General features: G+C 36.7%; 2 protein-coding genes and 1 pseudogene across 3 annotated transcripts; 1 reads left to right on the top strand and 2 right to left on the bottom strand.

Moving 5' to 3' along the window:
• Nucleotides 1–21,521: 21,521 nt before the first annotated feature.
• On the bottom strand, nucleotides 21,522–22,497 carry LOC144997125 (protein DOWNSTREAM OF FLC-like). The gene is made up of 2 exons (XM_078956957.1): nucleotides 22,284–22,497; nucleotides 21,522–22,072 (listed from the first exon to the last, which is right to left on the bottom strand). Exons 1-2 carry the CDS (start codon nucleotides 22,432–22,434, stop codon nucleotides 21,747–21,749), a joined length of 477 nt encoding a protein of 158 aa, XP_078813083.1. The 5' UTR covers nucleotides 22,435–22,497; the 3' UTR covers nucleotides 21,522–21,746.
• A 3,546-nt stretch (nucleotides 22,498–26,043) lies between these two features.
• Nucleotides 26,044–27,724, bottom strand: LOC145045457 (uncharacterized). The gene is made up of 5 exons (XM_078993779.1): nucleotides 27,463–27,724; nucleotides 26,613–27,361; nucleotides 26,403–26,519; nucleotides 26,274–26,303; nucleotides 26,044–26,208 (listed from the first exon to the last, which is right to left on the bottom strand). Exons 1-5 carry the CDS (start codon nucleotides 27,722–27,724, stop codon nucleotides 26,044–26,046), a joined length of 1,323 nt encoding a protein of 440 aa, XP_078849905.1.
• Nucleotides 27,725–32,145: 4,421 nt separating this feature from the next.
• LOC145045456 (uncharacterized) lies at nucleotides 32,146–63,377 on the top strand (annotated as a pseudogene). The gene is made up of 11 exons (XR_013681832.1): nucleotides 32,146–32,449; nucleotides 59,164–59,645; nucleotides 59,784–59,867; nucleotides 59,942–59,992; nucleotides 60,072–60,250; nucleotides 60,358–60,427; nucleotides 60,516–61,030; nucleotides 62,085–62,443; nucleotides 62,546–62,673; nucleotides 62,872–62,963; nucleotides 63,049–63,377. The product of XR_013681832.1 is annotated as an uncharacterized LOC145045456 (transcript).
• The last annotated feature ends 8,712 nt before the right edge of the window (nucleotides 63,378–72,089 follow it).

The raw sequence follows: 72,089 nt of genomic DNA, 5'->3' as shown, positions 1-72,089 counted from the left end.
TAAGCAGTGCGTTGAGCGTACAGGCTGAGTACACCCCACGTACTCAGCAGGTTGGCTTTCGTTATTTTGGGTTGTGGTTTTGGACTACTATGGGCTTGGTTGTCTTAGGCCATGTTGGGCCATCAAAATTCCTTGGTTGGGTTGTTTAGATTTTGTTGGATTTTCTTGGGAGAAGACCCATGAAAGCAATTAGGCTTAATTTGGAAAATTTGGCCATAATTGGGCTTTAGATGATTATTTTAGATTTTGGGCTTTTGGTATATTAGACTAGGCCTTGGCCTTGGCCCAAGTTGGAGGAAGGGTAAGAAGCTCTTTTACTCTAATTTGGACTCTTAGTGCGAGTCAGGACCCACTTATTATTTGGATGTTATTTGTGATTGATGGTGCGGGGATTTTGGTGGATCTACAGTTAGAGATTTATTCGTGGGTTTCAACTGTGTGAGGCGAGTCTCCTCATTGTACTATGTGTCGAAGGCACCAATACCGGACCATTGTCCTATGTATTATTGAAATACCATGGGGTGGACCTTGGGATTTTATGAAAGACCCAACGGTGGCTCCTGGCAAATCTATATGCAAGATTAGGGTTCGGACCCCAGCAACTAAGTAGATAGTTAGTTGTAGATCATATGCTAGTTGTATTTGTGATGCTTGCATGGAAGATCGGGAGGTGGCTCTTGGCACTTATCTATAAGACACAGGGTTTTGCCCCCGACCTGGTAAGGAAAGACCATGATACAGCTCGTAGCATAATGGAAAGACTATGGTTGGCACATCGCACCTTCTATTGTATGTATGATATGTATGGCATTTGGTATTTTGGGGAACTCACTAAGCTTTGTGCTTACAATTTGTTTATGGTTTTAGGTACTTCTGGTTTGAAAGGGAGGGGTCCGACGTGATTGCAACGCATACAACCATGTTTTGCCACAACCTTATGATTTTGCGATTTTACTCTAATAACTGTTTTTATAAAATAATTCTAAGTGTTTGAGTAACATATAAATTGGTGTTTTCGATTGTATTAAAAATGAAAATTTTACCTTGACATTTTGGGACATTACAAGTTGGTATTAGAGCCTTGGTTTGATGGATTCAGGCATACTATCCAGTGTGCTTGAACTCAAACTGAGGGTTTGGTAAATTTTTCGTAAAATAAATATTTTAGTAAAGGGGTTGTCTAATAAAAGAAAGGGGTGTGATGCATGAAATCGACCGAGCTCAAGTAAGTGATTCCCAGAATACTCATACGTGTTAATTATGCTATATGTTATGAGAATTGGATGCTAGATAAGGGCTAAGGATTTGCTCAAGATTTCATGATAGGATAGATGCCTTTATATACTTGATTGTATGAGCTTTTAGGATTGCATGCTAGTATGGTTTTCAAATAAGTGGATATAACGGCTTGATTAGTTATATGATGGTTAGATTTTCTGTTGCCCGAATGTTATTTGCTTTGTGCTTTATGATAATCTTAGTGATGTGGATTAGCTACTACGTGAATATGCAAAGTCACATGTTGCACTGGTTAAATAATCTCAGAGTGATAAATTTCACCCTATTACGTAGCTCTGGTTCGAGTCTAATCGTTCAAGGACTGAGTGTTTTACTTGAAGGATTATCTGATCTCTATTGCATGTGACTATATTTATGAGGTAGTAAGTTGACATTGGTGCGAGCCTTTCAGTAGCCGAACGTAGAGTGAGGTCGGGAACCTAGGAAAGCCTAGGAAGTGCTTCAGTGGGTTTAGTTGTGCTATCTAGCGATCATTTGGAGTATCGGTATGAGAAGATGACTTACATGATTTGGGATGATTCTTAAGGAAAGTATGTATAGGGGTGGAAGGTCGTATTGGGTCCGTACTACTGAAAGCACATGATCATACTTGAATCAGGAAGAGTCTTCAAGAATCTAGGAAGCTTGTGTGATGAGGATCCTTGGGTATGTTCTGATTGTTTGTGTAACGCCCGCAGATCCGGGCTAGTCAATTTAGAGGCAATAGGGGTCAAAAATAAATTTTCGACAAAAGATTATTTAGAATAAATAATCTTAACCAAGTTGTAGAATATGTCACAAGGTTTCCGTACATATAAAGAACGCCGAAATCCGAGTTATAACGAAGAAGTTATGGCCCGTCGAAGTTTCGCGACGAAACCGACACGGCACCGGGAAGCGTAAATAGTGAATTTACGATGGAGGACTTTTTAGCCTTAGTGATCTAAATGAAATTCGTAGAATATGTTAAACTAAGAGCGTCGATAAAAAGAACGCCCAAATCTGACTTCGTATGAGGAAGTTATGATTTTTCTAAGATTCAGCTTAGCAGTGTACAGTCCGAAACTCGAATTTTAGTTCGAGCGGTTTTTGGATTACGCAACCAAAATGAGAGTTGAATATCTCATTCATAGGAACTCAACGGTAAAAAGACAGACAAAAACGGAGTCCGTATGAAGGAGTTATGAACTCTTCGCGGTCATTTAACAGTCTAAACGCCTCCTACTATTAAATTTGAGATTGGTCAAGAATTAGCCGACGGAGTCTAAACGAAAGTTGTAGATCTTGATTTTACCTACACGTGGATATAAAGAACGTCGAAAACGGAGCTTGTATGAGAAAGTTATGATTTTTCTAAGTTTGAGGGCTGATACACGATAGGGGGTGACGTGGCACCACCAGAATTGGACACGTGGCACCACCAGAAGGCCACCACATGGACCAACTCGGTGAGTAGGTCCCCTCTACTCGGCGAGTAGACCAGTCAGCACCCCTATAAATAGAGGTGCCGGGTTCCCTCATTCTTCACACCTTCCTAAACTATTCTTTCTCTCTCTAGACTCTCTCTCTAGCCCCCTAACCCCCCCTAAAAGCCTAGGTAAACCCCTAGCACCCGAAGGAAGCCCCGAGGCTCCCGGATTCCCAAGAAAAAGGGTCTTTCGGCTCGGAAATGCTGCTCCAGCGAAGCCCGATTTTCGTGAAAAACCCGTTGTAAGTGAACTATGCCTACACTATCTTTAGTATAGCTTATGTTTTAATATAGTAACATTATTAGGAACTTATAATGAGTATTTGGGATATTATTATGAGTTATATTGAGTGTTATTTAACGCTTATATAATACTAATAATAGTCAGACTATTAGTTTGTCGTGGTTATCGTTAGACTAAACCCTAGTGGTATTGATACTAGGTTTTATCGAAGGAAATTGTGTTGAGAGTATCGAAGCGCTGTCCGAGTGTTGAGTCACCACCTATCAAGTGAGTGCATGGTCCCTTTCATCTTACACATAGATATGAAGTATTTATTATATAATTTACGTGTTGTGAGTGCATAGTCCCTTTCATCTTACACATAGATATGAAGTATTTTATATAAACTACGTGCTATGTGTGCATATTATTTGAATACTTGCTGTCTATGCTGGATGAACGTTTTATACATGTTTTAAAGGATTTAAACTGTATACGTATTTTATATATACGAATATGTTGGGTATGATGATGGGTAGATGAATGATGAGAGATAGAAGATGACGTGAGTATACATTAGCAGCTATAGACTTAGTGCCTATGGGACAAACACCGGTAGCTGTGGACTTAGTACCTGTTAGATGTTGGTAGCTATGGATTTAGTACCTGTTGGGAATTGGTAGCTATGGACTTAGTACCTATTAGTTAGATGCTGGTAGCTAAGGATTTAGTACCTGTAGGAATTGGTAGCTATGGACTTAGTACCTGTTGAACATTGGTAGCTATGGACTTAGTACCTATTAGATAAAGACTTGTAGCTATGGATTTAGTACCTGATGAATAGACTATAGCAGCTATGGAATTAGTGCTTTATGAACGAACATCGGCAGCTATGGATTTAGTGCCAGTCCTATAACCCTGGAAGTAAGGGACTCTGGAATAAACGAATGCAGGATAGATGACTCTTAGGAGTAAAGAAGATAACGGGGATGGGTAATTGGGTTAATTGTTTGCTGATTGAACATAAGAATTATATTATTGTGGGTTGAAAACCCTATGTACTCACCAGGTTTCCCAACCTGACCCACTCAGTTTATTTACATCACAAGTGGCGATATAAAGTGACATTACACTGAGAGATTTAAAGAGATGTAGATCACTAGTGTAAATAATTGTAAGTTCTATTTACGCTTATGTTTCTGTATTAACGATGACATCCCAAACGTTTTAAGATGAATAAAAATACGTTTCTTCGAAAATGTTTTAATAACGTATTTATCGTGTTTTTCTGGGAAAAAATTCCACAACCTTTTTATAAAATGAAGTACTCTGATTTTCATAAAGCATAAACAAAATCGGTCTTTTCTGGCCGTGATTTTGGGGATGTCACAGTTGGTATCAGAGCATTAGTTTAAGCGAACTAGGAATATGGATTTATTTCTAGACTTAAACTTAGAATGCTAAGTAATGATTGTGAGGAGTGTGTCAAATAGATTTAGGTAATACACCTGAATAGACACAAGCACTAGCTTATTTAGGGAAAATTCCTAACATGCTTTTATGTGCTAAATGATTTATGATATGCATTATATGATCGGATCTATGGTCTGTTGCCAACCGGATCTGGAAATTTTATGTGCTTAGGTTTCTAAACGTTTAATTACGATATTAGAACTGGCATGTAACTTTTTGGAGTAATAAGGAGGAATACGTGTCTAATTCTTCCTCTATCTATATTCTCGTCTCGATACACCAAACGCTTGCTTTGGAGAATAGAATGTCATGATAAGGACTCATAGAGAATTGAGTAAGTGGAGGAAATGAAAAGGCTTATGATAGTGAATGACACCTATCGAAAGATATCATAAGAGTGGCATCTTGCCTTTAGAATATGTCATGCAGTACGTTTAGAGGAGTACAGCACGTCCGAAGTACACCTTCGATTGGCAAGATGATGGAATAATTGGCGTAATTCATGAAGTTGACCCATCGTATGGTATTTCCACCGAGCTAAAGCAAAATTGATGATTGAAGATACGTATACAAGAAGTCCTAGTAGAGTCTAGGGAAAATTTTGTGATTGTTTGGACACATTTTTATGTGTTAAAATTTTTTTGGTGATAATAACTTGGGAAAACTGCGAGACAATACTTGGGACGAGTATGAGTAGGTGTGAAAGGTAGTAGATGCATATACTACCGGAAGCACAGGACTCACGCTTGGATCAGGGAAAGTCACAAGGTTACCAAGAAACTAGTAATTGATTTCGATTTATTCAAGTGTGTTGTTACCATTGTTTCGGTAATGACTAAGACGATTGTTGATATTCCGACCCTAGTGGTCATATCGAATTGAGTCCGACTACGATGAGTATGTTACACGGTTCAGAGAACCAAGTTTGATGTAGCGTCCGACTTAAACCAAACGATTGAAATTAAAGCGATCAATAGAAGTATCACGCTCGTTGTTAAAAGAAGATGGTTGCTAGAGATGCTACCTTTTTAGATGTGACTAGAACATGAAGGAAGGTATAGACTGTTCTGGAATTTGACTCTAAGAGACCTGAGTCTGAGCATTGCAACATACGATGAGAGGTCATTAGAATATGACACATCGGTCCATTGTATTAATAAAAGAACTTATCTTAAGTTCGTATCCAGTGAGGATCGAGATTGTGACTTGAAGGTCATAATTTGGAGTCTAACGTGAGATAGAGAGCGTATGCAAGATCGAGCACTGGCTGTAGTCAAGGAGTCTAAGAGTTAGATACACGTTCGAAGAAACATCGAAGTTATCACTTAGAATGAATAGATAACAAATGGAGTCATCATGTGAGCCCTGTTTCGTTGATGATTCCGGGACGTAATCATCCTAAGGGGGAGATAATTGTAACGCCCGCAGATCCGGGCTAGTCAATTTAGAGGCAATAGGGGTCAAAAATAAATTTTCGACAAAAGATTATTTAGAATAAATAATCTTAACCAAGTTGTATAATATGTCATGAGGTTTCCGTACATATAAAGAACGCCAAAATCCGAGTTATAACGAAAAAGTTATGGCCCGTCGAAGTTTCGCGACGGAACCGGCACGGCACCGGGAAGCGTAAATAGTAAATTTACGATGGAGGACTTTTTAACCTTAGTGATCTAAATTAAATTCGTAGAATATGTTAAACTAAGAGCGTCGATAAAAAGAACGCCCAAATCTGACTTCGTATGAGGAAGTTATGATTTTTCTAAGATTCAGCTTAGCAGTGTACAGTCCGAAACTCGAATTTTAGTTCGAGCGGTTTTTGGATTACGCGACCTAAATGAGATTTGAAGATCTCATTCATAGGAACTCAACGGTAAAAAGACAGACGAAAACGGAGTCCGTATGAAGGAGTTATGAACTCTTCGCGGTCATTTAACAGTCTAAACGCCTCCTACTGTTAAACTTGAGATCGGTCAAGAATTAGCCGATGGAGTCTAAACGAAAGTTGTAGATCTTGATGTTACCTACGCGTGGATATAAAGAACGTCGAAAACGGAGCTCGTATGCGAAAGTTATGATTTTTCTAAGTTTGAGGGCTGATACGCGATAGGGGGTGACGTGGCACCACCAGAATTGGACACGTGGCACCACCAGAAGGCCACCACATGGACCAACTCGGCAAGTAGGTCCCCTCTACTCGGCGAGTAGACCAATCAGCACCCCTATAAATAGAGGTGCCGGGTTCCCTCATTCTTCACACCTTCCTAAACTATTCTTTCTCTCTCTAGACTCTCTCTCTAGCCCCCTAACCCCCCCTAAAAGCCTAGGTAAACCCCTAGCACCCAAAGGAAGCCCCGAGGCTCCCGGAGTCCTGAGAAAAAGGGTCTTTCGGCTCGGAAACGCTGATCCAGCGAAGCCCGATTTTCGAGAAAAACCCGCTGTAAGTGAACTATGCCTACGCTATCTTTAGTATAGCTTATGTTTTAATATAGTAACATTATTAGGAACTTATAATGAGTATTTGGGCTATTATTATGAGTTATATTGAGTGTTATTTAACGCTTATATAATAATAATAATAGTCAGACTATTAGTTTGTCGTGGTTATCGTTAGACTAAACCCTAGTGGTATTGATACTAGGTTTTATCGAAGGAAATTGTGTTGAGAGTATCGAAGCGCTGTCCGAGTGTTGAGTCACCACCTATCAAGTGAGTGCATGGTCCCTTTCATCTTACACATAGATATGAAGTATTTATTATATAATTTACGTGTTGTGAGTGCATAGTCCCTTTCATCTTACACATAGATATGAAGTATTTTATATAAACTACGTGCTATGTGTGCATATTATCTGAATACTTGCTGTCTATGCTGGATGAACGTTTTATACATGTTTTAAAGGATTTAAACTGTATACGTATTTTATATATACGAATATGTTGGGTATGATGATGGGTAGATGAATGATGAGAGATAGAAGATGACGTGAGTATACATTGGCAGCTATAGACTTAGTGCCTATGGGACAAACATCGGTAGCTGTGGACTTAGTACCTGTTAGACGTTGGTAGCTATGGATTTAGTACCTGTTGGGAATTGGTAGCTATGGACTTAGTACCTATTAGTTAGATGCTGGTAGCTAAGGATTTAGTACCTGTAGGAATTGGTAGCTATGGACTTAGTACCTGTTGAACATTGGTAGCTATGGACTTAGTACCTATTAGATAAAGACTTGTAGCTATGGATTTAGTACCTGATGAATAGACTATAGCAGCTATGGAATTAGTGCTTTATGAACGAACATCGGCAGCTATGGATTTAGTGCCAGTCCTATAACCCTGGAAGTAAGGGACTCTGGAATAAACGAATGCAGGATAGATGACTCTTAGGAGTAAAGAAGATAACGGGGATGGGTAATTGGGTTAATTGTTTGCTGATTGAACATAACAATTATATTATTGTGGGTTGAAAACCCTATGTACTCAACAGGTTTCCCAACCTGACCCACTCAGTTTATTTACATCACAGGTGGCGATATGAAGTGACATTACACTGAGAGATTTAAAGAGATGTAGATCACTAGTGTAAATAATTGTAAGTTCTGTTTATGCTTATGTTTCTGTATTAACGATGACATCCCAAACGTTTTAAGATGAATAAAAATACGTTTCTTCGAAAATGTTTTAATAACGTATTTATCGTGTTTTTCTGGGAACAAATTCCGCAACCTTTTTATAAAATGAAGTACTCTGATTTTCATAAAGCATAAACAAAATCGGTCTTTTCTGGCCGTGATTTTGGGGATGTCACAGTTTGCATGTTGTTTTTCAGTATGGTGATGAGCACTCGGGGAGGAGGTTCAGGTTCTGGTTCCAGCTCAGGTGCAGGTACTGAGCCGATTAGCGAGCAGATGCGGGAGTTCATCTCATCGGAGATTTCCCACGGTATTTTGGAGCAGACGCATGTGATCTTTGGTACAGTGAAGGAGGGGATTTTGGATATTTTGGATGAGCGCTTTGGCGCGTTCTGTGCTAAGGTTATGGCTATTTTTGGACCTCACACTCTTTCTTTCTGTGAGTTTTGTGATTGTGGAACTTCCACATTCTTCGGGAAAAAGGACCCCATTTCCAGTAGGAGATGGTTATCATATATGGCTAATGTGTTCAGGATGAATTTCTTCCCTGAGGGGTCAAAGGTCAGATTTGCTTCCCTTCTTTCGAAAGACAAAGCTCGAGATTATTAGGAGGAGGTACACTTCACAATGGGAGGCGAGGCCCTGGAAACAATGATGTAAGATGAGTTTATGACCCGGTTTAGAGATGAGTTTGCACCAGCTATTGAGGTGAAGCAATTGGCAAGGGAGTTTCAGGACCTTCGTCAAACTACGGAGACTGTGGAAGAGATCACTGCCAAATTCTAGGAGAGGGCTTTATTTGTTCCACAGTATGCCGTTGATGACAAGATGAAGAAGGTAAGGTACCATGATATGCTAAGGGATGAAATTAGGGAGTTTGTGAGTATATCAGGGTGAAAGACCCTGAATGATATGATTTATAAAGCCCGAGAGAGGGAGATTTATTTGGAGCACCTCAGGAAGAGTGGGCTAGATCAGGTGCATATAGTGGAGGGTCCTGTGAAGAGACCCAAGACTTCAGATTTGGGATTTAGGTGCTAGCAGGGTCGGGGTCAGTGCAACACGTGCGAGAAATTGCATGATGGGGTTTATCATTCTAGGGGTATGGGCTGCTACAAGTATGGTAGGGTTGGTCATGTCAGTAGGGATTGTCCTTAGAGGACAAGCTCGTTATGTTTTTCATTGCAATCAAGTGGGCAAGAAGAAGGTCGACTTTCCGGTGCTGATAGGAAGAGAAGTGAGTGCACGTGCTCCGGTTACTTTGAGGATCACCAATGGTAGTGAGGGTAGCACAGGAGCCCTAGTAGAGAGGAGCTGAGCCTTGCAATGTTAAACAGGGGAGACCAGGGTTCCATCAGGTGTTATTGCAGGTATTTTATCCTTTTTGCTTTCTTCTTGGTTATTATCAGTATTCATATTGCTTGAAATTTTGTATCGGTTGGGTAAGCATTATCTTTGGTTTAATTCTCAGTTAATTTTTTGGGTTATATCATCAAGAATTGTTATACACCATTTTGCATGCCATGAATCATTATGGGGTTGTATCTTGTTGAGAGGGTTTCAGTGTGTTTGGTTGCTATTTTGGTTCTTTGATGGGATCAATTCAGGAGTGTTGTTTGAAAGCTTATTGGTCAGGATTATCAGGTTAGTCATCTAGTAAAGTAGGGGTTCGTTTGTTTTAGCTTTTGATCTGGTGGGATCGGAGGGTGGTCTATGGAAGAACTTTTGGGCTCAATCACTACCGTTGTTAGGGAAGGAGTAGTAGCAAGAAGATGGTGGTGCCAATCGCATTAGTTTGGTGGTCATTGGAGGTGCTAAGGAGATTTATTTATCGCAAGGGTTATGGTTATTGTCACCAGCATAAAGGACTTAAGGATTTGGGTGCTGTATCATGGGAAACGATTGGGGTTGTCGGATTTGCTGAGGTTTCGAGGAGTGTTCATCTGGGTTTCAAGAATTATGTGGTTATTGGGTTTGGCTAGTGATGGAACACTAGTATTGGTAAGCACAGCTTGTCGGCGGTTCAATCATAATGAGGTAAGTTGTATTGGGAATCCATCAAACTTCGTGGGCTGGGAGAGCCTCGAAGAATCCAAGTGGGGGAGAATTGTTCAGATTTTTAGAAGTTGGATCAGGCATGAAACTAAGAAGAGTTTCACATTTCCGTTGGGATGGAAGACGACTTAAGTACCCATCTAGATTGAGGATTATGTACGTGGGTGTTCGGGAAACTTCCAATAGTTGGTTGGCGTCTTCCTAGTGATATCTAGCAGGCATATAGATGGATCCAAGTGGAGGGTTGTGTTAGATCCCTTCTTCCTTTTCTTGTCTGATTAATGCTTTAGGGTTTGAAGCATGACCTGAACACCTGATTGGGAGTATTCTGGTGTGTGTTCGACTCAAGGTGAGTATGGATGGATTAGTAGACGAGCGGTAAGACCATGGGAAGTGACCATGGCACAATAGGAGTGTTGTAAGACTATGGGGTATCCCGTAGCATTCACTAGGTTGGCAGATACTGTTGGAGTGTTGTAATACTGTGGGGTAGCCCATATCATCCACTAGGTAGGCTGATAGTGCCGTAAGACTACGGATGGCCCGTAGCATTCATTGTTCCTTGTGTAGCAGTGAAGGCATGGAAAATCTATGATTGGCTTTTTGGTTTCTCTAGGTGGATTAGACCAAAGTAGGTCAGTTTGTAAGACTGTGGAAAGGCCGCAACATTCTTGGAATTAAGGGCGTGGTGGGTCGTTTTGGGGACAGTTGTGAAATATGACTACAGTTGGTATGTAGCATTGGATTTCGTGGTGTCAGGTTTGGTAGTTGGTTATGGTCGGCTAGATCAAAAAGATTATTGGAGCCATAGTTGTAAGATAACTAGGGCAATTACTTTCAGATGAGGCCTTCGTTCGGAAGTCGCGTGGTGCGACTTTGTGTGTGTTTTGACTCAACAACCGAGTGGGAATCCGGTGAATCGGTTAGTTGGCAAGTAAGTTGGGACCAGGAAGGTCTCAACTACTTTTGGAAAGCAGCTAGGGGGCATCAAGATGAGTTGAGGCGATATTAGTGATTTGGGATTCATGTATGGAGTCGTTTGTTATTTGAAGAATATGCTAGCCACTTGCAGCTTGGATTAAATAATCTCAGAGTAAGCGATTTGACCCTGTTGCATAGCTCTTGTTTGAGTCTAACTATTGTAGGGATGAGTCTCTTATTCGAGGGATTATCAGAGCCTTCTGTCAAGTGAAAGTGTTCTAAATCAATGAATGATCAGTGATTTTTTTCCCATTAGAATCATCAAGATAATCAAGGTTTGGAAACGTCTTGTTTAGTTTGGAATTCAATGAGGATTCGAACTGGTAGTGGTTCAGTATGGGAAGTCTGTCGGGGAGTTAAACCAATTAGAGATTTCAGGTTTCGGGTAAGGTAGAAGTGGTTTTCTGCAAGGGATTAAGGATTCTTTCATCATCAGATTTGGAGAGTTCTACTAAGGTTGGGTTTGGTTGCCTTTGGGAAGGCTGTTGTATGCTTGGGGTTGTGATTGTGTTGTTCAAGCTATCTGGTGTGCCTTGAATGATAAGGAATGATCTGGAGGACGAAATCTAATTTAAGTGGGGGAGAGTTGTAACACATGGATATGGATATGTTCCTAGTTACCCTTCGTAATTAAAAGAATTACAACTTGACCCTTGTAAGTAGTATGTGGGGCGTACCATAGGGTACACTTAGTGCACTAGCCGAAAAACCAATACGCAGGGCATACCTCATGGGTATGCTTAGCGTACTAATGGAAGATCGTCAAGGGTCCGAAGCCTTGTATGATGGGTGTATGACGGGTACGCATGGTGTACGAGGGGGATAAGAAAACCCTATTTTTCGGGGTTGTACCCTATTTAAGCCAAAAGTTAGCCTCTTGTTGCCCTGTTTAACCAACCTCCTCACCCTTGAAAACCTTAATTCGTTCCTTAGCCTATTTTTGGTGTTTTTGGAGTTCTTGTGAAGCTTTGGTGGAGAATTTTGTGCATCTTGAGGGGAAAGAAGAAGCTTGAAGGATCATTCTATGGAGGAGGGCTTTGAGATCAAGCTTAAGCACCTTCATTTCGTGGATTGTAAGGTATAAAGTTCAAAGCTTGTCATCTCATTTCTTAGATCTACTTCTTGGCATGTTTTTGGTCATTTTAGTTCCCTTGGTTGGTGATTGTGAATCAAAGTCATTTTTGGAGCTTATCTTTGTAGATCTGGACTTGTTAAGGTTTTCTTAGGCATAAACGTGCAAACTTTATGGTGTTTTTGGTCTCATGCAAGTATTAATTCATGTATTAAGCTCTTTTGAGCTTTAGAGCCTCTTTAACCTATGCATGCACATAAAGTTGGCAACTTTATGTGATTAACCACCTTAAGGAAGTCAAATATGAGTTTGGATCGAAGTCTGAATGTGTTAAGAGCTGAAATGAAAAAGTTAGCCAAGTTGGTGAGTGTGTCAGGAGTATAAGCATGTACGATGCGCATATAAGCCCTTTAAGCAGTACGCTAAGCGTACAGGGTGATTACGCCCCGCGTACTTTGCAGGTTTGGGTTGTTTTGTTTTGGGCTTCGGTTTTGAAGTAGGACAGTCTTGGTTGTCTTGGGCCATCAAAATTGCATGGTTGGGCTATTGAGATTTTTTTGATTTTCTTGGGAGATGGCCCATGAAAGGGATTGGGTCCAATTTGGAAAAATGGGCCATAATTGGGCTTTGGATGATTATTTTATATTTTGAGCTTTTAGTAAATTAGATTGGGCCTTGGCCGTTAAAGGAAGGGTAAAAAGTTATTTTATCATAATTTGGACTCTTAGTGCAAGTCAGGACCCAGTTATTAATGTTATTTGTGATTGATAGTGCGGGGATTTTAGCGGATCTGCAGTCAGAAATTTATTTGTGGTTTTCATCTGTTTGAGGTGAGTCTCCTCATTATACTATGTGTCGAAGGCACCAATCTCGGATCATTGGCGTATGTATTACTGAAAGATCAAGGGGTGACCCTTGGCATTGTATGAAAGATCTAGAGGTAGCTCTTGGCAACTCTATATGCAAGAGATGGGTGCGTACCCTGGAAACTAAGTAGATAGTTAGTTGTAGATCGTTTGGTAGTTGTCTTTGTGATGCTTACATGGAAGACCAGGAGGTGGCTCCTGGCACTTGTCTATAAGAGCCAGGGCTTTGGTCCTCAGCTTGACAAGGAAAGACCATGATATGGCTTGTGGAATAATGACAAGACTATGGTTGGCCTATAGCACCTTCTATTGTATGTATGATATGTATGGTATGTGGTATTTTGGGGAACTCATTAATCTTTGTTCTTACTGTTTGTTTATGGTTTCATGTACTTCTGGTTTATAAGGGAAGGGCCCGGCCTGATCGCAGCACATACAAACATGTTTTTCCACAACCTTGTGATTTTGGGATTTTACTCTAATAACCGTTTTTATAAAATACTTCTAAGTCGTTGAGTAATAGATAAATTGGTGTTTTTGATTGTATTAAAAATGAAATTTTAGCTTGACATTTTGGGATGTTATAGGTACTTATTATTTCTTCCCATCACTAGAAACTTCACACCTAAATGTGATATTTGATCTATCACCATCGCTATGCCAATATCACACCAGTCCTCAAGTTCCTTAGTGTCCATGAACCATGTTCCAAATGGTGGTCTAGAAAAACCAATTGGCGTCACTATTGACTTAAGCTCTTTCCCTTTTAGGAGTCTTTCAACCCATAAGGCACTCCCAGGTATCCGAATGAGGTACACACCTAAATCTAGGTTGATACCATTTACGTCCACAAAGTGTATTCCCCTTTTTAATTAACATATTATTAATTCTTCACATAAGGATTACACTACCAGCCTCCCTAAGTAATCATGCTTAATTTCTATTAATAATATTATATGGCATATTATTTCCATACTTCATATTATGTAAAGAAGCAACAATGTATCACAACTTAAGGCATTTGACGTCTTTTATATAATCATTCTTATATCATCACCTCATAATTAAGGCTTATTATATCACTAGCATGGATTATCATAACTAGAGCTGTGTATAGGTTGGTTCGGGTCAGTTTTGGGCCCAAACCGAAAATGGCCGGCTTGTGGTTTTCAGAACCCAATAAATTCAGTTTCTGGTCAGCTTAGTTTCTCAGTTTTTGGAGTCAGTTTTGGTGGTTTTCCGATTTCTTGGGTTCAACCCATATGCTCATGGGTTATGGGTGAAAACCCATGGATTTTAGGTTTTAATGTTTCCTTCGTATTTTTCACCCATAACAACATAAGAAGCTTAAACTACTCATAATTAATGACATTTGTTGTTGTTTATGGATGTGGATAGAATCAATTTATTTATTTTGGAGGCAGGAGAAATGAATTAATGTTAATATATATGCCGAACTTGTCTCAATTCTTGGGGTTTTTCTTGAATGATTTATTTCATTCTAGTATATTCAGGTGAATTTAATCGTGAATATATATATATATATATATATATATATATATATACACACACACACACACAAACACACACACGTATGATGGGTCCATTTGTCGGTTTCATGTATGGATTGGTTTGTTGGTCTTGATGGGGTGGTTTCTGGGTAAAAACCGTAACCGAAACCGATTTTTTCGTTTTAAATTTTAAACCCTAACCTTCGATTTTGCTTCGGTTTTGTTGTTTTAGTTTCGGTTTCATCGATTTGGATCGTTTTCTCAGTTTCTTGGACTTCCACGGCCTACACCTTTGACACCTAAATCTGTCGAGATATAAGAGACGTGGACCACTAGGAAAGTGATATGTGACAAGTTTTGGATGGATCCAGGATGCTCCTGCATGATGTGAACTGATATTTATGTTTCATGCACATCAAAATCAACCCTATAATTAGAGGCCTTCGACTCTTCACTTTTAACACACAAAATACAATTCTATCTCTCTCCTCTCTCTCTCTCTCTCTCTCTCTCTCTCTTAATGGATCGAAGGTGATGTTCCAGCTAAGGAATGAACCTATTCGAAACTCACTAACCTTGGAAGGTATTTATGGAATTGCCAAAACAATATGGTAAGATCTGATATAGCTCAATTCCTTAATCCAACAATTTTTAGGGTCACCATCAATAACCCTTATATTTCGAAAAATAACCTAAGTTTACCCTTTATATGTTGTTGATATTGTCTACTGACTTTGGTTTGGTGTCGTGATTTCATGATCACATTTGGTGACTTATTACATTTTGGTGATTACATTTGGTACATTTGCTGCATATGTTTTTTGATGTCCTGAAAATATATGCATTAGCGTGCTACTGAAGGATGTTAAAGTGCATTTGATGATTACATTTCATTTTGATTTTATTGTCTGAACTTATCTTCATGTGGATTTCTTACAGACTAACCTGAAGAAATGTGACTATTTTGAATGGAAAAATGAACAACTGGAAGAAGGGTACTATAAAAACCTTATTTATTATCTAAAGCAGAAGTTGGATGCTAAAGACGATCTTGGTGTGAACAACAACTTGAGGAATAGGATTGCTAAATTGGAGTTTTTCCTTGTTAAGGAGAAGAGTGTGGTAGGAAAAATTGAGAAGGAGCTATCTGATTTCAAGAAGACAATACGTAGGTACAAGATAGTGGTTGTATTTCTTGTTCTTGAGTTGGTCTTTTTTGTTTTTAAGGTATCCAAGTAGTTAGAATGTTGGGTGGGGCTTTTGGTATATCAATTAGGGTATGGTGTATGTATTGGGATGTGAAGCTTGTTTGTATTTTTTTCTAAAGTCAGACTAAATTGGAAATTAGTTGCATTTTGTATCTCAAATTCGTTTAATCCACTAGGTAGTACTTGAAAATGTCTTTGGACTTTTTTCATGTAAATTCCCCTTATCCCTTATCTCTAGACAAATATGATTTCCTTATTGTTGTCCTTGCAATTTCATGTTGTACAATCTCTCCATCATGTACAATCTCAATTCTTCTAACATGGTGATAATAGGGTTCTTCCTGATATCGACAATTACAATATTACAACTCTTAGAGAAGCCATTCTCAACAACATCACAACACCTACCCGGTTGAAAGAAAGCTATTGACCAAGTCTTTGGATCTTTGTCCATAAGGTATTAATGGGCATCTGGTTCAATGTCTCAATTTATTTCATCATAAATTCAAATGCATTCTTAGTTGTAGCTTTAGATGCTCTCTAAAACAATTTATAATAAATATCCCCTATTAATCTCTTCTATAAATTTAGGCAAATATGTCTAGTACATTGTCTGTGCTCTACATATGACAACAACTCTTTAACAGCCTCAATCAAACTCTGTATTAATAAAATGGTATAGGTGAAAATTCTAAATAAAAACATAAATGTATTACTATATAATATACTAACCTCATGTTGGTCTTACATTATACTGTATCCATTGCCTAAATCCAAATTCAGATCATCAATGAGCAAACCCAAAAACCACTTCCAATTCTGCTTGTTCTCCACACAAACCACTACCCAAGCAATAGGATATATCTGGTCATCTGCATCCCTCCCAATTGTACAAATCAGTGCTCCCTTACAAACCATTTGCATAAAATAGCCATCAAGACCTATTATCCTTTTACAACCTTATGTCCAACATTATTTCACTCCTTGAAAACACACGTTAAACTTGCTAAAATACTTATTTCCATCTAAACTAGTCTCCACATCAAGTTTCATAATTGACTCTGGATTTGTCCTTAAAATCTCATAACCATATGACCACAATTTACCATAATGTTCAACAAGACTACCTACAATAAGGTTTAATGCAAACTTCTTTGCCCTCCTACATTGCCCCATGTTAACTTGGATACCAAACTTGGTCATTACCTTAACCATGAGTTCCTTACACTCAATTTCCAACTCTATACAAGTTCTTTGGTATAATGACTAATAGTCCATGCATATGTCACTCGTGATCCTAACTTGAAGTTCCTAGCATAATTATGATCAACTTTTAGTGACTTGATTTGGAAACTCTCTTCATCACTCATCCAAGAAGCCTATAATCTAAATGTGCAATCAACCTTACTACACCTCACCAAAAGTCTTTTCCTATCATTTTATTTAAAACACAACTGATATCTATTAGCCACAACATAGTTGCACAACATTGGTTTTACTTGCCTTGGACCCTTAAATCACATTCATAGAATTGGTTTTTATTTTATTTTATTTTTTTTAATTTTTTTTTGCAGTGTAATAACTCATTAAATATGGAATGAGTGTGGATACTAGGTTCAAATGCTCTCCATCATCATCATCATCATCATCATCATCTATAATGATGTTATCCTTCTCCTCATCAACACATAACTTACTCAAGAAAAGATCATTTGATGTCCTATTTATTTGCATTATATCCTCATTAAATTCCAACTCAACATTCCTAAGTTCATCTATGTTATCTTCATTTTCACCATCAATAGAAGACTCATGTCCATCATCATTAAAGCATCCATCAATACTAAACCCAATATGATCCACACAAACAAAAATTACACCATCTGTTCCATAAGCATCAAAAATAAAAGCAACATATTCCACATCATCTGAGATGGGATTACGCCCTTGCATCAGGGAAATGCCTAGTTCACAGTAGTATAAATTTTTACAATCTTCATGCATGAAATGTTCGAAGAAGGTCACACACTCAGAATAAGTCATAGAAGAAAAGTCAACATCATTGAACATGGTTGTCATACCACCCGTGTAAGAGAAAGGATTACGAGTAAATACCCCTTGGTAGTTGAGTTCCACCATCGCAAACAGTCAACTAGGTTCCGATTGTGCCATTGCAGTGAATTCTTTGGTACTTCAACTTGATTAAAAAAAGGCTTCACAAACCCCATATCAGTTTCTTTTATAGTGAAAAATGAAGAATGAAAGTCGACAAGTGAAGATGATAGGTTTTGAGCATCATATATCATTTATTGACATGACATATCTCAAGTGTCATCAGATTAGCCAAAAAATTAATATTAATTGACATATATACAATGTCAACCGGGAAACCATTTAAAATCGGGGAAAATAACTAATTTAACAGGTCAAATACAAGTTTAGTTATCTAATGTGAAAAAAAAAAATTTAGTGATCAAATCGGACAAATATCATAACTTTAATGTGATATAATGTCATTTTCCCATTATTTTTTCTAAGTTATACTTATCAAAAATTAAATGTCATCCAAATTTTAATACCAAATACATCGGTTAAACTTCTCATTTGGTAAAAGCCTTTTTATGTATATTAGTACAAGATGATTTTTTATAAATAAAGTAAAAAGTTTTTTTCAATTTTGTAAGAACCCAAACAAACATTTTTTTTTTAAAAACAATATTATTGTATATTATTAATTTTGATTTGTAAATTTATAAATAAATATTTATTATTTTATTAGATGAAGATTAATAAATTATAAAATCTATAGATATAATTATTTTAAATAAAAAAATATAATTGTTAAAATATATTTATATTTGAATATATAAGATAATTATCATATAGATATGATTTAATTATTTTAAAATGTATGAGGTTAATTTATTAAAATTTAGAAGAGATTTTTTTTTTTTTAATTTAAAATAGCTTTTGCATTTTAAACTTTTTGTTTAATCAAAAACTAAAAGCTCGTGTGCAAGGATAATTTTTTTATCCCTCAAGAGCATGTTAATTTGGTCCTATGTTTATATTGCCTATACATATTTTGCACAACCTCAAATGTATAGTTTTTTTTAACAACAAAATTTATTAGAGAGTGATGGTAGTTGGACCACCAAAAAGTACAAGAAAACAGAAACAAAAGATACATAAAAAAAACAAACAAAATTGCAGAAACTAAACTAAAGCAACAATTAAGAAGATGATGTTTAACATAATAAAAGTCCAATACATCAAAGACTAAGTGACCAATATTGGTTAGCCATGAAAGGTAATTACATTCCACCTCAATATTGCGGCAAAAACATTATTCATAGAGAAAAACGAGGAACGATTCGGCATCAAACATTAGGTCTTTACTATACGATACGTGACACAAATATTCCATGATTTCATCCATGTGTATAATCGACCAACAATTTACATTGTTTGTAAATATAAATTCCACCAAGTTGTGACAACAACCCCAATACAAAGGGATTCCATAGACCACCAAAACGATATCCATACAATCAAAAAACCACACACCGACACCAATTGTAAACCCCTCCCACCCAAACCCAATGAACACGAAAGAACACACCCCAAAGAAATGTTTAAACTGCAGCAAAAACCTATATTATATCTACCCAATGAATCGATACACACACCAAACCCACACTTGTTGCAGTAAACATAACGCCAAATGATACCAAGCTTCTCAGCACCCACCCACCCAACCAATTAGTGAATCATGAATGGGAAAAAAACCATTTTTCCAAATTACAGAAAATCCTCTACCTTTATTTTTTATTCATAGAAAAGCATTTGTTTTTATTTCAGCTACAACCTGAATCGGTGATGATATCATCGATTTGAAGATTATTCCATTTCTTGCCTTCCAGATAAACCATAAAGTGATCATAATTATGGCATGAGTGATTTTCTTTTGTAATGGGGATTGTAAATAAGCATGTGATATGGATAAAAGCTGATCCAGATTGTTAATCTCAGAGACCTTTAATTCACACCAAATCTCCAATAAAGCCCAAATTTCTTTTACACAGCAACACTGCAAAAATAAATGGGTACATATTTCCTCCGCACTGTCACAGAGAGCACAAAGTGTGGAAGGTACAACTATCCCACGTTTAGCCATCTCAACCTTGTAAGGTAAGCGATTGAGCGCCACACGCCAACAAAAAAAAATAATTTTTATAGGGACCATGTTGTTCCAGAAATGCTTGTATGGTAAGTCCTCACATGAATATGATTCCCAGAGCTGCCGAAGGCAACATACGGAGAATGAACCTGAGTTAACATGATAGCTTAATTTTCTTCATATCCGATTTTGGTGATCTCTTCCAATCCCACGTCCATTCAATCGTGTCACCAAATTTTATATACCTATCAGAAATTGTACAATGCTTTCTTGATTCCGAGAAGATATCTTTGAAGACGCCACTCCCTGGCTAATCCTCGAACCAAAAAGACATCATGTTGCCCCGACCCAATTCTTTTTTGAGCAACTCATGGAAGTGAATATTACCCACATCAAAGTCTTTGGTAATACTTATGATGTTTTTCCAAACACCAGTGAATTCCAATCAAGAAGAATTTCCAAACCCGCTCAGATTTATGCAGTGCCATAATTAACTTAGCCCATAGTGATGTTGGGTCATCTTTTAATCTCCAAAGCCAGTTGCTAAGAAGGGATAGATTAGCTCCCGTGAGGCTGATGACACCTAGACCTACTTTAGACTTTGGAGTGAGAACTTTAGCCCAACTAATCCAACAAATTTTCGATTTTGGGGAGCCAGCACCCCATAAAAACCTTCTTCCGATTCCTTCTAATTCTTCAATGATCTTGAGAGAGACTTTAAATATGGAAAAATAAAAGATTGGAAGACTTCCAAGCACCGATTTTATGAGGGTGATCCGACCTCCAAAAGATAAAGTTTTGGCTTTCCATGATGAGAGAAGGGATTGGAATCTATGAACCACGGCTTCTAGTGTTTTATAAGAGACATATTCGTCCCCACTGGTAACCCAAGATAAGTAATAGTTTTTATCTTTAAAAAAAACGAGAAAATAACAAAAACACACAAAAATTATTAATCAATCAACGATGTTATTAACTTTAGAAAACAAACATTTTTTTCTTAAATCAGGATAAAATGTTTTTTACACAAGTTGGCCTTTTGTTAAATAAGAGAAAGACATATGAAATATATTGTTAGAATTTAGAAGTACTCCCCATGTTCTCGTGGTTGGTTTCCAAAAGTCCATTTTGAAATTTCAACATCTTCATACCATGAATTTCCTGGTTATGTGCATTCCTGTCATAAATTGTAGAGTAAATTACAAATATCCTCCATTATTTATGGTGAATTAACAATTTAGTCTTCGGACTTCTGAACATGCATTAAATGATAACCATTAATACAGTTCTTTTGACTTCTGAACTTTAAATGACAACCATTAATACAGTTCTTTGACTTCTGAACTTTTAGAGGTACTTGTAATTTTGCGTAGTTAAGCTTTGATGCGGTTTTATATCATTGAAGTTCTCCTGTATCGTGCCTAATTGTCTACGGTTTGATTTTTACATTTTTTATTGTTTGTTCGTAAATTACTACGTTATGTCCAAGGGAGAGGGGGTGTTCACGTAGTGAAAACCTAATTCACTCAGCGTCATGCGGGTCGCGTAATATTAATAAAAAAAAAAACAACTAAACAATTTTATATTTGTATCATATATATCTGAAGTAGGATATTTAATAAGAGAAAACGTAGCATTACATATAATTAAACCAACAAGAGAAATGATTGTACCATTTCATAACTATGTCAATGATACACAATATAACAAATCCACTAAATTCGATCTGCGATTATTCTTTAGCAAATGAGAAATTTTACCAAGATGATTAAAACCAATAACTATAAGAAATCAAACTAAATCTCTTCAGGAAAGTAAGATTTGACGAGCTGAGGGCATCCAGCCAATGCTGTATCCTTCAAGAAACCCATCGCATTAGCATAACGAGCACCGTAGTTCATGCCATTGTTGCTGGTAAGGATGACTGTAGCACGGTGACGACCGATGTTTGGCTTACCACACCCAGGGTCTGGACTCCCCACAAGGGTGCACTCGCATTTCTGATCACCATGATCAGTTGCCACTTCAATATGGTAAGTTCCTGTAGCATCAGTTACTGCCTCCATGGTGTACCTCAGGTTCATCGAGTTCCTATCTCTGCACTCTACTCTAACCTTCGCACCTGCATATGATAAAAAAAAAAAAAAAAAAAAAAAAACATTTCATTGAGTAATTGTTATAGTTTAGATGTTATGAAGAATTTCAAACCGAAGAAGAAGTTTTTATGTTTAACTCGCAAGAAATGTGAATTCCAAGAGGTTTTTAGTTTTAATTTGGAACAGAAGTGAAAACCCAGATGATGGAACGAAAGAAAGAGATGGAGATATACGTACCAGCTAAGTATTTGGTGGCGGAGGTTTCGAATCCGCAACGACAGGTGTCACAGTAGACACGGCCTTTAAGGCTGAACGTATTACCGGTGGCTATGGCGGTGGAAAGCACTGAGAGGAGACAAAAAGCGAAGAGAGCTAATAGTTTAGCCATTTTTGATGGGTTGAAGAGAGGATGAAAGGAGAGGAAGTATGGGTGATGGTTTAGAGTTGGAGTTGGTGGGAATAAATAGTAAATAGTGCATGGATGTTTGCATAGGAAGGAGAAATGAAAGTGAGATCTAATCACGTGCTCATGTGTGATCGACATGGTATTAAATGAAAGCGACTCATGCGGCACTTGCTTCATTAATAGATAATTTTGAAACTTGTTAATAGTTTTGTTTTTTTTTTTTTTTTTTCAAAAATAATAGCTTATATTTATGAATAGGTATTTTTTTTAATCAAAATTGTTATCATCATTAGTTAACTTATCATTGAATTAAATGCAACAAAATAATAAAATTAAATGAAACAAAAAGATATGATTATTATTTCATTTAAATTTAAATTAATTAATGTTTTTGTTTAAGTGGAAGCACATCAACACCGTGGTAATGGCTGGAACACCGCTCCTGTCTTACATTATGAGATGTGTTGTAACGAGTACGGAAGTGAACACCTAATCAAATCATCTCTCTCTCACACACACACAACACAACACAAAGTTATAACATGAAAACACCACATCACTTTATTTATAACATGTTAGAATCTGAGGTGACTTATTTGGCTTCATAACACGACACCGTTCACCACACTCAATGGTCTAAAACAACATAAAAAAAGTCCACTAATTAAATTTAACCGGTTTCATCAGAGTTAGAATTTTTGTTTTCAAAGTGTTGTATCCATATCATGCTTATGGGTATTTAAATTTACTTGTCTAAAATTTATATACTCGAAATAAAAAGTCAGTTCTCCTTAAGTTGGAAATAATAATTAGTATTATTTTAAAACCGGAGTGGCATCACAAATCTAGTCGAACTTTTGTTGCACACATCGTACTCTAAAGGCAGCATCTAATTAAGCATCATGTGCGCAAACGGACTTAATGGAAAAGCAAATGTAGGCCATTGAAGCCGGATCTAAGTGCGAACTCATATTTCTGTCCATAATCAAAGAGATTATTATTAAATGCACATTTGTAAATCCCATTTGGGATATATATATATATATATATATATATATATATATATATATATATATATATATATATATATATATATATATATATATATATATATATATATATATATATATATATATATATAGTAATTGTAATTGTCAAATGTTCTTATAATTCAACTTTTAACTTTATTTACTTTCAAGATTTTTATAAATTTCATATTTATCTTTGTTTTATATAATTTTATTTTCATCTATAATATATATATATATATATATATATATATATATATATATATATATATATATATATATATATAAAACTAAGTAAGTGTTCGGAAAAAAAGATGTGACATAATAAGAATATAATAATGAAATTTTAAAAATCTTCAAGGTAAATCAAGTTATGGGTTGAAGTTTAATAACATTATAATGAACATATCAAACAAAACGACGAATTATGGTAGATTTGAGTACCTAAACTTATATATCCTTAAGGGTATATTCATTTTTCCGTATATATATATATATATATATATATATATATATATATATATATATATATATATATATATATTCTAATTAATTATTGTGTGGATGTACGGATGATTGTCGACCAATCATTTCAAAAACCTGGATAGGGGTAAAATAGTAATTTTAACTGTTAATTAATTTTGGTAATTAAATAATTTATGGATTAATCCTTTAACTTAGGCAAATTAATGTTTTCATGAAGCGGATATAGCAAGACGTTCAGCCTCAAATCTTTCAATAATCTTTTCCCTATCGTTGAAGATGATGGCGTTGAAAAAGAGAGGAGGCTGTAAGAGTTGGGATACTCTGTCGGTGCCATCGACATTGCTACTCCTCGATTCTCCGATCTACTTTAATATCCATTAATTTAAGATATCAGTTGCATCCTATAACAAACAACATCATCTTCTTCAAATATAGCGCACATGTCTGTTTTCTACACTTTTACCCATCTCAATCTCTTACCGACGATCAATCATAATCCACCCACGTTCGAAGATGACAAGATTGTCGGAGGGAACGAATTCAAAATCGAAAATCAGAATAGGGAACCAACCCTCCAGGCTAGTTCAATCACCGTGCATTCGAAGATGACACGATCGTCGGAGGGAACGACTTCAAAATCGAAATCAGCATCGAGAACCAACCCTCCAAGGCTCGTTCAATCGTGTTTGAATGTTTTTTTAATCATGAAGTTATGTCTAGACCTCTCGATCGAATTTGTGAAGGTGTTACCAATCTCAATCATGTTTGTTTCATTATTTTTGTTGTATTTAAAAGCTTTACTTTGATTTTCTCTAAAGTATTTATGTTTTTGAATTTTGTTTACGATCACAGAGAGAATGAAAAGCCTTTCCTTCCTTCACTCATTCCTTCCCCCTCTATCTCATATATATATATATATATATATATATATATATATATATATATATATATATATATATATATTCTCTTTCACTTTAGGAGTTGTTTATCAACATGAAATTTTGTGGGTATTTATTTTTGCTTCTTCCCATATACTCTATTCTATAATTTTAGTTCCTAGAAAGACAAATTGAAAGCTAGGGATTTTAGTTTAATTTTTAATTTTTTTAAATTTAAAATCCTTTACAGGCTTTGAAAAAACGAGGCTTAAGAGGAAAGCATGTCATATAAGGCACCCCATGCCTTCCCCATGTTTTGTTTTGTAATTTATTTTCATTTATTGGTTTGATTTTTTTTCATCTGCAAGTGTGAAATTTATGTATACCAATGTTGAAGTTGAGCTTTCTCCATTTCCATTTGGTTCCCAGATTCATAGGTATGTTGAAATTGTGTAGTGTCCAAGTTGTAACATCCATAAAAATCATGATAAATTTAAACTTTTTTCAAAACCATCCAATTTCACTATTTGTTTGCAAACATAGTTTCAAAAGTATTTCATCATCAGAGTTCTCAAAATCATAAGTCCAAAACATGAGGATGTGTACGGTCATGCCTTCTCCTTCCCGCAGTCCTTTGAAGTACCAGAAATATAACCCAAAACTGTAAGCTCAAAGCTTAGTGATATTCCCGCAAAATACCAACACATAACCAAATAACACACACACACACACACACACACACACACACACATATATATATATATATATATATATATATATATATCAAAGTTGTAAAAATCGCTTGGCAGTACCTCGGCGGTCGACTGGGGTCAAGCGATTAATCGGTCTAGGCGGGGACCCTTAATTGTAAAAAAAAAAACTTAAATATTACCTATATCATATGATTATCTCTAAACAAAATACTAACAAAACATGTAAATATCCATAAACGTTTACATATTCAAGTCATCAAACAATACATGTCCAAAGTAAGTAAATATTCATAAACGCTTAGATATTCAGGTCATAAAACATCATACAAAGTCCAAAATAAGTTTTATAAGATCAAACTTTTGATTGTTCACAGGCTTCTACTCTTTATCTCCGCATTCTTCCATGATGTGAACTCCATCCGATTCATAATCAACTTCTTCAAATACTTCCTCCTCACTCTCTGACGCAAAATCTTCATCTAAAAGTTATCTTGTTGTTGAACTTTGTCCGAGTTCATCGGTTCCTTGACCGTCACCAACTATGCCAACTCCATCTTCATCACAATCATCACAATCATCACAATCAACAATCCATTCTTGAGCCGTCTGACTATCATTAGCTAATAGCACTTCCATATTCCTTTCTTTTCTCTTTTTATTTTTTCCATCAAATTAGCATTCAATTGGACATAAACAAGATTGTTCATTTTACTTACATCCAATCTATTTCTTTTCTTTGTGTCAATCTACAGTCGTAAAAAAAATAAATGGTAAAAAATATACAATATTATGATATAAAATTATAATTTAAATAAATTGTTGAAATTTGAAGTTTGACTTCTAACCCCTTCAAAGGTGCTCCAATTCCTTTCACATCCAGATGAACTACTAGTTAAAGAAAGAATTATTATTGCAATCTTTGTAATGAGGAGTTGCTCCACCAAATGTACCCCACCAAGTTGCTATGATTTTTAAACATAAATCACATTATTAGATTCATAAATGGATAAATATGAATTTTTATAAAATAATTAAATAAAAGTAAAATGCTTTACCCGGATCACAGTCACCATCATTAACTTCACATGCTTTAACTGCAAGTTCCCGACCAAATGTATCCATTTTTTCTTGTACTTTGGCAACTCAATAGTCATGACTTGCTTTTGTATCTCTAAATCTCCAGCAAATAATGTATCAAAAAACTCAAGAACCGCATCCATTACTTCGGGATCATGTTGGAGTTGCGGATCCTTATAATGATAATAAGGATTTAGAAGATAAGCCGTCAAATGCAATTTTGAATCAAGTCTACCTTTCATTTTCTTTGATATAATATTTATGATAGGCTCATATGCTTTTTTGTTACCGTCTAAAGCATCAATGATTTCTTTTTTTGCTTTTTTAATCTCATCATAAACAAAACCCATCGAGGGCTTCCAATCCGCAGCAACCATACGAAGAACTTTCAACAAAGGGGAAAACACTTTTAAGCAAAGTGCCAAACCCGCCCAAAATGTGGAACCTATCATCAATATATGACTAGATCTCCCTTTAACTGCATTTGAAAATTTATATTCCTCCCATTCGTTGCTAGAGAACATATACCTTAGTTGCCCTTTTTTTCCAGACAAACTTTGTAATGTTAGATAGGCGGAAACAAATCTCGTGACACCCGGTAGGATGATATCCCTTTTGTTAGTGATTTTTCTCATCATAGCTAATGTTTTGTGGTGGGAATAAATGAAGATGGTTAGTTGCTTTGCTTGATCTAAGACTTTCTTGAACCTTGGAAGCCCACCAATACCTTAAAAAAATAATCACGATTAAAAACACAAATAGAATTATACAACACAATAAAGAAAATTACAAATACCTTCAACATAAGGTTAATGGTATGTGTCACACATGATGTCCAGAAAATCTTTGGTATTTTCTCTTTTAGCAACTTTGCAGCTCCCATGTTATTCGTGGCATTATCGGTTAATATTTGAACAACATGTTCGGCACCAACTTCTTGAATGCAAGATTCCACATACTCATAAATATGTTGAATTGTATGTGCTTCATCTGAACATTCTTTTGAGGATAAAAAAACGGAACCCATCTTTGAATTGACACATAAATTCATAATGCTCCTCCTCTTTCTATCAGACCAAGCATACGTCATAATCGAGCATCCATCTTGTTTCCATTCTTCTTGATTTTTTTTTCACCAAATTTTTTGTTCCTTCAACTTCTTTTTTTAAAATTGTGTTTCTCAACTCATACCTAGTAGGAGTTGGAAGCCCAGTTCCATATTGGCCAATTACCTCCACCATCATTTTAAAGTTATCCTTTTCGAAGGCATGAAAAGGAATTGCACACTCATATGCCCACCTACCAATGAAACTTTTCCCAGTTGATATTCTTTCTTTCCGAATAGCATTGTTAATATTAACTTTTTTTCCTTTTCCCGTCTTCAAAGATTCTTCGGGGTTTTATGTGTTTGCAAAGTTATCCATTGGGCCTATAACATATGGTTCCCTCAAGCTCCCAAAAGTATTATCTATTTCATCCGTGTCTATACTAATGTTTTCATTAGTATCAAATCTCATCTCCGATCTTAACGCTTCATCATGTGCTTGTTTTCCCTTCTTTTTTTTTAACATTCCTTCATTGATAGCATCTCGACATCTTAACTGATCATCTTTGGTAGACTTTTGACATGGAGCTACATTGATAGCATCTCGACATCTCGGAATCGCTAAACCCTTGTCGCCGGAGTCGAATAACGCTGGAGAAGAGAACGAGATGAAGGAGGCGCAAAAAAAAACAAGACGAATAATGAAGGTTGTATTTCTTTTAGTCGATTAGGTTAAGAAAAAAGGTTTAATTTTGAATTTTTTTAGTTGACTTATGTTGACCTATTTTGACCGCCTAGACCGCCATTTTCATCCTTTGACTGTCGTTGACCGATTCCGATTAATTCCAACGCCTATCAAAAATCCTATACAGTTTACCTCCGCCAAGAGCCTAGGCCGATTTTTACAACACTGATATATATATATATATATATATATATATATATATATATATATATATATATATATATATATATATGTATATATATGTATATATATATAACATCACTTCGGGTCCAATCAACCATTGGGTTGGAATGCTAATACATAACGGATCCTGTCATCCTTGGGATGTAATACCCTCGAGCCCATTCAACCATTGGGTTGGAATGCCCCCGATCTGTTGGCTTACGCACAAAGCGGTGAAGCCTCAACCATCAACCAAATATGTACACATATACATAATAAATAAACATATAGTCAGCCAACAGACAACAGACAGATCAGCTGATCACTAAGCTTAGCAACATCTTATATACTAGGATACCGATTTAACATATCACTACAGCACAATAGCATGCATAATAGGATATCAATCTAGTATGTTCTTGTGACTTCTAAAACCGGATTCAACACCTTCATTTTTTTCTTTTTATGTTTTCATATAATAAAACCATTTCTAAGATATCTTGGATGGTTATTCACTCCATGCATATGTTAGAAATTTGATTGTTGTAACACCCCAAAAATTTCAACAATTTTAAAATATTCAAAATGACCCTTTTACTAATAAAGATGTTTACAAAATTAGCATTCTCAAAACATTATTTAAAAATCAGAGCCTCCAAAGATCAATGACATAAAATCAGGATGTGTATGTTCATGCCTTCGCCTTGCCACGATTCTCTAAAATACCTGAAACCATAAACCAAAAACTGTAAGCACAAAGCTTAGTGAGTTCGCGCAAAGTACCAACACACAACAGATAACATATACCACAAACGACATACTATGAGTCTAATCAACCATCAAGTTGGAATTCCATCTTACTATGGGTCCGGTTAACCACCGGGTTGGAATACCCTAGGTCCCTCAACCATTGCGTTGGAATGCCCTCATACTATGGGTTCGATCAACCATCGGGTTGGAATGCCATCATACTATGGGTCCAATCATCCTCGTAATGGAACACCCTAGGGCCTATTCAACCATTGGGTTGGTATGCCCCGACCTGTTAGCTTCCGCACAGAGTAGTGAAGCCTCAGCCACGGACCAAACATGTGCACATATAACAGACAATCATATAACAGTCTACATCCGGTCAGACATATCTACATATCACTAAGCATAACAACATCTTATCTACCAGGATACTAATCTAACAGATCACTACAGCATAACAACATCTTATCTACCAGGATACCGATCTAACAGATCACAACAACACAATAGCATACATAACATGATATCACTCAAATGGGCTGACATTGGTGCCTTTGACCTGCTAGTACAGTGACGAAAACTCACTTCGCACTACCGAATCACACAGACGATCCTTGGTTGTTGGCTGACATATCCCCAAATTGTTAATATCAAGACAACACCCCATCAATAGTTGATCCCACGAATAATCTCTAACTGCAGATCCCCTAAAATCCACATGCTTTTAAATATCATAATGACAATGCATTAACATCTATCCCCTGACTCACACTATAAGTCCAAATTAGAGTAAAAGACCATTTTACCCTTCCTAAAGCTTGGCCCAAGACTAAGGCCAAAACTAGATTACCAAAAGCCTAAAATCCAAAATAAGCATCGAAGTCCCAAATATGGCACAATTTCCAAATTAAGTCCATTTCATTTCATGGGCCTTCACCCAAGAAAGTCCAACAAGTCACAACAGCCCAACCATACAATCAGATGGCCCAACATGGCCCAAAACAACCAAGCCCGAAACGAAGAAGCTCAAGTCTTCTAATTACACGGGGCATACTCAGTCTGTACACTTAGCATACAGCTTGAAAGGCTTGTACACACAATATACATACTTGTATGCCCAACAAACTCACCAGTCATGGCCATCTTTTTAAATTAGCATTTAATCCATTAAGGCTTGGAACCAAAGTCATATCTGACTTCCCCAAGGTGGTTAATCACATAAAGTTGCCAACTTTATGTGCATGCATGGCTAAATGGGACTCTAGAGCTCAAAAGAGCTTAATACTCTACTTAATACATGCATGCAACCAAAACCACCATAAAGTTTGCACCTTTATGCCCAAGGAACCCATAATATATCCAAATATACAAATACAAGATTCAAAATGAATTCAACTCCCAATCATCAACCAAAAAGGGTCAAAATGACCAAAAATGAACTAAGAAGAAGATCCATGAAATGAAAAGGCAACGTTTGGACTTTATACCTCCCAATCCAGCAAAAGGAGATGCTAATGCTAGATCTCAAAGTTTTCCTACAAAGAACTACTCTTCAAGATCCTTCTTTGTGACAGATTGGGTTTGGTATCAAAGCATTGTCTATAGTGAACTAAGTATATAAACCTATAAAAGATATACAATTATAAATACAATAGGGCCAAAGTGCTCTGAATAATAATATATTTTAAGAATATAACAATACTTTATAAAAGTATACATACATACTTATACATATATACATACTAGAACAAGTATCACAAGAAGAACATAATAAAAGTATTTAAAGGTTGAACATTGCGGTCAAACCTGGACAGTTATGTAATCATATATGGGATCAATATAACATGATCAACTATATTCATTTGAGATCTGACCGACATGTGTTTGGGAGTGATGTGGTGTTGCAACAGTCTTAAAACTTACCTAATATTATTCAAGGGATTTCTAGATCGTAACAAAAGGTTAAAATACTATGGGAGTATTTTATGATACTACAAGACAACAACAAGTTTAAAACATACCAAGTTCATTACATTAAAATACTATAAGAGTATTTTAGGCACTATAAATAACTTATGTGAGAATTTAAAATCCCATTCTGGTAGGTCTATGATTACGAAGTGTATACTTCCAAGGTTCTATATAATTGATATTTTATAGACTTAGAATTTGTGATCTATGCTTCACTTCCTGTTGATTGTTTGGTTGTGGTTTTGGAATAGGATCACTTATTCGAATGTCTATTTAATCTTAAATTATGTACAACTTGTATACATTTCACAATTATAAGAGGTCCCAGTAATGATCCCCCAATAATGTTACCCTTAATCTCATAGATTCTTTAGACACTTCCGTTCTCGTACGACAAACCCTGATAGATGTAACCACTCCACAATTTGATCGTGCTACTCTCCAAGCAATGATAGACGCCGCAGTAGCAACTGCTCTAACCCACATCAGCGAAAGTGGTACCAATAGAACCGGTAGCGGTACCCACTTAACAAACCCCAGAGTTACCCACAGACACCCATGGGAGTGTTCGTATAAGTACTTCATGAGCTGCAAACCCAAATCCTTTAATGGATCTCGAGGGGTCATTGCTCTGATGCGATGGTTCGAGAAAACAGATTTGGTCTTTGCAATCTGTTCGTGCCCAGAAGGGAGCAAAGTTAAGTTTGCTGTCTGCACCTTTTCCGATATAGCCCTGACATGGTGGAATAGCCATGTTATGGAAGCATACCATGGTCGGCTTAGATATAGTGACCTACACTGACATGTTAGCGATCTGGCAGCACTATGCCATGAGATGGTTACACCGGAGACTAAGAAGATAGAAAGGTACATCTGGGGTTTATCTACCCCGATTCAAGGAGATGTACTGTCTTCTAAACCAACTACATTCGATAGCGCCAAACGTCTGGCCCAGCGACTCATTGACCATGGAGTCCGCCATGGTGTAGTAGTCCCTGTTCCCGAGCCATCAAGGGGAGGAGACTACAAACTAAATTCAGGGAAAAAGAGGAAGGAACGAACAACCCAAGAAACCCCACAGGAGCAAAAAATGGGTACTATATACGCCGCCATAACACCTGCTATTCCAGCACCTGCCAGTCGATATGCTGGAACTCTCCTGAAGTGTGGAAAGTGTAACTACCACCACACCGGAGTATGTCAGGAAATGCATTGCCTGAATTGCCACAGGAAAGGGCACACTGCTCGGTTCTGAAGGGCACCAACACAACCGATCTCCCAAGTCCTTGGAGTAGAAATAAACCAGGCCTGCTATGTGTAACACCGTAAAATTTAAGACAATTTTTCTCATTTTAAAACACATTTACCAAACACATTTATTAATAAAATCTCATTATATATCTTCGTTTCACAAAATATTTTCCAAGATCAAAATACATAAAATCCCATGCATGTGTACGAATCATGCCGGCGCCTTCCCGCGATCATCACTAGTACCTGAAACACATAACACATAACACTGTAAGCATAAAGCTTAGAGAGTTCCCCAAAATATTGTACGTAACACATACTAGCCACTCGAGGCTATAAATCTATGGGCCCTTGGGCCCTAACTCTGTGGACCCTCTGGTCCTAGCTTTGTGAACCTTCCGGTTCTATCTCTAATATACTCTGATATACACATGGCATAAATCACATAGAAATAATGCACTGTAACACAACACATAAGTAGCATACACTAACTCTGCCACATAACTCTAATTACCACTCAAGGTAAACTATAGTGAGAAGACTCACCTCAGATGTCTCGGTAAATCTCTGACTCGGTAAAATACGATCTAGCCTCTGCCTAATCACATAAAGTAATACTCTCATAAATATAACTCTCAGGACTAGACTCAACCCTCTCTTGGCACCCTCAGAAGGGTAAAAGATCATTTTACCCCTCTTTTGGCTCAAAGGCCCTCCTTGTTTACCAAACCCTAAAAGTCAACCAAAGTCAACGGTCAAACTTTGACCCGACTCATCGAATGCACTTGGGCAACTCGACCAGTCTACACGTGTCCACTAACTCTCTAGTCCAGTTTGGCATGTCGAGTCCATCCCCTTGCTCGATGAGTCACACCTGGCATGAATCGCGGGGCCACCCCGACTCAACTCACCGAGTCTCAAGATTAACTCGGCGAGTTCCGCCTTGAACCCCAGTCCTCTAATCCCTCTTTGACTCACTGAGTTATTCCCCCAACTTAGCAAGTTTACTCACTGAGTGATTTACGGGAAACCCTAGCGCTACTCGCCGATTCTGACCTTGGACTCGGCGAGTTCATGCCATGCACAAACTCAATTGACCTCCTAAGGTCAGATCTGTTCCTTTGGTCCATAGATCTGACGTTCCCAAGCCTGATAAACACGTAAAGCTCGAATCTTACCACTCATGGGACGTCTCGAAGGTTTCACTTGGTGATTTAGCCCCAAAAATAACATCCTAAGCTCAACACATCTATAGCTCAACATAAAGCAAGCTGAGATAAGCTCTTTAGACCACTATGGGTCCAGACCTAAGTCTCAAAGTAAATAGGGGCCATATTCTCACAATTTCTTCCATTAAAGGACATGAAAACTCTACATCTATGGATTCCTCCAAAAAAATAGATAAAGGTGCGATATAGTACCTCAAAGATGAAGTCTTTAGCTCGAAATCCACATATGCACCACCTCCTTGGTCTCCTCTAAGCTGGAAACACCTCCTTCTTGCAAGAATCAACCACAAAGATCAAGAAATGGCTCCTTTCCTCTCACAATCACTCTAGCTCTTTTAGGGTTTCTCTCTAGGGTTTGGTAGCCTCAAATAACAGCCCTAAAGGCCTTTAAATAGGTCCCAAACTCTGGAAATTAGGGTTTCATTAAACAGCATGGACTTGCTGAGTCCACTCATCGACTCCTCGAGTCCAGTCATGAACCCGGATAAGAATCCGCGACCCTACTTGGCGAGTCTAAGCGCCAACTCGTCGAGTCCCTCCACAAACTCCAAAATAAAAGAATAAAATAATATACTTGGGAATCCGGATGTTACAATTCTCCCCCACTAGAATCAGACTTCGCCCTCGAAGTCTCACTCTACAAAGAACTCTGGATGCTGCTCTCGCATCTTGCGCTCCGGCTCCCAAGTCAGCTCTGACCCTTTAAGATACTGCCACTGGACTTGTACCAGAGGCACTTCCTTGTTCCTCAGAACCTTGAACTTCTGATCTCTAATTGCCACTGGTCTCTCAACATAGTTCAGGCTCACATCCACCTGAATATCCTCTAATGGTACCACTGCTGACTCGTCGGCAATGCAATTTCTCAGCTGTGACACATTAAAGGTGTCATGAATCTGACCCAACTCCGCAGGTAGTTCCAAACGGTAGGCTACCCTGCTTACTCTCGCAATCACCCTGAAAGGACCAATATATCAGAGCCCCAACTTGCCCCTCTTACTAAATCATATCACTCCTTTCCAAGGAGAGACCTTCAGGAGGACGAAGTCGCCGACCTGAAACTCGAGCTCGGACCGGTGCCTGTCCGCATAACTCTTCTGACGACTCTGAGCGGTCAACAACCTCTGTCTGACCTGCTGTATCTGCTCAGTCATCTGAAGCACGGTCTCTGTACTACCCATCACACGTTGCCCTACCTCTCCCTAGCAACTGGGGGTCCGACACCTCCTCCCATACAACAGCTCAAAGGGTGGCATACCAATGCTCGAATGATGGCTATTGTTGTAGGAATACTCTGCCAAGGGAAAATACGTGTTCCAACTCCCGCCGAAATCCAACACACATGCTCAAAGCATGTCCTCGAGCATCTGAATCGTCCGCTCGCTCTGCCCACCAGTCTGTGGGTGATATGCGGTACTAAAATGAAGCCTCGTACCCAATTCCTCATGAAATTTCTTCCAGAATCTGGAAGTGAAACGCAAATATTGATCTCAGACAATCGAGATCGGTACTCCATGCCGCGATACCACCTCCCTCACGTACATCTCTGCAACCTCTCTACGGAAGAGCTCTCACTGATAGCAAGGAAATGAGCGCTCTTCGTTAATCTATCTACAATCACCCAAATTGCATCGACGCCCCTCGCAGTCCTCGGCAATTTGGTGATAAAATCCATAGTAATTTGTTCCCACTTCCACTCGGGAACCTCTAACAGCTGCAACTTACCATGCGGTCTCTAGTGCTTGGCCTTAACCCTACGATAGGTTAGGCACCTCTCAACGAACCATGCGGCATCCCTCTTCATACAGGGCCACCAATACTCCTTCTTCAGGTCCAAATACATCTTAGTGGCCCTAGGATGGATCGAGAACTTCGATCGATGTGCCTCTTCCATCAAAATGGTACACGTCCCGCCCACAAACGGTACCCAAATCCGATCCTGAAATGTCATAAGCCCCTAGCTATTAGTATCGAACTCCGATACCTGCCCGATAATTCTCTCCCTCTTTTGGTTTTCTGGTCTCACAGCCTCAGCCGGGGCCCCTCGAATGGTGTCCAACACCGGAGTCATCACCGTCAATCTCATGCAAACGTCCCACAGCGGGGCGCTTTCTGCCCTACGGCTCAGGGCATCGGCTACCACATTAGCCTTACCTGGTTGGTACAGGATCTCGCAATCATAATCCGTAGTGGGGCGCTTTCTGCCCTACAGTACAGGATCTCGCAATCATCTCCCCTATCGCATATTCAGGTTGGGCTTATCCATCAAGTACTTCAGGCTCTTGTGAGGCATGTATATGGTACACCGGACCCCATATAGATAGTGACGACAGATCTTGAGAGCAAACACTACTGCTCCCAACTCTAGATCGTGGATGGGATACCTCGTCTCATGAGGCTTCAGCTGCCTCGATGCGTATGCTATCACGTGCCCCCTCTGCATAAGCACCACTCTCAACCCTGATATCGACGTGTCACAATATACCATGAAGTCCTCCATTCCCTCCAGATGGACTAACACCAGGGCTTCACATAGCCTTTAGCAAAGTGTCTCGAAGGAGGCCTGTTGCTCTGGTCCCCAAGAGAAAGCAACACCTTTTTGGGTCAACTTGGTGAGTGGCACGGTGATCTTGGAGAAATCCCTGATAAATCTCCAGTAATAGCTTGCCAATCCTAGGAAACTCCTGATCTCTGTAGGTGACCTCGGCGCCTCCTAACTCATGACCGCCTCAATCTTGGCTGGATCAACCATTATCCCTTTCTGGTTAATGAAATGCCCAAGGAACTGGACCTCTCGTAACCAGAAATCACACTTGGAGAATTTGGCATAAAGCCTCTCTGATCTCAAAACTCCGAGGATCTCTCTCAAATGTTCCTCATGCTGCTCTCTGGATCTCGAATACACCAATATGTCGTCAATGAACACGATCACCGAGCGATCCAACATCGGCCTACACACTCTGTTCATGAGATCCATGAACACCGCCGGTGCATTGGTGAGCCCGAAAGGAATCATCACGAACTCGTAATGCCCGTAACGAGTCCTGAATGCTGTCTTCTGGATGTCCTCATCTCGCACCCTCACCTGATGATATCCAGACCTCAAATAGATCTTGGAGCACTAAGATGCTCCCAGTAACTAATCGAACAAATCTTCGATCCTCGGTAACAGGTAACGGTTCTTGACCGTCAGCTTGTTCAAGTCCCTGTAATCAATGCACATCCGGTGTGAGCCATCCTTTTTCTTAACAAAAAGGAATGGTGCTCCCCACGGTGAACTGCTCGACCAAATAAACCCCTTCCCCAGCAGCTCCTGAAGCTGTGAGGATAACTCCTACATCTCTGGAGGCGCATGGCGATAGGGCGCCTTGGTGATAGGCACAACCCCTGGAACTAAATCGATACTGAACTCAACCTGCCTCTCGGGAGGCACACCCGGTAACTCCTCCGAAAATACATCCGGGAACTCACGCACTATCGGAACCTCATCTACCGACCTCGGTCTCTCTGAATCAACCCTCGTATCCATCACATACGCTACAAATCCCTTACAGCCCTGCTGTAGACTCTTCCTTGCTCTAGCGGCTGAACAAAATGCCGACCCAGAACGCATACCCTCGTCGTATATTGTAAGAACTCCCCCACTAGGGTCTCGTATGGTCACCAGTTGGCTCTCGCAGTCGATAACCGCTCCAAATTTGCTCAACCAGTCGATGCCCATGATGACACAGAGATCTCCCATCGCAATAGGAACTAGATCAATCGGAAACTCAACGCCCAAAATCTCGAGTACACACCCTCGGATCACCTCGGTGGCATATACCGCTCACTCGTCGGCTATGGAAACTCTCAGGGGTCGACTCAACGCCTCTTCACTAATACTGATGTGCTGACTAAAAGTCAAAGATACAAAAGACCAACTCGTCCCCGAATTAAATAACACCAAGGCAGGTACATAACTCACAAGAAAGTACCTACACATATCATAATATAAGCACAATATCTAAATATAAAAGTAAATAGATGAAAGAATACATACTAGCCATGACATTGGGCGCTCCACGGACCTTTTCCGCAGTCAACTGGAAGGATCTCCCTTGTGCCTTCGGTGCCTTGGCCTTCACGGGCCGACTGTCTGTTGCTCTCACCGCAACAGGGGCAAACCACTGAGATGCTCCCTGAGCTGTCCCTCAGAACTGTGGAGACTCTGCCTTCCGGTGTCTGGTCTGGTTGCAGTGAAAACATACTGCAAACCTCTTGGGGCAATCCTTGACCATATTCCCCTCCTTTCCACATTTGTAGCAAGACCCTGCTCTGCACACCCCATCGTGACTCTTGCCGAACTTGCCACAAGTGCAGCCCTTCTGGCTCCCAGATGTCGAATCAGTGGGCTTAGCCCGCTTAGCTGCCGGCTGAGACTGTGCCGATCGCCGATCCCTCCCCTGAGACTCAGCCTCCTCCCTAGCCTGGGTCTCCAGCTCTATCTCCCTCTTCCGGGCATTTTCCTGAAGCTCAACAAAAATCCGGTACGTTGACTTCGCCACAAACTCCCGTATATCCCTCCTCAAAACACTCAGATAGTGGCTCATACGTGCTTGCTTGGAGGACATGTGCTCCAGGAAAAACATCGCCCGCTCTTGGAACTTCCTTGTAATCACTATGACAAAATCAGTACCCTGCTTGAGGGTTAGAAACTCCTGGGCCAAACGCTCTCTCTCCACCTGGGAAACGTTCTCATCTTGGAACATAGTAGTAAACCTCTGCCAGGTCACTGCAGTAAGCTCAGCGGGCGAATAATGCGTCGTCACAAACTTCCACCAGTCCTTCGCTCCCAAGCGAAGTTGGTTCAGCACGAACCAGACTCTCAAATGCTCAGGAGATGAGCAAGTAAAGAAACACCCCTCTATGTATGATATCCACCTCATCGCTGCAATCGGGTCCTGGGTCCCATCGAAATCTAGTGGTTTCGTGTTGCTGAATTCTCGGAACAGCAACGCATCATGACCCTCTGGCCTCGTCGCATTTATAGCTGCAGTGGCCGCAGCAACAGAAGCCTCAGAAAGAGCAGTGTATCTCTCATCGAATGTCTCTATCAGGGTGGTCTTGATAGACCCGAACATCTCTTGAATCTCATTGCGAATGGATGCAGCCACCTCATCATGTGTCATCTGGCGGAGCTCCTCGTCGCTCACACCCCCTCTACTGGTCCCTGGTCTGTGGTGTGTCCCTACCATGATGCCTCTCTGAAATACAACATAAGATATCAATAATTCGCTCGGGTGTACACACACTCAATATCCCAATCCTACTTGATCTTTGGTACCCTAAGGATTCTTACTTGGACTGCACACTGACCCAGTATCTTCAGTAGTATGGGTGCAATACTACCGTCCATACTGCATCAGCATTGTTCCCAAGTCCTCCTCCCAGAGTCCCAAATCCCAGGTACGCTACTCTCTCTAATCATGTGCTACTCACTAGCAGATCTCTTATAAGCTCCTCGCTGCTATCTAAACACTCTCAAGCATCTCTAGTAGCAAAACCCCTAGACTAAGGTATCATATATCAGGCCACTCTAGTCCTAATAAGAATACCTAGTATACTCTAGCATGCATAACATAATTCATCATATATCATAGCATAACCTATCTTTTAACACTTATTGTAAGGGTATTTTGGGAAATCACCGTTCGGGTGCTGGCTGATCGTACACATGGCTCTGCTCTGTTTGCCTCAAATTTACTTTTACTCTTTAAAAGAAATTACTTTATTATCAAAATTTTCTTCAAATCCTCAATTTGAGTTCAGATACTCCCGAAGATGCATCCGAATCCCTCAAACTAAGGCTCTGATACAAAATTGTAACACCGTAAAATTTAAGACAATTTTTCTCATTTTAAAACACATTTTCCAAACACATTTGTTAACAAAATCTCATTGTATCATATCTTCGTTTCACAAAATATTTTCCAAGATCAAAATACATAAAATCCCATGCGTGTGTACGAATCATGCCAACGCCTTCCCGTGATCATCACTGGTACCTGAAACACATAACACATAACACTGTAAGCATAAAGCTTATTGAGTTCCCTAAAATACCATACATAACACATACTAGCCACTCGAGGCTATAACTCTATGGGCCTTTGGGCCCTAACTATGTGGACCCTCTGGTCCTAGCTCAGTGAACCTTCCGGTTCTATCTCTGATATACTCTGATATACACATGGCATAAATCACATAGAAATAATGCAGTGCAACACAACACATAAGTAGCATATAATAAGTCTATCACATAACTCTAATTACCACTCAAGGTAAAGTATAGTTAGAAAACTCACCTCAGATGTGTCGGTAAATCTCTGACTCGGTAAAAATACGATCTAGCCTCCACCTAATCACATAAAGTAATACTCTCATAAATATAACTCTCAGGACTAGACCAACCGTCTCTTGGCACCCTCACAAGGGTAAAAGACCATTTTACCCATCTTTTGGCTCAAAGGCCCTCCTTGTTAACCAAACCCTAAAAGTCAACCAAATTCAATGGTCAAACTTTGACCCAACTAGTCGAGTGCACTTGGGCAACTCGGCGAGTCTACATGTATCCACTAACTCTCTAGTCTAGTTTGGCATGTCGAGTCCATCCCCTTGCTCGATGAGTCACACCTGGCATGAATTGTGGGGCCACCTGACTCAACTCACCGAGTCTCAAGATCAACTCGGTGAGTTCTGCCTTGAACCCCAGTCCTCTAATCCCTCTCTGACTCATTGAGTTATTCCCCCAACTCGGCAAGTCTACTCACTCAGTGATTTACGGGAAACCCAGACCTTACTCGCCGAGTCAGACCTTGGACTCGGTGAGTTCATGCCATGCACAAACTTAATTGACCTCCTGAGGTCAGATCTATTCCTTTGGTCCATAGATCTGGCCTTTCCAATCATGATAAACACGTAAAGCTCAAATCTTGACACTCATGGGACATCTAGAAGGTTTCACTTGGTGATTTAGCCCCAAAAATAACATCCTAAGCTCAACACATCTATAGCTCAACATAAATCAAGCTGAGATAAGCTCTTTAGACCACTATGGGTCCAGATGAGAAGTATCAAAGCGAATAGGGGCCATATTCTCACAATTTCTTCCATTAAAGGACATGAAAACTCTACATCTATGGATTCCTCGAACAAAACAGTTAAAGGGGCGATATAGTACCTCAAAGATGAAGTCTTTAGCTCGAAATCCATAGATGCACCACCTCCTTGGTCTCCACTAAGCTGGAAACACCTCCTTCTTGCAAGAATCAACCACAAAGATCAAGAAATGGCTCCTTTCCTCTCACAATCGCTCTAGCTCTTTTAGGGTTTCTCTCTGGGGTTTGGTAGCCGCAAATGACGGAACTAAGGGCCTTTAAATAGGTCCCAACCTTTGGAAATTAGGGTTTCATTAAATAGTGTGGACTCGCCGAGTCCAGTCATGAACCCAGATGAGAATCCGCGACCCTACTTGGCGAGTCTAAGCACCAATTCGCCGAGTCCATCCACAAACTCCAAAATAAAAAAAATATATATATACCTAGGAATCTGGATGTTACACTGTGGCTATGGTGAGACAAGGCATTACAAGAGGGACTACCCGATAACGAAGAACTCAGGCGTTGATGGATGGATTCTGATGATCACTGCATGAGAAATCGCCCCAGAGTCCGCAGCGACCAGCGGTAGGTCTTCAAATTAAGAATTGATTTAAAAATTAATTTATATTTATATAAGATTAAAACCTGGGGAAAACATTTAAAAGTAATTATAATAACTCACTCATCTGAATAAATCACAACATTCAAGAGAGAACTAAAGATCCGTACAAGGAAGCTATGATGGCTTAGTATGTACATCAAGGTTGTGCATAGCTAAGATTTTGCAGACTTAGAGTGAGTGATTCACCCTTAATTCCTATTCCTTGTTTGGTTGTGGATTTAGGGCAGAGCCACTCAGTCGACCGTCTTATTCATCTTAACAATACATTACTTGTATATGCCAGACAATCATAGAGGTACTGAGGAGGATCATAATGTAGAGTATCGACACTAGTTATCAAAACACTGCACTATTAGTACTCTCTTATCGCGGTACGATGTGTGGCAGTGGTATATCAAGGGGGAAAACATAAAGCACTAGAACAATTACACAGAGTACATTGTCGAACACACTCGGGATACACCGTCGTATAACAAAATTTTCTTTTAAATCGGCCTAACATTTGTTTCTGTAAAGAGTCCATTGTCATCATTCATCATGAATTGGTCTGGTCCTCACCATACCAAGGTCATATGTTTCCATCGCCCTGACCGTCAAATTCATGAAACCCTCATCATCCGTAATGACAACCCGACCTAGACCTCGGAATCATCTACCTCATATTCTAAACCCCGCAATACTCATGCAAGGAGTACCTTGCCCCCCAAAACCTTTCCGCCGTATATTCAACATACCTTCCCGAACTACCACTCGTCCAACAGATCAAGTTCAAGCACAGAGGCTAAGGACGAATACAACCCACCTATCACTACTAAGTGTATACATGAGGGTGGTATATAATAAGGATTAAGCAGATTTAGTATGCGTGTGTCCGCCCTATCTCCTGTTCCTTGTTTGGTGGTGGACCTGGGGCAGAGTCGCACATCCGACCGTGTTACTAATCTTAATTCTATATGGCTTGTATAATACTATCTAACGAGGTAATGATAGATGGACGAGGTATGAATCATATCATGGACATTAGGGAAAAATTACCCAGGTCTACAAGTGGGTATTCTGCCAGTCAGAGGAGCACAAACCCAGTGGTACTGCTAAGAAAGCTAATTTCCAGACGAAATACCATCTAACGGGGGGATGATGTGACAACCCAAAACATTTTGTCTTATAAGTCCAGCCAATCAATCAAGAGTCAGACTCATTTCTACAATCTTTTAGCATTGTTTAGGGTCTGTTTGAGTGTTCTAATCCTAGTACATTCAAGTATAGAGTTTAGGGATAAGTTAACGTAGGTTCTTCATGTTACATTTGAGCCAAGAACTCCATCAAGAGGAGTGTACGATGGCACACATGAGTGTACATTGAAGATGGCTGTGAACTCACCCTCATATGTATCATTTCCCTTCATTTTCTTCATTTCTTACACTTTCACCTCAAGAACTTCCATTTTCTCTCAACTATCATCAAGAACACTCCTTCAAATCTTCAAAAGTGGTAAGTGATTCTTCCATCTTTCTTGATATTCTCCTTAGTTTTGTAACATATCATGATTCATCCATGAAAACATCTCCTTATGATAGATCTTCAAACCTTCATCCATTTCACCAAGAACACATAGTAGTTCTTGGGCTGTGATCCCTCTTCAAGCTTCCAAATCATAAGTATCCTTGCCATATACTTAGTATTCATTAGAAGCCCTTGTTTAACACCCTAGAAACAACCAATTTAGCGTGAACAACAAGAGTTTATGGCCGCACACCCTTGCATGTCTGTAAACCGTTGTTTGGTGCATGTCTTGGCTGCAAACTCATCTCATGTTCCAACATAGGATCGTAAACACTTAATGGATGCTAGATATGGCCACAAACACCTCTTTTGCATGCTTCTTCCGTGAGTGTATGGTCGTACACTCCTTGACGGTAAACTCCTTGGCCGTACACTCCCTTGTGTGGCCGTAATCCCTCTTTAGTCAATCACATGTGATTGTAACACTTTCTGGCAAGTGTTTCATTGTCCCTAAGGGTGTTTCCTTGCATGATAGTTTTTTAAAACACTAATTACATGCCAATATATGCCATTATATGTCATTTAGGACTCATTTGTGTCTCAGGAATTCATTCGTGGAACTTCTCATCCTTACACGAATCTGCAATTGAATCACCCACATAAGGTGAGTTCATAACCCTATAATCAGTCTTTTAAATGCTTTTAGGGGGGGGGGGGGGGGAATACAAGTCGAACACAATGATAATTGTGTAAATGATATTTGTGACAACCTTCATATTCAAAGGATTTATTATACTTTATAAGTGATCAAAACCATTTCAAAAACTCTTTTAAGTTATGTTACTTTAATTGTTTATAAAACACCGTTTTTAAAGTACAATCATAACTAGGTAGATAAATGAGTCTTTTATTCAAGTCAGTAACAGTTCAAACAAATATACTAGTAAACTATAAAGGGTATAGTTTAGAAGTTCAAATCATACAATAACAAGAACAGAAGGAACATATGATAACAAGAACAAGATAACATTTGTATGAGGTTACTTCACGGCTCAACAATATATTTGTTAGGTCGCGTTTTGCAACCAGAGTCTCCTAGAGGGAGGGCATGAGTTTGTGTATAGATCTATATGGGATTGACACCCCACACATTGCTGCTAGCTAAAGTGGGACTTGCAAGTCCACTGGTGAAAAATATCACATCAGTTTTGGTGCCAGTAGGTCGTCATGTTAATCACATGTCATATCAGTATAGTTACAACCACATCACATCTTAACCTTAATTAACAAATTGGTTTTAAGGTAGTTAGTACATTCAGTTAAGAGGGGGCCTATAATGCTAACTTTATGATTCCTCAGTAGATACAATAGGGATATATATTAATCGAGTCTGACAGATAGTAGGATGTGTGCTTTCCGCTTCATTTCATGTTCCTTGTTTTTGTTGTGGGCTTAGAGCAGCTGCACCCAGTCTACTATTTATTCAATCTTAGCTATATATATATATATATGTATGTATGTGTGTGTGTTCTGTATACACCAAGTAATCATAAGGGGTACTAGATATAGGTCACGTCATAACATACAAATTCAGTACACCATTTTCTAGTACAAAAACATACTTTTCAAATAGAACATATAGTAGACTAAACTAGAAACTTATTGGTTACAAGGGTTTAATCCATTTTATTAAATCAGTATAACTTAAAGGACCTTTAGTGGTTAATTCTATAATACCTTAGTTTATACCTCAAGGTTATATATAATTAACATCCGATAGGCAGTTGGATGTGTGCTTTCCGCCTCACTTCCTGTTCCTTGTTTGGTAGTGGGCCTAGGGCAGATTTACACAATTAACTATCCGTTCGATATTAGATTATATATAGCTAGTGTAAACTAAGTGATTATAGAAGGAACTATTGTGGTTACCATTTTTACTAAAGGAAATAAGGGTTTTTCTTAAACAATGTTTTCATCAAATAAAGGAACTATTACAGTTAACTCCATAAGTACCAAATGAATACGCCAGGATTGTATACAATGAAGATCTAATAGACAATAGGATGTGTGACTTTCGCCTCATTCCCTGTTCCTTGTTTGGTTGTGGGCTTAGGGCAGATTCACACAATCGATTGTCTATTTACTCTAAATTGTATATAACTTGTATCCATTTAGTACTCATAGAAAGGACTGTAGATTCATTTTACTTACCATTCATCATATCAGAAAATATAAGATTTTCTGGAGGAACAGGCGAACTTTTCTAAAAGAACTTACAACATACTTTACATCACTAAAATACTTATGAACTCACCAACTTAAATGTTGATCATCTCTTTCAAAATAACTTGTATTCTCAGGAAACTAGTAGACAGGTACACGTACTGGGATTTAGAAGATGGAGCATAGTAGCTTCATGTCTTGTTTTGTTATTTACTTTTGGAGTCAATCTTTTGTGAATCACTACTTTGTAAATACTTTAATATTAATACTATGGTTGTTTTTACTATGATTACTATGATACATGTGTTGTGATACTAAACATGATGTCCTCCACCCCCGAACGTTTCCGCCATTCCGGTTTGGGGGTGTGACATTCTTCCTCTTCTAGATCCACAAAAGCTTCACAAGAGCTTAAGATCACCAAATAATTACTATGGAACGGATTAGGGTTTTTAGGATATGGAGGCTGACTAGAAATGATCAGAAGAGGCTAACATAAAGCTTATATAGGGTGCAACATGAAAATTAGTGTTTTCCATTTCCCCCTCGTACACCCAGCGTACGGTGCTATGGACCTACGACTCTTATTCACTAGTATGCAAAGCGTACACCAAAAGTACGCCCTACATACTAGCTTCTCATCTAGTACGCAAAGTGTAACTTGTTGTACCCCCCGCGTACTAGGATTCCCTCTTAAACCTTAAAACACTCTGAAGACCATAACTTCCTCAATCTATGTTTGTTTCCGATGAACTTTATATCCACGAAAAGGTGATGAGAAGCCCTACACTTCCAACAACTCACCTTAGCCTTAAAACTCTTGAACCACACCTAAAATTCATAATGGATTGAGTTAAAAAATTACAATTTTCACTTGGGCTCCGAAACACCACCGAACACTCAGATCACTTAGACATTAACCCTCATCCAAAAAGAGTCAAATCCTTTCTTCCCCAAGGTCCTAAGCCTTATGAAAACTGATGATCGGGCCATAGCCCCAAATAATGTAGCGATTCGAAACCGGGTGTTACTACTCTCCCCCACTTAAATTCGATTTCATCCTCGAAATCATTCCTTACCATCCCCGACATTCCTGACAGCTTGAGGGACAACCATAACCTTGAACATACAATGACGTTCCTAAGGAATAGAAGCCTACAAAACTTTCCAACCTGAAGAAAACAAATCCATAATCCCATGCACAAACCTAACCTAGTTTACCTGAAATCTGAAGTCTCGAATTGGTCTAAGTCCCTGACAGACCACCCATACTGAACCAATGTTAAATCCATGACACTTATCCTTCAAACTATCTATTCAACTCCTGATGATAACAATTCCATGAATACAATGAGATACAAGATATTTAGTTCCTTAACTTTCGGACCGATACATTGTAGCTATGATTTAGAACCCCCATAACTTGCTTGACCTTCACACAGGTTGAACCATTCTAGAGTACAGTCACATAAGCTAAATCCTAAACCCTCCAGCTGATGCCTTTGACATACAAATTTCTTAACCCACATCTCTCTGAACTAAAAACCTTGCATGATACACTCACGATTTCCAATGCGAGTTTCCACCAAAAGCCCACTCGAAAATGACAACTCATAACATCTTCTTGTAGACCCTTCACTAAAACTGACGAGCATACATTTATGAATCTACCCCACTCCCTGACTGGAGACACTACCATAACATCCATAAATGACCCTGAAAACATGTCGATTGCGAACATTACCCAAATCCAAATCCATATGATGTACCACAACCTTAAATAACCCTTGGTTATCTGCCATGCCATACCAACCACTATTCCAACGTGCAGAGACGATCAATCCAAAAATTTCCACATTGCATCAAACCCCCATCCGCTCAAGTGTACCCCCACCTGGAAAACCACTTGCTACATTCATGCGGAACTTTATGATTCACGGCTTCAAAATCAATTCCCAACTTGATAATCAAACCCCTAACAACGTCTTGCGAACAAATGGAAATATAATGAATACATTTCATCGATACTTTATGATACATGACTGATACTCCCAACAATACCTTAACTGTTCCCTTTAAACAAAACACATTACACCTTTCTCAGCAATACATATATTGATTACCGCAATACACATCCTTAGGGAACCCATAATCTTGTCCCGAAAAGAGGAAAAACACCAAAGCTCTATTGAGAGAAAAACCTCAAACATTAACAAAAAGATTCCCATGAATGATCGGAACAGACCCCAAACCTTGATTGAGATTGAACAGACTGTCAATATTCACATAGCTCATGAAGGCTTTTTGTATGCTACAAAAAACCTGATCCTGCTATAGCCAAGAATCATTATGCCAAAGAATCATTATGGAGTGATATTGCTAATAATATATGATCCTATAGGGTCACACCTTTATCAAGTTGACACATTTTTCATATTTATTATTAATATGATTATTAAATTCTTGTATTTTAATTAGGGAATAATTATTGATTTATGAAAATAATAATTATAAGAGAGTATAACTACTTATTATTTCATATGGTATAAATTAATAGGTCATGCACAACTTTTAGATTAGTTAAATCCTTTTGGCTTTTACTTAAAGAAAAAGTTTATATTTTATACACTCTGAGTTTATAAAATTTAAACCAATTCTTTTGCAGCATGATGAAGTTAGGTGTCACACCCCGAACCGTCAGAAAACAATAGCGGAAACGTCCGGGGACAGGCGATGTCATGCGTAGTATCACAAGAATCGTATCTTAGTAATCAAGGTAAACACAACCATTGCACTACAATATGATTATTTACATATGTTTGAAAACATAGTTTGTGTACATCAAAAGAAGCAAAAGATAAAGACGTGACTCCAAAATGCTACTCCTTCTCCAAAAGCTGGCAATGGTACCTGTCTAATCATTGTCCTTAGAATACAAGCAGTTTGAAAACGTATCAGCATAAAGCTGGTGAGTTCATAAGCATGTTTTTGTATTGAAAACTAGTCACTGAATTTGTATAAACGATTTCTATTCATTATATGTAAAATTCGTTTGTATCGAAACCTTGGTCAATCACCAGTAAGTAAGATGTGTTACGTTTGAAAATCCTGGCTACCACCAGTAGGTGATGTAAGTTTTGTTCGAAAACCCTCACCTCCGCCAGTATGAAAACATGTTCCGTTTGAAAACCCTGGCTTCCACCAGTATGTAAGGTAGTTTTATTACTTAAAATAAAACCAAAGGTTGGATCCATGGAATACCCTCCAATGTAGTAAGTGGGTAGTCTTATTAATTAAAATAAAACTATTGAAGAAGGAAAATCCCGTAAACAAAGGTTAGTTGATACTATTGTGAGTTTGTATAACCATGATAATATGACTGATGACCTCCTTGACATTTCTTCAGGCGTCATAGGATTAGAAAATTTATCACCCCAGGCGTGCCCGCCTAACTGTAGCTAACAGTTCAGGTGTAGGATTGTCGGTCCCCAATAGATCTATTCACAAATTTCATGCTCTCCCTCCAGGAGACTCTGGTTATACTAAAGGTGAGGATTTACTGGTACCGTGAAGGGTTATTCTCGAGTTTGAAATCGTTGGTAAACGGTGTAGAGTATAAATAATTATACGCAAAATAATTATTTAGTAAGACACTCTTGTAATCGTAATGTAATATGGATAAACTAAATCTGCCATAGTTTATGTGTCTAAACCTGTAAAACCAGTAATGAATTCTCCAAACTATACCTATTATAGTTTGACTGGTATGTTATGTTCATGTATTGTTCTGAAAACTATGCAATTATGTTTAGAAAGCATCCCTTATGCTCCGCATATTACAAAAGGGATAAATTATCTAAAAGTTTGATGTAAAACTGTTGTAATTGCATCCATTTATAACTTGTGAAAACCTTTAGGTTTGGCTTGTATTCCCCCCATGAAAACATTATAAAAACTTATAAAAGCGTATGGGTATGAACTCACAGTTGGTTGGTCGTAAAGATTTGGATCGGAAGATCCTTGATTTGATGCGCGTGTCACTTAACAGAATCCTAATATCAAATAAATACATATATGTATCCAAATTAGCAATTTCATTAGATAAAGTGTTAGATAAACACTTGGTTTTGGTTATGGAATGTTACCGGGATTTGATTGAATCGAGGAAAACAGGCTTTTCCCCACGAAAGAGTTGTTTACGGCCGTATATGGAGTTTACGGTTTTGAATGGAGTTTACGGCCGGGAACCGGGTTTATGGCCGTGAACTAGGTTTACGGCTTTTGAAGATCTGTGAGATTACGAACGTAAACCCAAGAACAAGACTATTGGTTTTCGACTAAAAAGTGTTCCAGAGGCTCCCAAATGGCCCTAAATGACGATTTCCAGCGTTTTGTCGGGTGAAAGGAGGGCTTTAAGGAGTTTACGGTCAAGAGGTTTAGAGAGATAAAGTGGGTGTTTCCGCCTAAGAAGTTTTAAATGAGGGTGGGATCCTGTATTTATAGGTCAGGGGTATGGTTGGTGGTGGGGTCCACCTGGCACTGACCGTAAACAGAGTTTTCAGCCGTAAACTTGCCTTGGCTGTGAACTCGTCGTTTTTCGAGGGAATTGTGAGTTTTTCGTGCGATTTTTTGTTTTCCGACTCGTATGTAATTATAACAATAACCTTAGTTAATTTACTTTACCAAAGAAGTTAACGAAAACTTTATTAAAAATTCAATTTTATTAGCAGGGGTGTGTTAAAAATAACGGAGAAAATTTCGGGTTGTCACATTAGGAGACAAGTTTTGTCTCTTTCTTTCACTCTTTGGCCGAAGGTTTAGACAAGCATGGGAGGTTCCTTGTCAACCTTCCTCCTATGCTCCCCATTAGTAAATATGTTATATTATTATATGGTGTTGCTTTTGCTTTTGCATGGGTATTTAATGAGGGGTCTTGCATGAGTTTGAAGCAAGTTTTTCTAGTGAATTCTCTCCATTATTTCATATGCCCGAAACTCTCTTATACTCTCCACCTCTCTCTTTTGAAGCTAGTTTGGTGAGTAGAAGACCTCTTTAGTTGTCTCCTTTAGTGATTATTTGAGTTAAGGACTTAAAGGCTTAAGACACTCAATAATACAAGAAGGAACTAGCATTCCAAGTGCCTTAATCTTGATGGTGGATACTTGTAGAGAAGATCATGTTTTTTGATTTTTACATCTTCATCAACACCCTAAACAAAGAGTGTTCAAAGGCTTCAAAAGTTATCTCTAAAACATCCTATGATTTTTTAATATCATTCTAACCTCTATAAATGGATCCTAGATGGTTTGGTTTTGTGATAAACTAGAAAATTATATTGTTATTTTTTATGCTTTTGTTGCTCGTTTTTATGAAAAACACATTTATATTTTGTATCAAAACCCATTAGTGGTATCAGAACCATCTTTATATGTTAGAATGATTTTTTATATTTGATAATCTTTGGTTTTTGGAAAACAAGCATGGATTTCTTTTTGCTAAGAAAAATCCATATTTGTCTTCTTTGGCAACTTCTTGGGTAAAATTGTTTATTTTTATATATAACCATTTTTCATGCATTTTGGTTATATAAAAGTTGCCTTAGAAAAAACGAAGAGTTGTTTGTTATAATATTTGGTATGTTGTTATGTATAAACAAGCCATTTGGACATTTACATTGTGCTGGGTTGATATTTATTTGTTCATAAGATGTAATAGATAAATATGTATTTTTCATTTGTTAATTTGTTGTAATAAATTAGTTACACTAATTGTGTTTCTTTTTAAATGTAACAAGATGAAGAAATGACCATTTTAAATATGACTTAACCACTTGAGACCATAATCCCAAGCATGAGCTTCTACTCTTTGTTTTGGGATTAATTATAGTCTTAATGGTTTAAGAGCAACAACATTCACAACATGAAGATTTGAAGCCCTTTTGCAAGCAAGAGTTGACTTGGCAAGTGGGAGCTTGAAGACTTTTTTGAAGTGTCTCTTAATTCCTTTAGTAAAGTCTTAATAATTCTTGTGATGGTTCACAAAAGTTATTACTAGACATGGCTTGGTTTATACACATTATAATGCATGCTTGTGATGTGTGTTTTATGTTAAATGTATGTTATGTTTTATGTATGAAAATGGTTTTTACATATCAAGTATCATTTTTTATAAGATAATATCACTTGGAGTTTGAGTAAAAAATATTTAAAAAATAACATAAGATGTTTATAAATGGATATTTATAAAAACGCTTTACTAGTTAAAACTCAATTTTTTGTTAAAAAATAGTTTTATCGTATAACTTATAAATATTTAACTTTAAAATATTTGAAATGGTTTAAAATATGTTTAAATTTTATATAAACTCCATGTCTTTACTATAAATAATGAGTTTTTATTTTATAAATATTTAACTTTAAAATATTTGAAATGGTTTAAAATATGTTTAAATTTTATATAAACTCCATGTCTTTACTATAAATAATGAGTTTTTATTAAAAAGACTAAAATCGGTTTATAGTGTTATTACGTCGAAACTATAATACTAGTTATTATTTTCCATCGAAATTTAATATATGATATTATTTTTTATAAACTTAACGCAACATGTTGATATTATATTTTATAAATGCCAAATGAAATTTAAAACATAAGTATCATCACCTAAATTTTGGTTTATCAAAATATGAATTTTATCATAAGATGCACAAAATTGAGTTTATAAAATAAAATGAGTTGATTCTATAAATGCATAAAGTCATAAGTTTTTTATTGTTAAAAGGAGATTTTAAATTGTTATTTTAGAACTCATACAAAAATCCAAGTCTTAAATATAAAATGAAGTTTTACTAATACTATTAACGGTTCTTAAAACCGCTCTACGACTAAATTTAAAATATCAGATTTTAGTTTATAATTGATCGTGGCTAATGGAAAATAAAATGAAGTTTTATTTGGCACTTTAAGAATCTTATAACAAGTAATATGAATTTTACACAAGGGTACATGAATTGTTGGATGCGTAAAATATTCAGGAGACCATGTTTTTACACCTATAAAAAACACATATAAAACCTTTTCTTAAAAATGCAAGTCATTGTCGTCCTTTTGAAAAATACTTGGTATTATTTTTATGGTCTTAGTGGGTGATGGGTCACCTAACCATTAGTATTGTCTTATGATGATTGGGGTAGTTTTGTAGTTTCTGGTGTCTAAAGTGTCACCTTGTCACTAGTTAATTGTAATACTAGAAGTTGTTTAGGATGACTTGTTCGGAATCTTGTGTGATAAAGGTCACTTAAGCATGAGAGGTCCGAGGCATATATGGGATAAACATGCCAAGTTAAGCAATAGTTGTTTGGGGTCCCTTTATCTAGGAATTACATACCGTATGCAATTGATAATCGCTACCTACTGAGTTTGATTAAGTTTATGGGATAAATGGCTCCTAACCATTTACTTATTTCGTTACTTGGATCCTAGACTTTAATAAACTAATGTGTTAAGAAACAATAAAAGGTATTAAATTTTAAAGACTAAATATTAAAAATACTAAATGAAACTTTGTTAAATTCTATTAATAACTGTTAATACTCTTACGCCTTGCAAAACCTCTTTCTTGTTGAGTTGCAAGAGATAATAACATTGGATGGTTATAATTTCTATAATTGGTATAATATCTTGAGGTTTCACCTTAAGGATAAATAGAAATTATATATACTGAAAGATCCCATTCCTGAATAACCTCTACAAGCTAGTCTGTCTGATCATGATACTTTGATGGTAGTATTATTGTGATGATGTTGATGTGTCTCACATCATACTGGAGTAATTAACATTGACTTGCAGAAAATCTTGGAAAATTATGAAACATATCAGATGTCTCATCAAGTAAAGCATATATTCAATCAGAACACTAGAATGTGTTTCAAGTGTGTTCAAGCATTGAATAGAAGGAAAATTCTAAGAGATTATGTACTCAAATAGAATTATAGTTAAGGGATATGCAACATAATCCCAAAAATCAAGAAAGGATCAAATGATTAGTGTTGTTTCTACCGTGGAAGAAACTGGATACTAAAAGATGAATTGCTCCTCTAATCTCATCGAGCTAAGGATGTTTGACTTGGACAAGACTTCAGATATCTATATGATAGAACTATTTATTTTCACATCATTCAATTGAGTGTGTTATACTTCAAGTGACACTAATAATTGATATTTTGTGCTGATGTTTGGAAGGAATAATCAATTGATCGCAAACAAATGATATTTCATGTTGAAGATGTAACAAGTGATGGTATAGTCTTTACTTAAACAATACATATTTTGTACCTACCTATTCTTATAGGAACATGTAACGGTTGTAAATTTATGAATGAATCTAGATTTACTTATCGTTTAATGGATGTTCGCATTAATGTTCTGAATATTCCATGTTAGAGATTTTCTCATAATGTCAATTATGAAGTAAATCTATAAGCTTTAATTAAATTAATAGTTCTAAAGATACACCTATATAATCAAATGATATTTGATTCAAACTTATCTATATCTTAATCGTCATGACAATATAAATATGAAACACATATACTAACTTCAAAAGGATGGAATTTTTGAAGGAAAATATCCTTGATTCATTTGATATATATTAATCCTATTTGTAATATCCCAAAAATCTAGGTAAAGCTATTAAATCCTTCCATTTTGTCAAGTTCTCAAGAGTGGTCCCTTGGATGAGTTCTTGTAGCAAATGAGTATGTTGGGCATACTGGGGAGTATGCTACACGTACTCATGCGCTTAATTTGGACGCAGACTCACCTGGGTACGCTGGGCGTACCCAGGGTTACGCTGGGCGTAATGGGTCCAGATGCAAATGCTAATATTTGACTTGTGCACTATATAATGGATGCTAAGGCTCATTTCTCAGCCTCCATATCAGTGAGTGAAACCCTAAGAGAGCCTTCCATCGTCCTTAGCTTGAGAGTGAGTGTTTTGGAGCTAAAAGTGCCTTGGTGTGTTAGTGAAGAAGAAGGAGAGGAGCTTGTGGAGGCTAGATCTTGAAGTGCAAGTTTGGATCTGAGATCTATAGAGGAAGGAGCTGCATCTGGAGGTATAAAGTTCAAAACTTTCCTCTTCATTTTGATTTGATGTTGCATGTGCCATTTTAAGGTTAAAAGTCCCAAAGGTGGAGACTTTATAAGTGTAATGTGCTCTATGGACCTAGATCTGTCCCTTTTCAGTGGTATTTGCGTTATAGATCCATAAAGTTTCCATCTTGGTCGTTGATATGAGGGCATGCTTAAGTATTGAGCTTTCTAGTGGTTAGAAATGGAATATTATGGGTGTCAGTGACTTGTCCAGCCATGAAAAGGCTTAAAGTCACCAACTTTATGGATTAAGAGGGTTATAGATGGTCAGATCTAGAAGTTGGACGTGAGTCTTAACTGATTAAGACCCCAAAAAGCTTAGAGTCTGAAATTGGGAGTTACACGGGGCGTAATCCCAGTACGCACAGCGTAAGGGGTCGCACACCTCGTTTTCTATGAAGACACCGGGTACGCCCAACGTACATGTTTGGTACGTGCAACGTAACCCTGAGAGTTGACTTTGGTTGACTTTTAAGGTTTGGCCAATTTTTGGGTCTTAGGGCCATAAGAGGGGTAAAATGGTCTTTTACCCTTCTGAGAGTACTAAAGGAGGGAATAGTCTAGCCTTGAGGGATGTATTGATTGGAGTATTTATTTCATATGATTATGCGGAGGCTAGATCGTATTTTTTAGAGTTTAAGATTTACTGAGTTACTCGAGGTGAGTCTTCTCACTATACCTTACCTAGAGTGATAATTAGAGTTATTTGATAGAGTATTTATATGTTTTTGCATGATGATATTTCTATGTGTTTTATGCTATGCATTTTACAGAGTTTGGACTGTAAGGCCCATAGAGTTAGGGCCAGAGGGCACACCAGAGTTATGGGACCAGAAGGTCCCACTGAGACACATTAACCAGAGGTTCAAACAGAGTTATAGCCTCGAGTGGCTAATATCTATTGCATGTGGTATTTTGGGGAAAACTCACTAAGTAATTATGCTTACTGTGTCATGTTATGTGTTTCAGGTACCAGTGAGGATCGCGGGAAGGTGTCGGTTTGATCAGTACACACTCATGGAGCTTTTACCCATTTTGATCTTGGGATGTGATGTTATGAATTGATTATGTGATACAATGATGTTTTTAAGACAGTTATGAATGAAAATGTATTTTTATAAATGTGAAAAATTATTTAAAAATTTAGGTGTTACACTATTTATATGGGAAGATGATTCACAAGTGTCTTTATCTATTAGTAGTTAATGAATAAAAGGTTTGACAAAGAGTTATATTTAAGTGATGTATGTAATATTTTTCAATCCATGAATAGATTTGGTGATAGATACTTAATCAATGTCACTAACAACTTTTATTTGTTATTGCTGAAACTTTTCATTAGCTCAAATTGTTTCATAGTGAAGATTGAAATACAACTTACTGAGACTATCATTAACCTTTTGTTGTGATAAATAAAATGAGTTTGTGAAAACCAAGTCTTCTTGGAACATAGTTGTGGAATAGATTCACAACTCATTTCGTCAAAAACACTCACTTATCATTAGTACGGATCTAGTGGCATAAGATCACGTAGTAGCTTGGATGTATCTTTTGATGTTCGAGGTAGCCTTCGAATTCTCTAGTGGGATAGGGTCACCTAGCCACTGGTTGAATGCCAATAGTACAAGTTTTTGAATAGTATAGCATAGACCTTGTAGTCTATTATATGATGCTTAAAAAAACTGTTTACTTCATAAATTTTTGGAATTATGTTCACTGCAACAAATATATATTGAATATATATATATATATATATATATATATATATATATATATATATCCAACCAAACAATTATATTGAATACTGTTGGGTTTTGAGCAATCTAACACTTCGTAAGTGTGCATGCAACCCTAATAAACGTTGGATCTATGTTTTCTTCTAAAATAGATGCAAATAATAATTTCCAAGGTTTCTTTCTAACTAGCATAGCATAAGGTTTATGAATCATAAAACTACTAGTAGAAATACATACCTTTTGATGATGGTTGATTGTTTTGAGTTTGAGAGCCAAGCACCAATAGTGTGAATGTCTCAAATGGAATCACAAATCACCACAAACTTTTGGAAACTTTGAGAGGGTAGTATACTTTCTTGTGGAATCGGCTACCACTAAGCCTCACACAACTAGATTCTCATTTCTTGCATCATATGCTTCTTTATATAGTGTGCATGGTTAGGGTGAAACCCTAATAACCCATGCCTTTTCCTTTCCAAGGATCCATGGGTTAAAAGCTCCATCGACCATCCATGGACTTCCATATTAGCTTAGCCCATTAACAAATGAGTATTAGCCCACACTATATAAAATATAATAGCCCATAATTTAATCAGTCTTCTTTTTTAATCTCTAAATTAATTCATAATTAATTTAAGACTAAAACTAATTAAATAACATGACTTCATATTAATATATTATAACTTATAATATATTAATAAATCATAAGTATACAATTCTCATAAAATCATCCATAAATCGTTTGGATGAAATTCAACCCAAATTGACCATGTCGGGTTGGGTCAAGTATGTACCAAATAAGTTATGGACTTAGACACCTTATCGAACAGACTCCCACTTGGATAAGTCTAATAACTATATTTGCGTATGTTACTTCAGGAACCAACCAGCAATCGTAGCTCTCGAAAACTCTGTTGAACTATGAAGCGCCATTTTAGATAAGTGATCATGTAATCCACTGTTCTCATGATATTAGTCGGACAAATACATGGAACAACGTCGTACATATTGTCCAACAGTTTATTTCCCGATTTTCGATTTGTTTGACAAAGAACTTAATCGAACACATCAATTTAGTTCTGACCGGCCGGTACATAGGTCACAACAAAATCATCGAGGGGCCCAAATATCGCTTCTATTTCTAGAAGGAACATATAAACTTCGAATCATATGCTTGTTCTACTACTTGTTGAATTGTAAACAAAGGCACATTTTATAACATCAAGTTACTTATGTGTTTACGTGCAATAAATGCACAACCAACTCATAGGTAACAACTCATATCTCTAGGTTTGAAGATTTATATGATATTACCGTCTCACGATCATTCGAGATAAATTCCATGAAGTGATACAAGTGAGCGTGGATTTAGTCCAATACTCATAACTTATGAGCACTCATGAATGTTGTAGCAACCATTGCTATGACTAAACCCATTTAGCCATCTACAAACTCGATTCATGACAGTCTTGATTCATACCTACTTCCAACATATGAACGACCGTGGAGTGTTTAAATAACTTAGTCATTCGGAAGGAATAACCTAGCTATTTTGGAAGTCAAAACATGCAAAGTGAAACACAATAATAATCGAATCTAATATGGTCTCAAAACCCTTTTGAATATAAATAGAACCACCTTTTATTTATCACCATATTGATTACAAATTATTCATTGTATAATGTTTCAAACAATCAACTTAAGACTTGAATAAAAAACAACAGTCGTCCCATGCTCCTAGCATGTACACTTTGTTTTTCTAAACAATAGTTATGCCATACTCCAAGTATGCACACTATGTTTGTCTAGGATCCTTACATTGTGATGTAGATCAATTAAACATGATTCCAATGATACTCATTTCACAATCCCAAATCCTTATTGTAAATGTGAGAATGTCTGATTCCTATCATTTACCAAAAAAATATGTTAGATTTTAAACTTTTATGCAATGTTCCTCTTGTAATGATTATTCACAAAGTCACCAAAACCTTGTCACCAGTCATTACAGAGTATTCCAAAGAAGGTCAACTTCTATGGAACGGAAGTCTCATATTCAAAGTACATTGCTTTGAACATCCTTCTTGCATTAAGGTTTACTAATCCTACATAGATTGAATAACTTCCACCTATGGAGACATTTCTATAGTCCGATTTTGACTATCACTTCCGAACAAGAGTTACTTCTTTTCAGAACATGTCAATACGGTCCTTTCCGACAACTTACATCATACTTCCAACTTTCCCCGAGCAACCAATCTTTGGCGAACCTCAGATTTGTCCTCGACAATTGCTTAATCACTTTAGTCATATCCAGTTCTAGACTTTTCCCTTCTCAATGCCTTAAATATTTGGAAAATTTAGAAAAGATGAATATTATAGCACATGCAATCAATCCTATATCCGAAGCATATGGGAAACGATTCATGATGTTTGACATAAAGACATGATAGTAGACCAATTTTTGCTACAATATTGTTTATTTACCATGTTTTCAAAATTTAACTATGAAGAGGGATGCCGTAATCATAATCGAATTTTGAAAACGCAATATATATAGAATTTCTTCAAGTTGAACCATTCCAACACAAAATTCATATATATATATATATATATATATATATATATATATATATATATATATATATATATATATATATATATATTAACTATATTATTAAACATATTGCCCATATCTTGAAAATTAAGAGGTATACATTTTATAACACCATGTACAATCTATTAAGCGTATACGTATACATGCACGTATCATCATAACGTACGGTCAAAGCTTCTCGTGGAAAACCCTAATACCCTTTAGACACTATCAGCCATCATTTCTTCCAACAATCGTTTCTTCCAAAAGCTTCTTCCAAACTCTTCTAGCTGCGACTGAGGACTTCTCTTCGACCTTCGTCTCTCTATCTTAGAGCCTGCGATTTCGATTGTTCTCCTCGGCTTCCATTACCACCACCCTCCTATAGTCTTGTAGCTATTAAGAGTCGGTTTATGTTACTTCTCTACTATCACCATCACCATTGATTACCAGAGGGAGATACAAAGGAGTGCGAATGAGGAGTTGGGGTTCATGGGTTTCTGAGTTAAGAGCACCAAATCAGAAATCAAGAATATGGTTAGGATCTTACTCAACTCCTGAAGCAGCAGCAAGAGCCTATGATGCAGCCCTTTTATGCGTTAAGGGCCCAACTGCAAATCTAGCGGCGGCTGCCACCAGTACCGGTCCATCTCCATCTTATTCATCACCATTATCACCGGTTTCACCATCTGAATCAATAACTTCATCTAATGAGAAAAGCCAGAAATTGTCTTTTGAAAACGATCCACTTGATGTCGATGGTTGCACCATGGTGCAACGTCTTTGATTCACCAAGGTACAATGATGTATGAACAGCGAGTCTTGGTTTGATCCCTCCGATGAAGAAGCTGGTGAAATTTGTCTCTGGAGCTTCTACTGAATCCATGTGCTCTTTCTTTTTCTAAATTATTTTTTGGAATTTTCTTGACTAACATTTATCAAGTAGCTTATTCTATTTTTGGAGAAATACATTTTTGTTTTTCTAAATTATCTACTGAATCACTCTGATTGTTTTTTTCTTCAGAATAATAAGCCTACACATCACAGTGTCCAGGAACTGCGAGCTTTAGGCCTGACCCCTCACTTTTTAGCATGTCGTTCAGCTCAGGTATGATTTATGAATGGGTGTGTTGTGGTTAAGAGTTAAGACTTAAGCAATCAAAGTATCGGTTTACCTTGCAGCCATTGTTGGAAAACACAAAGCAGAAACTCCCACAATTTTGTCATGTACCTGTAAGTTTCTGGTTAATAGGCTGTCCTTGGCTTTGTGTTGTTCATTTCTGATTGATTGATTGATTTTGTCAACAAACAGGCTGCCACATTCTTAATATACATGATGTTCCAAACATTTGTCATGTTCCTCTTTTACTTCGGGTGCGTGGATGTTTGTATTCCTTTGATAATTGAGATAGATATATTTCTCATCATCTCTAAATTTTCCCATGACCAAAATGCTCATGAGGCAATCCTGAAACAGCTAGCACTACTGCGGTGAGCACATATTTATTGTCAGTAGTATGTGTAGAAGGAATGTGATAATATTTATTCTCTCTCTCTCTCTCTCTCTCTCTCTCTCTCTTTCTCTCTCTCTGTTTCAGTGTAGCAAGACCTCCAAATTTACAAGAGTGGACTAACAGGGCAGAAACTTGTGACAACCTCACCAATTCTGTTAGTATCATTTTCCTCCTTTACTACTTACTACTGCATTTCAGTTACTTAATATCCTGTCCCTTTTCGTGTTGGTGTGCAACTGCAGGTGAAGATTGCAATGGTTGGGAAATATGGATCAATTTGTTTTTATATGGATTTTCCTCTCAAAAGCTTAATCAGATGCCCCTAAACAGCTTTCAGCGTAGGTTAGATCATATATGCTAGCAACGCATTATCCATTTTAGCTTAATTTCTATAGAAGCTCTTATAGGATTCACCATGAGTTACTGATTGCTAACCCTTTATGTCATGTTCTAAATCTTCCCATTCCTTTTCCACACCTACATTGACATTTCCCACAAATCACATACTGTGAGAAGTTATGAACATATGAATGTGGTGAAATCCAAGAAACGATTTTCATCCATCCTGATTTTATTGTTGCTACACGCAACAATATCATTGATAAATCCCATCTTCATTGAAGACAAGAGTCTTTTTGACAACAAGGCTAAATTGGTTGCCACAATTTCTGAAATATCTTCTCCCCAAGAATTAGAGCAACTCTAGTCAGCTTATGAGCATGCAGATAACATTATTTTTGATATATTGGATTGGCAGGTATATATGCATCATCCCTTTCAATCTTCTTCTATATGTCATCATCTTCCAGATAATTTATGTCATTTACACTTGTTAATTTTATATGTTTTATAAGAACATATATTAGTATAACTGATCTATATGGAAGCTTAAAGATCTTAAGAGTTATCCTTACTTATTTGCAATTTATGTAGTAAAATTAAAAAAAAATGGTCCCTGTACTTCCTTCCTTTTACCATGTTTAGTCTGAACTCAAAACCTTTTTCACTTTTGCTCTTTATTTCAACGTTTCATGGAAAAGTTACAATTTTGGACTGGGCATAGTAAAAATAAGACAACACAGGGGTCATATATGTAAAAGTGGTAAAACTTATATTTTAAAGTATCACAATTGAATGGATTTGGACGAACTTCAAATCTCTTATTAGAGGCTTACAAGCTGCTCTTCAAGGTAAATTACTAAATTACCCTTAATAGTCTGTCAAGTATCTAAATTATCCGTAAATAATATGCAAATTGAGAATGGAATTGAATTATGTTGGAACTTAAAAAATAACCCAGAAAGGAATTCTACTTTCCTTTCATAAAGTCATGAAAATGAATTCCAACAATCCGTCATCTGTGTAAATTACTACTCCTAACCCCCAAAAAATTTACATTGATTTTTGTGTAAAATTAGAGTTATTTTTATTATCTTATCAAAACTCTATTTAATATATATATATATATATATATATATATATATATATATATATATATATATATATATATTAACAATTTTATACAGATAGTATTTCGATTTGTGTACATTTTGATTATACCTTATAACCTTATTATACATGGTCAACTAAGTAAAACTGAAAATCAAGATAACTTATTTTTTTTTAAATGTAGTATTGTAAAGTAGTATTTATATCTTATAAAAACTCTGTATTTGCAAAAGAAAATAATTTTATTAACATCTAAAGAATTTGTAATTATTAAGTCATGTCTTGTTTTAAAATCAGAAATGTAGGACAAAGTCAAAATTTCCATTTGTTACACTATGCCTAAAACAGATGTACTTGTGTAGGCTACTGGAAAAACAATCCCTTTGGCGGTAGGATTCATTGGTCAAGTAGCAGCAACAAATGCTGGTGGCCTTGTAATTGATATGACCCGCCAAATAAAGATGGGTGGAAGGGCCCTTTGTTTGCTGGACATTCTTGTAAAGTAAAAACTGCCCTTGCCCTTGGTATTTCCCTGTGGCAGGATAATTGTTTTCAGTTATAACCATACACATTCTAATACACAGAGCAACAGATGAAAATGAAACAGAAAGAAATATAGAAAAAAAGTACCTGATATGTTGAAGCCAATGGAATACAAAGAGGAAGAAGAAAAAGACAGAAGATGGTGACAAATGTGAATGTTCTTCAATTCGTATTGCAGGTTTATATGTGTATATTAATTATATATGTAAAATCGTCCCAAATCTAGATAATATTAAGAGATATTATCATTATCACTTTAGTGAATGTTTTGATAAAACAGGTTGTTGATGGCGTAAGTAAGATAAAAGATGGATATAACACTATTACCTGGATGTTGGAAGTTAGTACTTCAGCTCACGAACTTACACTCAGAAGTGATATCTCGTATGAGCAGTTTCTTAGAGATAGGTAAAATGACCTAATTGTCCATTTTCAAATTTTCATCATTCACAAACTGTTGATTTATAAACATTTCACTTATTTTGTCATCACTGAAGGGTATAATAATTAGATGATTTGAGTAGTTTAAAGATAAAATTACTTGTTTGCAAAGTATTGTTGTTATGGAGGGCTATTTTAGACAATTCTCTTGGTAAACAAATGCAGCAAGGGTATCCTTGAATCACTATGGAAGAGAGCACACATAATGACAGATGGATTCAACAGTTTCAAAAATGTTTTTTGTAATTTCACAGAAGGTTAGCCATTTTCCGATAAAACTGTTCTCTAACCTCATATTTCTTGATATTAATGCTTTCTTATTTATTTAAATTTGAAATCAAGCCCCATGTATTCATTCCCACAAATAAAACTACCCCCAAACGCAATTGAAGCTGCATAAAGTGCTGGAAAAGTTCTTGATGTTTTCTATTGCCTCAAGCTCTTGGAAGCCACTGGCATTTCTACTGTCCCTGGTTCAGGCTTTGGCCAAAAAGAAGGGTAGCTTACTTTTCTCCTTTGCTATTTATACCCTTCTTGTTTATTTATTTAATAAACTTAGTTTTGAAGTCCTGGTAATATCTTTTTTTATTTCATTTATTATCGAGTTATTTTTTTACATTTAGAATCATTTTGTTTTGTTTGGTTTGATGGAATCGGAAGAATGGAATGGAACCGAGTATATATATATATATATATATATATATATATATATATATATATATATTATTTTTAGTATGATATTATTTTAATGAAAATATGATAATAATATGATTAATTTTGGTATGATTTTTGACGGTTAGTATTTTATGGTATGATTTAAAGTATTTTTGGTATGACTTTTGATAGTTATTATTTATGGTATGATTTAAAATATTTTTGGTATGATTTTTGACATTTACTATTTATGTTATGATTTAAAATATTTTTGGTATGACTTTTGATAATTAATAATATACGAAAATACATCATATGATACACCCTCTTCCGGAAGAAACCTTTTGCCGCCCGACGCTTAGCGCGGGTAAACGGCTAGTATATATATATATATATATATATATATATATATATATATATATATATATATATATATATATATATATATATATATATATATTCTTGACTAAAGATGATTAAACTGTCAATCTAAGCTTTAGAATTGAAATGAAGTATAATTTCCTCTCCCTTAATTATAGCAAAACAACTTTTCAACCCCTGAAACTTCATGAATTGAAACTTTTGTTTTTCTATAATTAACATTGCTAGCTTGCAATAATAGTAATCACAATTATCATGCTCCCACTAGCATGATGATTATTAGCATAACACTTATGCTCCCACTAGCTTTGACATGTATTCAGAAATCGGTTGGATTTCTAAAATTTAGATTCATACACCTGTTCTTAGATAGCTCACATGTGTGTCTAAACAATCTTCAGAACTATGAAAAGGGATACCGTAATCATAGTCTCAATTTCTTAGACCTTTTCCATTTCTCACAAGTCCATGTTAGTGTGCCGGTTAACCACACACGCTCCACTAACGACTTTTGAAAATGCAAATAACACAATTGATATCTACGTAAAATCTACTTAATGAAAGCGTTTCCTCACCATCATTTTCATGAATCGGAGAGAAACCTTATGACACTTAGATTTTATAGTGTATGAGTTCCTATCCATGTGAATTTGTCAAAACCATAATCACAAGATAAGGTTAGTGATAAATTCAGCCGTACATGGATTAAACTTGTTCAATCTTAGTTTCTTGTCACCTTGGTAGCACAAGGGCCACCAATGCTTCCAAGTTGAACTCTGATAACTCACATGCAAATTCAACTTATTTAAAGTAGGTACAGAAATAAGAATTATGTCAACATGATAGGTTGCAAACCTTAAGTCATGTGCTAGTGATAAATTACAGGTTTTACTCTTGATTAAATCTTGAAACTCTTTCAGGATCTTTAAGGCTTCCACTGTCCCCTTGACATATAAGTTTCCCCAGTCAAGAACCATTCCTTGACAAAACAAATATTCAAGGGATAGTGCGGATTCTTATCAAGACTAATACTTCACACAATTGGTCTTAGTTGGTCTTTGTCTCATCCAATACATCACAACTTACCAATCTCAAATGTACAAGAGTAGAAAACATTTTAATCTTACATTTGACTAGTGTTAATAAATCTTCCTTTATGTCACTCAAGGTTACAATCTTGGAGTATGACTTTAAGAATTGTTTTGGAATGAAGTATGACTCATCTTCTTGATTTTAACCAATCCAACAATTCATGACCTCTCTTCTTAGCCATAACAATGCACTACGATGTCCTTAGAGTATGAATTTGTGATATGGTTTCATAATCATTAAGATGATCATGAAATACGATACTAAAGTACTCTCCCATCCTTTCAGATTTGAGAAACTTTTATCTTTCTGCCTAATTTGATTCTTCTCATTTGTTTTGTCATATATTGTAACCTTTCCAATGTTACAGAATTATACTTAACCTTATAAGTATAATCATATTTACTAATCTTTAGTAAATCATGACAAATCAATCTTTGTAGTGGACCTTGACCAGCGCACACCCAGTGTACCTAATTCCTTATTCCTTCAATTGACTCACATATACATGTGATCAAAGAATTAGTCTTAATTTTTAAAGATGAAAATTCTCATTCATCATACAATACAACTTGTATGATTCCAAGTTTCTGTCCAATTGAAACTTGGGTGATGAAAAACTTTCTTCATTTGGTAAATTCAGACACTACCACAAATGAAAGAATCAAATCCACTTTCCAATATTGCTATTACTGGAAACATATAAACAACAATTTTCCACAGATGCCATTGTAAGGATATTTTTTAAAATAAATAAAATTAAAGCCCTTTTTTTCTTTTATTTTAAAACTTTGCGAAAAAACTTATCCTTACAATCCACATAAAAACCTTGTTGTTATCTATTCATAAGCAATATATTATAACTCTTAAGCAACAACTCAAAATTCTGATTACCGAACCATGCGATCGAAAACCACCTTTGCAATCAGAATCAACATATACTTACTTTAATCTTCCTATCTTTTCTTTGATTCTTAAAAAACATCAACATGTGACCCATTCACATTATGTAATAAGAATCTCCAAATAGAAACTTAATAGAGTTAGTCAGTGGACTTTACCTGAAGTAGAGTCAAACTTTTTGACTTGATCAATCTCATGATCTTTCAGGTAAATATGGCAGCTTCGCAATCAGTGTCCCTCCCTTTGGCAATAAAACATATAGACCCTTTGGTAATGGAACATGAGAATATCTTAGACTTAGCCTTTCTCTTTACCATTTGGTCAATCGAGTTGACTATGGCCGATCCCTTTCCATTGGGAAGAGAAATGCTTTTCTAGATATCCAATGCTACCATTGCCAATGTCCATTTAAGGTTTGGGAAGTTGATCTTCTAATCAAATATGCTTTACTGGTGTTCCAAATCATTGCTGATTCCACAACACCAAGCAAATAGATAACAACATTAAGGGTCATGTCATAGTCTGCCTCATAGTAGTCCCAAAGAGACTCACTATGTTACTAAGAAAGTGATTGAACATCCAACTTTCACGAGACTTTGTCACCCAACTCTCCCGGCTTGTCAATATATGACTTTATCTCCAAGATGTGAGCACACATAGACTATGTTTGCCAATAGGGATTGAGTGACTTTAAACTTTTCAAGAACTTGTGGGTGAGGTAGAATAATTGGAGGAGGTGGAGGAAGTGAAGCATGATGTTGAGGGACACCATCTTCAAGAGATTTGGGAAGATCATAGTTGTCTGAACCAGACATCTATAATGGGAGAAAATAGAGTTAGTTGATTCAAAGTCCTTAATATAACACCCAATATGAAATATTAAGGCTAGGACCCAACACAATATTTTATAATTTGGAAGAGGGATGCCTTAATCCAAGCTATAAAATATTTGAAGGTAGGCGAATGACGATTCGCCAATTTCCACCATGAAAAACGAAATAATTTATTAGGTTTTAATTGGATTTGAAATTCCTAGATCTTTTGAGATTCATTGAACTTTTCAATGGCATGTTTCAATCTCGAGTGTGCCCTTTCAAATTTTGTGACTGGGATGCCGAGGATCACAAAACAAGGTGTGAATAACCATACCAATTCACTTGGTACTCTTAATATTATCACTTAATCAATGTGCCGGTTAACCACACACGCTCCATTGATCTATGACAAACATTAAGTCACCCTTCGTGATCCTTACTAGTCTAAGTTAGTGTGTCGGTTAACCACACACGCTCCACCAACGACTTGGTAAGGTACAAAGTGTGAATTCCATGGGCTAGCACCAAATTCACATTTTTCCTAAAGTAACTAAGATTGGGAATTAAATAAAAAATATTTAGTTACATTATAATAATCATTATACTTTTAATGAGAATTTAAAGTCATTGTCCTACCAGTTCGGCTAACGACCCTCCACCGATCAAACAAGCGGTGGGTGAGAGTGGACACCCATTAAGTTGCCATTTTATAGGCAACAACCTTATACCCACCTTATAGACCGGCTTCATGAATGAGGCCTACTAACGGTAAAACGACTTGTTCTTATACATATATATAATAATTAACCATTAATCTTATAATGGTATAAGGGTAGAATTTTAACTTTTAAAACTTGTAGGGTATGGAATTAAAGTTTGTGTGAGACTTTACAAATTCCAAAACTTGAGGCCAAGTTTTGAACAATTCATAAACTTTTGGATATTCATAACTTATGAGTTTTAATTAAGTGTTTATAACTTTTAATGAAGAGTCTCTTGGAAATCCATAACTTGAGGACAAGTTATGAAGTCCATAAAAGCATTTATTAGAAAAACTATTCAAAAGTGCAACTTATGACTTCTTAAAAACATTTAAAAGGAAAAAAACTTCTGGAATTCCATAACTTGAGGACAAATTATGAATTCCATTAAAACACATTAAGATCAAGAATTAACTAACAAACAATTTGCAAATAATTCCTATGATCTAACAAAACTAATATGAACATGAACATCCACATCAACAATTTCAAGAATCATATGAACACATATAAACTTGAAATTTTGATTATAACTTTGAAATTGGTCCATCATCATCATTACCACATCAAAAACAAGTTTTATGAGTCCAAAACAGTTTTAGATAATGATTCTAGACCAATTCCAACACTAAAACTCGAAGATATGCTGTCTGGGGGTCCACCCTCGTCGAGTGCATGAACCAACTCGCCGAGTTGGATGAATTTTGTCTTGGACTCGGCGAGTCTGCTGTGCAGACAGCACATAAACTTCGATTTTCAGCAATCTGCATCAAGTATTCAAGAAAACAAGCCTAGGCTCTGATACCACTGTTGGGGTTTTGAGCAATCTAACATTTCCTAAGTGTGCATGCAACCCTAATAAACCTTGGACCTATGTTTTCTTCTAAAATACATGCAAATAATAATTTCCAAGGTTTCTTTCTAACTAGCATAGCATAAGGATTATGAATCATAAAACTACTAGTAGAAATACATACCTTTTGATGATGGTTGATTGTTTGGAGTTTGAGAGCCAAGCACCAATAGTGTGAATGTGTCAAATGGAATCACAAATAACCACAAACGTTTGGAAACTTTGAGAGAGTAGTATACTTTCTTGTGGAATCGGCCACCACTAAGTCTCACACAACTAGAGTCTCATTTCTTGCATCATATGCTTTTTTATATAGTGTGCATGGTTAGAGTGAAACCCTAATAACCCATGCCTTTTCCTTTCCAAGGATCCATGGGTTCAAAGCTCCATGGACCATCCATGGACTTCCATATTAGCTTAGCCCATTAACAAATGAGTATTAGCCCATACTATATAAAATATAATAGCCCATAATTTAATCAGTCTTCTTTTTAATCTCTAAATTAATTCATAATTAATTTAAGACTAAAACTAATTAAATAACATGACTTCATATTAATATATTATAACTTATAATATATTAATAAATCGTAAGTATACAATTCTCATAAAATTATCCATAAATCGTTTGGATGAAATGCAACCCAAATGGACCATGCCGGGTCGGGTCAAGTATGTACCAAATAAGTTATGGACTTAGACACCTTATCCAACAAATACTTCATTAGAATAATGATATAATCTTTATCTAAAAGGTATGGAATTATAGAGTTTATGTTAGACAACAAGCTTAACCACTCTAACATCTACTAACTGTATTTACATAGATTATCCTAAATGATTGTTTAGAATGATATTTCTAACACCTCACTAATTTTTATTCAAGTAGACAAGTAATTAGAAAGTTATTTTTTAAGTGGAGCGATATGGAACTTTAAGAGCTAAAGATCCACAAATGAAATGCATCATAGTTTGGAACTTGCAAGTTATTCAATTGTTATTGAATCTGCTCAATGGTTGATCAGAAACTAATAAAATACATAGAAATGCATTCATGTATGATTATCAAGTACGAGCTTAATTAATGTTGATCGATATATTACGAATATAAAGAGTAAGTGAATTTTCAAAGGACAAGACATACATGAATGAAAATCTTTCTAGATTTAAGCTAACATCTCAAAGTAAGAATCTTATCTCTTATAAGATAATTACATATTATGGTTTAATTATAAATAAAGATGAATCTTGTGTATTGTATAAAGCTAGTGGGAGCACAGTAACATTTCTAGTCTTATATGTAGTCGACATACTAATTCTTAGAAAAAATATATATATAGATAGATCATGGCAACTTAAATGATTAAGTAAAATTGCATTAATTGTCAAGGATCTTAAAGAGCTTAAGATAAAAGACTCTAAGAGAGTTTGTCTTTTCAAATACCACATGACACAATTTTGAGAAAAATCCTAGTGCAAATGTTTTTTGAACTAGTTGATATGATTGTATTCCATATGATGTTGCAATTGGATTAATCATATATGTCATGATTATGCATAAAGGCCAGATAGGTCGTATGTTTAGAGCATGTCAAATGATACCATTATAATCTGAGAACAAGTCATTGGTGACTTATAGGAGCATTCTAAAGTACTTGTGTGAACTAGAGAAATATTCCTAATCTATAGAGTATTTGAAAGAAAGCTATGTTTAAATTTGTTACACATGTGCTAAAATTCCAAATAGATTGAGATGATTCTTAATCACAATTGGACATGTCCTCATTATGACTGAAGAGAAAGTTACATGGATAGTCTTTCCATGTAGATTTTAATTATAGCTACACATCGGAGTTAGAGTACATTGTGGTTTGGAGAACCACAATCATAGTTGCTTAATGTATAGATCATTATGACTATAAGATACATATTTAGGACTTGAAGTGTAGGGATTATTGTGCTTTGACATGGTTTAATGATGTTTCATAAAAGGAATTTATAAGGGACATCGTTGGGTATGAAATGAACTTAATTGATGGGCGTATGTAATCAAGATGAGATTTTTCCCATTTATTCGTTGAGAGTTAGACATCTAATGCCTTACTAAAAGTTGAACACTAAATGAGATTGATCGCGATCCATAGCTCATATTCAACATGATGTTTGAGACAAACGAATAATTGATACCACGCCTTTAGTAACAATTGTAGTTTAGACTCCTGGAATCGGTTGTTGATGAGATGGCACCCTTCATATGTTGTTAGGGTAGTAGCCCGTTGCTAGACATCAACTATTGTCTATGTTAGTATATAATGAATCTTGTGCAAGTGGGAGATTGTTGAATCTATATGCCCAAGAATCATTATGGAGTGATATTGCTAATAATATATCATCCTATAGGGTCACACCTTTATCAAGTTGACACATTTTGTATATTTATTATTAATATCATTATTAATAAATAGTATAGATTCTTGTATTTTAATTTGGGAATAATAACTGATTTATGAAAATAATAATTATTAGAGAGTATAACTAGTTTTTATTTCATATGATATGAATTAGTAATTCATGCACAACTTTTTTGATTAGTTGAATCCTTTTGGATTTTAGCTAAATATAAAGTTTATATTTGATAAACTCTGAGTTTATAAAAGTTAAACTAATTCTTTTGTAGAAAGTTGAAGTTAGGAGACAAGTTTTGACTCTTTCTTTCACTCTTTGGACGAGAGTTTGGACAAGCATGAGAGATTGCTTGTCGACCTTCCTACCATGTTCCCCATTCTTCTAAAAGCTAGTAAATACTTTATATTATTATATGGTGTTGCTTTCTCTTTTGCGTGGGTATTTAAAGAGGGGTCTTGCATGAGTTTGAAGCTACTTTTTCTAGTGAATTCTCTCCATTATTCCGTATGGCCAACACTCTCTTCTACTCTCCACCTCTCTTTCTCTTTTGAAGTTAGTTTGGAGATTATAATACCTCCTGAGTTGTCTCCTTTAGTGCTAATTTGAGTTAAGAACTTAAAGGATTAAGACACCCAAGAATACAAGATGGAACTAACATTCCAAATGCCTTGATTTTGACGGTGGATACTTGTAGAGAAAATCATGTTTTTTGATCTTTAAAGAATAAACGCCAATCATGGTAACAGGCGATGATCTCTTATATCCCACAATTAGGTTCATCTTCCCATGCTCCACATCTTACTTCTTAGTCCTTGCAAGTCAGAGCAAATGTGAAAAGCACACCCGGTATCAAGAACCCAAGATTTCGAATGCGATGGGTTTTTAGATAGAATGGTGTAAATACATATGGAGGTTGGCTTAACCTTGCCATCCTTTATGTCTTGCAAGTACTTGGGGAATCTTCTCTTCCAATTCCCTTAGTCATGGCAGTAAAAGCAAGTAGCCTCATTCAGATCTGAGGTAGGGGGGCTTCAAAACTAGTTTTCCCATAGGGCCATTACTCGATGACCCGTCATGGGACTTTCCCTTCTAGTTCTGTTTCGAGGGAGCTTTCCTCTTCTTCCATTTCCCTTGCCCTATGGTCAATACGAGATCAACATCTGTAGGAGTGGAGGCAAAACTATTTCTCTTCATTCCACTTTCAGTAGTTTTTAGCAAGCTTTGGAGTTGACTCAATGTGGTTTCTCCTGTTTTCAAATGATAAGTCATAAAAAAGTGATCATAACAGCTAGGAAATGAGTGCAAGACTATGTCAATAGCGAATTCCTCATCAAAGTTAACATTGAGCTTCAACAGACAATCCACATAATGTTGCATGCGTTGCAAGTGGGTTGTGATGGACTCTCCATCCTTCATCTTGCTAGTTATGAGTGACTTGACTATTTCATACCTTTCTTGACAGGCTCATTGATGGTACTTCTCCATCAAGTCCCTGCACATCTCATAAGGCCAATAGCCTTC

This window comes from Lactuca saligna, chromosome 5, assembly GCF_052625555.1.
Source record: "Lactuca saligna cultivar CGN05327 chromosome 5, ASM5262555v1, whole genome shotgun sequence".
Taxonomy (NCBI): Eukaryota; Viridiplantae; Streptophyta; class Magnoliopsida; order Asterales; family Asteraceae; genus Lactuca; species Lactuca saligna.
The sequence above is the reverse complement of the archived record's forward strand: the minus strand, read 5'-3'. Positions and strand labels throughout refer to the sequence as shown.

Bases quoted from the DNA above. Each gene is read 5' to 3' on its own strand.
- LOC144997125 (XM_078956957.1), bottom strand. From the start codon at position 22,434: ATGGCTAAACTATTAGCTCTCTTCGCTTTTTGTCTCCTCTCAGTGCTT. The intron at 22,073-22,283 runs GTACGTATATCT...TATCATATGCAG, and splicing joins CGCCACCAAATACTTAGCTG to GTGCGAAGGTTAGAGTAGAG.
- LOC145045457 (XM_078993779.1), bottom strand. From the start codon at position 27,724: ATGACGTATGCTTGGTCTGATAGAAAGAGGAGGAGCATTATGAATTTA. The intron at 27,362-27,462 runs GTGTGACACATA...TATTTTTTTAAG, and splicing joins AAAGATTTTCTGGACATCAT to GTATTGGTGGGCTTCCAAGG. The intron at 26,304-26,402 runs GTTAGAAGTCAA...TTACGACTGTAG, and splicing joins ATTGGAGCACCTTTGAAGGG to ATTGACACAAAGAAAAGAAA.